The sequence below is a fragment of the Mesoplodon bidens genome (assembly GCF_964165515.1).
Source record: "Mesoplodon bidens genome assembly, chromosome: X".
Taxonomy (NCBI): domain Eukaryota; kingdom Metazoa; phylum Chordata; class Mammalia; order Artiodactyla; family Ziphiidae; genus Mesoplodon; species Mesoplodon bidens.
The window spans coordinates 53,499,400-53,571,488 of record NC_138163.1 but is presented as its reverse complement, the minus strand read 5'-3'; the positions used below and the strand labels follow the sequence as shown (position 1 = coordinate 53,571,488).

The 72,089-nt window shown below is 41.5% G+C and overlaps 2 protein-coding genes across 2 annotated transcripts; one reads left to right on the top strand and one right to left on the bottom strand.

The window, feature by feature from the left end:
• Positions 1–23,747: 23,747 nt before the first annotated feature.
• On the bottom strand, positions 23,748–26,439 carry LOC308609331 (melanoma antigen preferentially expressed in tumors-like; the record flags this gene model as incomplete). Its single annotated transcript, XM_081223022.1, has 3 exons — positions 23,748–24,258; positions 25,093–25,695; positions 26,150–26,439. 3 exons carry the CDS (start codon positions 26,437–26,439, stop codon positions 23,748–23,750), a joined length of 1,404 nt encoding a protein of 467 aa, XP_081079148.1.
• Positions 26,440–26,692: 253 nt separating this feature from the next.
• LOC308609330 (nuclear RNA export factor 3-like) lies at positions 26,693–50,763 on the top strand (the record flags this gene model as incomplete). Its single annotated transcript, XM_081223021.1, has 20 exons — positions 26,693–26,794; positions 38,752–38,804; positions 40,112–40,223; positions 41,818–41,896; positions 44,549–44,705; positions 44,926–45,079; positions 45,701–45,784; positions 45,892–45,996; positions 46,121–46,201; positions 46,743–46,850; positions 47,015–47,124; positions 47,999–48,035; positions 48,401–48,469; positions 48,555–48,607; positions 48,754–48,861; positions 48,968–49,026; positions 49,135–49,250; positions 49,346–49,388; positions 49,985–50,057; positions 50,640–50,763. The coding sequence occupies 20 exons, from the start codon at positions 26,693–26,695 to the stop codon at positions 50,761–50,763; spliced, it is 1,827 nt and encodes a 608-aa protein (XP_081079147.1).
• Between the last annotated feature and the right edge of the window lie 21,326 nt (positions 50,764–72,089).

Below are 72,089 nucleotides of genomic sequence, written 5' to 3'. Positions count from 1 at the left end.
TTATTTGAAATTCACATGTCCCTGTCCGTATATAAAGTTTTATTGGAAGACAGCCATGCTGTGTCAGTGGCAGCTTTTGCTCTACAATGCAGATCTGAATAGCTCCATCAGAAACTGAAAGGCCTGCAAAGCCTCAAATATTTGTCATCTGGCCCTTTCCAGGAAAAGTTTGTTGAGCTCTGGCTTAGAGCAAGTGTCCTTAAAGCAAATGCACAGTAATAGCGGTAAATGGCTGACGGTCCCTTTGGCTAAGCCTGGGAAGAAGATTTACTGCAGTAACTTGCAACTTAACCTTAGGGTCCTTCCTCAGTAGTCCACTCATTCATCGTGTTCTGGGTCAAGTGTGGGAATTGAGTAAGGGCCTAGCATTCACCATCACGAGAGCTCAAGTCACCAGATCTAGAGCTTGATTTATTTATTTTTATGTTCTTATATTTTATTATAAATCAACACTTATTTATATTTTATTTATTTTTACACTGATCAAATGCAACTTTGGAATATGTTCAGATATTTCAAGATCCAAGGGATCTGTTGATCAATTAGCCACATTCAAAGATTGCTGTAGGTCAAACCAATGTGACTACCCTTCCAGCCTTGCTGCTTATTAAGGTAAACAGCACTCACCTTGAGGCAGGAGGTTAAGTGTTCCTACTGGGCCTGCAACTCCAGGACCACAACATCCCCAGTGAAATGAGGGGATCTCCCATCTCATCTGTGGCCTACACAAAGTCACGTTATAATTTTTCCCTCTCTCAATGGTATGTTCAGAATGAAAATGGTACTTTGTATTTGTTACAATTATTTTGTGCATATTAGTCTTATACTCAACAAACTTATTAATCTCTATCATTAATCTTAATTTCCTTAGCCTCTCTTGAATTTACATGAAGGTAACTATGTTATCTTGACAGCTTTATTTTCCCTTGTACACATTTATTAATTCACATGTGTATAGATGCATATATACATTCTGGCTCACTGTACTGCCTAGGAGATGTAGTGTGATGCTAAAACAAAGTGGTCATATAAGTCATCTTTCTCTCTCTTCTGTTTTTAAAGGGAATGCTTCCAACGTTTTGCTCTTAAGTATGATGTTTGATGTAGTTTACACTTTTTTTAATATATGTTGTCATTCTAAAGAAACATCTTTCTATTTATGAATTGCTGAGAATTCCTGTTATTGTCAGTTTTACTGCTGATTGGTTGTTCCAATTTTTGTAGGCCTTTGTTTACTGAATACTTTGTGATAATCCTCCTTTCCTCCTTCCTTTATTTCACTAATGGGCTAAATTAAGGTCACAGATCTCCTAATGTTAAACCAACGTGGCATGCTTGGGGTTAAACACGACTTTGTCATACTGTTTCCTGTCTGAGCTGAGGCAGGATTTAGCTTGCTATTCATTTATGTATACTTTTTGCATTTGTGTAACTATCGGAGATTGGCTAATAATTTTGCCTTCTCGTGTTTGCTTTGTCAAGAATGCTTTTAATAACATTAAAATTTTCTGTTTCTTTAGCATGGAAAATCATGTTTTTCTCTGGGATTAGTCTGTTTTCTCTAAATTTTAAATTTATCAGCATATCTTTTCCATTACACCATTGTATCTTTTGAATCTTTGCTGAAACTGAAAGTGTGACAGCTTTTCTCATTTCAGAGTGGCTTCTCCGTGCCTTATCTCTAATTTTCTTGACCCTTGTTTCCAGATGTATCCTTATTTTCTTCTCTCTCTAAAATGTTTGCAGCTAGCATTTTGTTGTTTTTGTTGAACTCTGTCATATCTGTTATCCGTTCCATTAATTTCTGTTCTTATTTTTATTATTTTTCCTTGACAAGAGTGGAAAGACATGAGATTAATTTTTATAAAGTAAATGATCCATGAACACGCTTTCCATCTAACTCCAGGTTTTATTTTCTAATTTTTATGTTTGAATATAATGAACACTCATATACCCAATCCATTCATCTGTTTGGAGGAGCCCCAAAGCTTTGCAGTGCTGCCACTGCCACCACGTGTATTCAGTTCCACTCTTGGCACATCAGATGATTAAGGAAGAGGGAACTGGAGCACTGAAGTAATAGGATCTCTACTATAAGTACAGCTGACCCTGGAACAACAGGGTTTGAACTGCGTGGGTCTGCTTCTACGTACATTTTCTTTCAACAAATGTATAAAAAATACATGTGTAGATCATCATGTACAAGACAGGTATTGAAGTGGATAGCCTATCCTTACACAGGCATAAGGTGAGTGATATTTAATAAAAATTAATGACGTGTTAGTTTTCTTACTATTTTATAACTTTGCTTTCAAGGACTTACATACCCGTACCAGTACAGTACGTCTTTCTCTCTCTCTGTCTCTCTCTGTCTCTGTCTCTCTCATAATCGGAGAAACTGCACATCAGACTATCATCACCACCGGTATGTGTTTTTTTTAGTATAACAATGTTTCCATGCTGTATTATGAATATGACTCTGATACTGTATGCCATAAAAGTTTTATAATGATTCATTCATTAGTATATGGTCTAGGCTACCATGAAGCAATGGTATCCATCACACTAGACAACCATAAAGCAATCATATGGCTGCTTCTTCGTTATCAATGCACAAATCCCTATACCTGTTAAAAATATGAATTTCTTTTTCACACAATCTTTCTACTTTCGGTGTCTAGTGTTAGTAGTACATATAACATCTACCATGTTTTGTATCATATAAGACAGTATTGATGTAGGTACTGACGGACAGATGATTCATTTTGTAAGCAGATGATGCAAACGTTCGGTATCAATAAATACAGTACAGTACTGGAAATGTATTTTCTCTTCCTTATGATTTTCTTAATAACATTTTCTTTCCTCTGGCTTACTTTATTGCAAGAATACACTATATAACACATATAACACACAGAATATGTGTTAATCCACTGTTTATGTTATCAGGAAGGCTTCCAGTCAAGAGTAGGCTATATGTTTTTGGGGGACTCAAAAGTTATCTGAACAGTTTTGACTGTGCAGGTGGTCGGCGTCCCCAAACCCTGCGTTGTTCAGGGGTCAAGAATATATATGTATTTCATTTAAGAGAATAGCATACAATATAGAAAAGAGTATGTAAACAACCTCGACTTTGAAAACATACCTGTCTGGATTCAAATCCTGCTCTGTCCCTTACTGCCCATGTGACTTTACGCAAGTACTCAATCTCTCTGCATTTCAGTTGCATCATGCAGCAGTCAGTGGTCCTGTTTGCCAAGTGTTTCCATTTCTCCCCTGTTCCAGGCCCCTGGCAGAACTGCACTTCTTGCTTTATCCCCTTTGTTTGGGCGGGGCCATAAATGTGACTAGCTCTGGCTAATGGGTTTGAGTGATATGTGAAATAATTCTGGGCCACAACATATGGTTGTTGGTGTGAGACCTCCCTCCAGGCACAGGGCCCTCTTTCCCTCAGGCACAGCGATCAACAACGTTCTACATGGTGGCTGCTCTGTCGGGTTCAGTCTCCACATCATTCCAGTAAGAAGAGATCAGATCTCTGACATCCACCATCCTGTGATGGACGTGCACCTGCCATGGACATGTAGTGAGAGTGAGGAATAAGCCAGTGAGATTTGGGGATTGTCTATGACCACAGCATAGCTCAGCGTCTGCTGACTCACGTATCTCATCTGCCAACTGAAATAACACCCTCTCAGGATTTTTCTGAGGGTGAAATGACTTAACTTACATGATGAGGTTATCACAGTGCTTGACACATAATAGGGACTCAAAACATGACAGCTTTAATTATTACATCATAATAAAACTGTTTTGGAGAAGTGTGTGATATTTGTATAAAATGAGAGGTATTGTGTCTGCTCATCCTGACAGGTAAGTTGTACTTTGCTTTCCAGAGTACGGCACTATGTTTGTTGCTATAGATAAGACTGCTTAATGAATTGCACTTATGCCCTTGTCTTTGCCACCACGCTATCCGACATATGTATAGAAATTGAAGTTACCTCTGAAGATTAAAAAGTGAATAGATTTAAGCAGGAGAGAGCCTGGCTGATGAGATAAGATAAAATGCATTTCAGCGCAATAAGTAATTTCTTAAAGAGAAGAATAATAGATTATAATAATTATAAGCATACATTCTCTTGCTCTTAGTACGCAAAGGCACAAGCTTTTAAAGTGGTAGGAGATTTAGTGTGGACAGGTCCAAACAGAATATTTTCTGGGAATACTCGTTTCTCAGATGCTCTGTGGAAAAATGTATCATCCCCACATAAGTTGGGAAAACGATCCCTCTCTTTGACATTCATATTGTATATTAGCATATTATCTAAAAAACATCCTACGGTATGGAAATTCATTTACCTCTAGTCCTGTATGTTCCACACGTCTCTGAAGTAGAGTCCAATTTCGCTGTTGCTGTTTTTTTGTGGCCTTAGTGTTTTGCAGAACAAGCTTGAAAATGCTGAAGTGAGAGAAAAATAAAGTGGATTATTTAAGCATCATGTAATATAAATTATCACAAGTGACAATATTCTTGAGCCATGTATCAAGAAGTATTTCTCCCCCTTAAATGTATACACAATGTCGCTATCTGCTCAACTTGACTCATTCAATACCATTTTCATGACGGACCAGGACCCAGCTGATGAGAGATGACATCCAAGTCCATGAATCCCAGCCACCCCGTCCACGGCCACCCCACCCACCCAGGCCAGGCTATCCTCCTTCTCCACTTCACTCTCTACCAGCAGCTTCTCCCGTAAGTCCAGGTTCAGGTCGCATACACCCACAGGCTTTCTCTGCCAGCTCTACAACAGTTAGGCCGTAGCCAGAAGCCCCCTCACGCCCCCCACCTCCGTCCAACCTCTCTCTCAGGCCCTCGGCTCTTTGCCGGACTCGGTCTGACGTTGCTTGGGTGCCTCTAAAAGCCCAGTTCCCTGAGTAAACTTCTACCACTGGCGGGGGCACCTCCTTCCTGAGTACCACCCACCGCAGCAGGATATAAAAGTTGGTGGAAAGGTTGGGATGTGAGCCAGAGTCCCCTCAAAGTCCCCCCTCAGCCAGAGCACCCACCAGAGGTCTAAAGGTCTTCTGCACCTATGGGAGTGACACTTCTGGAGGTTAAGCCGAACTGCAGTTCAATAGACCCTCCCCACTCTTAAAGGCCAGACCCTCTTGCACGACTGTAGGTGATCACATGACTTCCGGGACCACCTGAACCACCGAACTGAGGAGCCCTCAATCTTCACGTGACTGAGGGGGCTGAGTCTCACATGATCACATGCTGGCACATGACCATAAGGTCCACTTGACCAACAGTGGTCCAGAAGCTTCAGAGCCCACATGAGTGGAAGAACCTTAGGTGCCACGTGTGGTAGGAGCCACACTGTTGCCCATACATGGATCTACAGCGTGTAGTAGCCCACAACCTTCACATGATGGAGATTGCTGAATGTGACATGTACCATACTGGGAAGGGTACCAGACCATAGCATCCACATAACCCTAAGCAGTAGGTCACATCAAGGGCTGAGGCTACCACATGCTGGTAGCTAGTCAGGGTCACATGAGAGAAGGAGCCACGTGACACACAGGGTTTAGGAGTCCACCATTCTCTAGTGACTTGTAGGGCTGGATCTACCACAGGGTCATGGTGACAACAGAGCCAAAGAGACCATATACCCTTTGGGTTTAAGAGCCCAGGATTCTGACCGGACAAGAAGGGCTGGGCCTCTCAGGTAAATATTGTCCACAGGATGGCAGCATCTACATGACCCTCACCCTTAGCAACCCACAGAGCTCATGTGCCTGGGAGGGTTGAGTCAGATTTCTGACAGTAGAGTCCAATGACATTAAGGTTCTACTTGATCTGCATGTTTCAGAGGAACATTACCTTCGGGAGAACGGGAGATCTGAGATTGCCCACATTCCTCATCTCCTCCATGATGTTGGTGCCTCCAAGTGACACTCTAAGTGCACAAGCTTGAGCTTTACCTACACCCACCCCTCTCTAATGTATTAATTTTATGTGCTTCCCCCCCCGATAGCACATGAAATTTAACACATAACTAATTAACACATAAGGATGAAATAAGTCTTCCCCCAAAACCACAGTCCTGGGCATGCTATAGAAACTACTGTTAAGAGCCTAAGCAGTGGGTACAGGAGAGCGCTGTTGACTTAAGTTTCATGCAGGTCTAAAGGGAATTAAAGCAAATCTAATGAGTTGTAGTTTTTAATTTCGGAGGAAAAGTGTATAGTGATGAATTCGGGCCACACACTTGAGAAGGATAACTCATTTAAGAGAGGTAACTCTATGGATTACGTACTGTTACAGAACTTTACAGATGTGAACACTGAAGGCCAGAGGTATTAAATCAATCACTTAAGAGGTCACGGATATTGCAGGTGGCACACCAAGAGTGGCCCACAGGCCGTCTGGCTCCAGACTCTGTGCTCTGCTCACCCACCAGGTTCCTCACTGGAAGGTAACATTGGGTTCAGCCTTACTAATTCAAAAAATCTGGGAAATCAGCCCCAGTTACTGAAAAGTTGAGATCATGAGAGATCTCTTTGGAATGCCACACTAATTAGACCCAGTCAAATTTGAGTCTATTTCATGGTCTCTATTTAAGGTTTGTGTATAAATATAAATGTATCTCTAATATGTGAAATATGTGTATATGAGTGGTTTATGAATTGCTTGATGATAGCTGAAAACATTTCCTTCTTTTAAATAAACACTGAGAAGAAGGTATCTTAGTCACCATACTCCCTGTGCCTGAATTACAACTATTACAAATGAGTGGAATCTGAATTCATTAGATTTTACAGTGTATATTCTGTCTGTGTCTCCCCAGAAAGAACAGAGAAAGGAGTAGTTGAATATATATTGTAGGGGTTTTTTTATTGCAAATCCAGAAACACCTATTTTGCTGATTTGTGTGGGAAACTGCAGGATCATCAGTATGTCCAAAATAAGTGTGATCTGATCTTTCTGGTTTGTTGGCTTCGGTAAACCATGTTATACATTGTTCGGATTATTTTACTAGGTTCCTGCAATGAGGCATGGCTGCATACATGAGCTGAAGAAAATGCAACAGATCAAATTTTCCCCTGTGATTAAACTTGAGGTATTTAGAAAAGGCAAGAGACTCTGTGGTTCTAGGCCTACTGAAAAATGTCCTAGTTTGGGGTAAAGAATTGTAAGAGAAGACAGTTATTCGTGCAGGTCACTGTGTCTCATGTAACTGTGGAGAATTATTTGTGGGACACATAAATTCAGGAGACAAAAAAGGAGGCATATCTTTATTTAAAATAGAGCCTATTATGAACCTTTAGGCTGGATTTAGGAAACATCTCCATGTAGTCATAGGATGGAATCTGACACCAAGACCTGATATAGTTGTTATAATTAGATACAGATGAGCAGATCAACAGTGCAAGCTGCAGAACAATTTTATCGAGCCTAACTATGGTCACCTGATGGTGATTGGGGTCAACTTTTTTCACCAAAAGACCAATTCTGGCCACCTCATTAACCCTCTTAAGTCAGATTTTGCTCCTGTCAGACCTGATAACTCAAATCAATCATTCTTTCTCTGAGATGACGATCAGGAGTTCCTCAGGACCTTCTAAAAACATTTAGTTACATCAGTGGGGCCCTGTCACCACCCTCTACTATATATTGCGGGGGCAGGGAAGAAACTCTATGGTTAAAGATCTGTGTATCTGGGGCCCAGTTTAGGCATTACATTTATCAGGCACTGTGTTTAGGCAGCATGATAAACCATTTCTCATGCATGTGATTTGGCAGGATTTCACGGGAACAAATTTTCCTTCTTTTATCATTTTGTTTTGAGGTGGCCACTTTGGAAGTTGGTGCCAGTGGTTTTAGGAGGAGGATTGGCTTTATCTAACACAGAGAAGTGGGAAAGGGGAGAAAGAGAACAGTTGTGATGTTGTTTCCCTAAAGGTAAATACTCAAATTCTTCTGGTTCTAACACACATATGTACAACTGAACTAGATGTCCCATGTGACTTTACTTTCAGAAAGCAAAGTTGACTTACCTAGCAACAGTACACCGGAGATAGCATCAGATGGGGCTGTATCATTATGCAAGTTGCATTCAGTACCTGTTTCACTTTGTTCCTCTGTGAAATTCGTTAAGATATATGGAAGTAAGTTTATTGTCACTGTTTTTTTTTCTTTTTTTTTTTTTTTTCTTTTTGCGGTATGCGGGCCTCTCACTGTTGTGGCCTCTCCCGTTGCGGAGCACAGGCTCCAGACGCGCAGGCCCAGAGGCCATGGCTCACGGGCCCAGCCGCTCCGCGGCATATGGGATCCTCCCAGACCGGGGCACGAACCCGTATCCCCTGCATCGGCAGGCGGACTCTCAACCACTGCGCCACCAGGGAGGCCCTTTTTTCTTTTTTTTAACATCTTCTTTGGAGCACAGTTGCTTTACAATGCTGTGCCAGCCTCTTCCCTACAACAAAGTGAACCAGACACACATACACACACGTTCCCATATCTCCTCCCTCTTTTGTCTCCCTCCCTCCCACTCTCCCTATCCCACCCCTCCAGCTGGTCACAAACACCGAGCTGATCTCCCTGTGCTATGTGCCTGCTTCCCACTAGCTATCTATTTTATGTTTGGTAGTGTATATATGTCCATGCCACTCTCTCACTTTTTCACAGCATACCCTTCCCCCTCCCCATATCTTCAAGTCCATTCTCTGGTAGGTTTGTGTCTTTATTCCTGTCTTACCCTTAGGTTCTTCATGACCTTTTCATTTTTTCCTTAGATTCCATATATATTTTTTAGCATGTGGTATTTGCTTTCCTCTTTCTGACTTACTTCACTCTGTATGACAGACTCTGGGTCCATCCACCTCGAAAGAAGAGAAACAGTTGCAGTTACTGTCCTGGGGCATAGAGTTGAGTATCCCTACCCACCAACCATCACAATGTAAAACTCAACAGCCCTAGGTTGAATATAATAGGGCGAATAAGAGGCTCATCCTGTGAGGATTACCATAGCATGGAAATAGGAGATTACATCCACAATTAAAATTTCTTCCAGGCAGAAGATGGAGAGAAGTGAGAAGATAGGGATTCTGTACAGGGTGTTTATTCATGATCTGTGTCGTTTGTCATGATATGCCTCTCCAGTACCATTTGGAAACCCCTTCCATGTGAAAACCATTGAAAATAAAATTGTGGTTCATAGACTTTCATAGTACTAGTCGAGAAGGAACTTTTTCCTGGGCTGCTTCGTTTTATCCACTCAAACATTTTTCCATTCAAAACATAGTTCTAGAGTGTGATGTCAGGAAGTTGGCATAACAGGAGTCTCCAAATAAATATTTTGCCTAATCAGCCATGGGCGAGAGTGTTTTTGTGGGAGCCCCAGTATCCAGTGATGAAGCCCCACCACCCTGATCCATTAGAAAAAAAAAAATCCAAGAACAGACACGTTGAAGAGAGTAGGAAGAATAGCTTCACGCTACCAATATCAAACTTCCCCCAAGGCTACACATATCAATGCCTAGATAGATGCACTAGGCCTGCAATTCCTCCCATGGGGGAAAGTGAGAGTGTGGTGAGCACCTGAATACCCAGTGGTGCTAGACGCTGCTCAGTAATACCACTTCTTTCTTGCCCAAACCCAGAACTCGGAGGTAATGAGCATGGCTGAATAGTCTTGGGATAGCAAGGAGAAGGGGAAAGGACAAGGGCTCACAGCAAACAGGGCACCAAGCTCAACAAATGGCTGCAGTTCTACTAACTGCCTCACAGACTGTACTTTACAAACCTCATAAGGACATCACCTACAGAAGCCTCAATTTGCCCATAAGCACATCCAGCACTCCATGTTCCTGTCCCCCTCAGAACCGACATTCCATGGACACCCCTGCAGAAGGTGCACTCATGCCTCCACAGATCATGCACATGTGCATAAAGAGGACACGCACCACTCTGCTGGATGGTGAGAACAGACATACCTTAAACACTTCAGGGTACCGAAATGGGGAAAATAAACAGGAGGCTGTCAGCATGTGTCCTGCTTTGTGCAATTGAGAAAAGGCGTGTATCATCCAAACACTTCCTTCACAAGATGAAACAAGAGGGGCAGAGCAGGTGAATCCACAGAAGAGGACTCAGAGACCCCCCAGTATCCCTAGCTTGGCTGAGTGGTGCAGGAGTTTCTCTCCTGAAAAAGTTCAGTAAAGACTGATGGAGGAGATTGCTTCCTTAAATGTGAAGACACCAACACGAGATTTTCAGGGGCAGGAAAAATCTAGGAAGCCCAACACCCCACCAATGAAACAAGATAAGTTTCCAGTAACTGACCCCATAGAAATGGAGGTCCATGAATTGCCTGACAAGGAATTCAACATGATTGTTTCAAAGATGCCCAGCCAGCTGCAAGGCAACTCAATGAAATCAGAAAAGCAATACCTGTACAGAATGAAAAAGTCAACAAGGAGATAGAAATCATATAAAGGAGCCAAAGAGAAATGATGGAGCTGAAGAATACAATGGATGAATTTAGAAATATAATAGAGAGGACTTCCGGGTAAGATGGCGGAAGAGTAAGACGCGGAGATCACCTTCCTCCCCACGGATACACCAGAAATACAGCTACACGTGGAACAACTCCTACAGAACACCTACTGAATGCTGGCAGAAGACCCCAGACCTCCCAAAAGGCAAGAAACTGCCCACATACCTGGGTAGGGCCAAGCGGAGAGATTCCCGCACAGAGGATCGGTGCCGAGCGGCACTCACCCGCCCGAGAGGCTTGTCAGCTCGCCCGCCAGGGCGGGCGGCGCTGGAAGCTGAGGCTCGGGCTTCGGTCAGAGCGCAGGGAAAGGACTGGGGCTGGCGGCGAGAACTCAGCCTGAAGGGGGCTAAGGTGCCACAGCTAGCCGGCAGGGAGTCCGGGAAAACTCTGGAGCTGCCGAAGAGGCAAGAGACTTTTTCTTCCCTCTTGGTTTCCTGGTGCGCGAGGAGAGGGGATTAAGAGCGCTGCTTAAAGGGGCTCCACAGACGGGCGCGAGTCACGACTGAAAGCGCGGAGCCCAGTGACGGGCGTGGGACGCTGGGGCTGCTGCTGCCGCCGCCAAGAAGCCTGTGTGCGAGCGCAGGTCACTGTCCACACCGCCCTTCCGGGAGCCTGTGCAGCCCGCCACTGCCGGGGTCCAGGGGAGGCTTCCCTGGGAGAACGCACGGCGTGCCTCGGGCTGGTGCAACGTCACGCCGAACTCTGCCGCTGCAGGCTCGCCCCGCACTCCGTGCCCCTCCCTCGCGCCCGGCCTGAGTGAGCCAGAGTCCCCGAAGAGGCTGCTCCTTTAACCCTGTCCTGTCTGAGCGAAGAACACACGCCCTCCGGCGACCTACACGCAGAGGCGGGGCCAAATCCAAAGCTGAGACCCAGGAGCTGTGAGAACAAAGAAGAGAAAGGGAAACCTCTCCCAGCAGCCTCAGAAGCAGCGGATTAAAGCTCCACAATCAACTTGATGTACCCTGAATCTGTGGAATACATGAATAGACAACAAATCATCCCAAATTGAGGAGCCAGGAGTCAGTGCTGTGCCTCTGAGGTGGAAGAGCCAACTTCAGGACACTGGTCCACAAGAGACCTCCCAGCTCCACATAATATCAAACGGCGAAAATCTTCCAGAGATCTCCATCTCAACACCAGCACCCAGCTTCACTCAACGACCAGCAACCTACAGTGCTGGACACCCTATGCCAAACAACTAGCAAGACAGAAACACAACGCCACCCATTAGCAGAGAGGTGGCCTAAAATCATAAAAAGTCCGCAGACACCCCAAAACACACCACCAGACGTGGACCTGCCCACCAGAAAGACAAGATCCAGCCTCATTCACCAGAACACAGGCACTAGTACCTTCCACCAGGAAGCCTACACAACCCACTAAACCAACCTTAGCCACTGGGGACAGACACCAAAAACAACGGGAACTACGAACCTGCAGCCTGCAAAAAGGAGACCCCAAACACAGTAACATAAGCAAAATGAGAAGACAGAAAAACACACAGCAGGAGAAGGAACAAGATAAAAACCCACCAGACCTAACAAATGAAGACGTAATAGGCAGTCTACCTGAAAAAGAATTCAGAATAATGATGGTAAAGATGATCCAAGATTCTATTTCCCAGATCCAAAATCTTGGAAATAGAATAGACAAAATGCAAGAAACAGTTAACAAGGACCTAGAAGAACTAAAGATGAATCAAGCATCGATTAAAAACACAATACATGAAATAAAACATACTCTAGATGGGATCAATAGCAGAATAACTGAGGCAGAAGAACGGATAAGTGAGGTGGAAGATAAAATAGTGGAAATAACTGCTGCAGAGCAAAATAAAGAAAAAAGAATGAAAAGAACAGAGGACAGTCTCAGAGACCTCTGGGACAACATTAAACGCACCAACATTCGAATTATAGGGGTTCCAGAAGAAGAAGAGAAAAAGAAAGGGACTGAGAAAATATTTGAAGAGATTATAGTTGAAAACTTCCCTAATATGGGAAAGGAAATAGTTAATCAAGTCCAGGAAGCACAGAGAGTCCCATACAGAATAAATCCAAGGAGAAATACGCCAAGACACATATTAATCAAACTGTCAAAAATTAAACACAAAGAAATCATATTAAAAGCAGCAAGGCAAAAACAACAAATAACACACAAGGGAATCCCCATCAGGATAACAGCTGATCTATCAGCAGAAACTCTACAAGCCAGAAGGGAGTGGCAGGACATAATTAAAGTGATGAAGGAGAAAAACCTGCAACCAAGATTACTCTACCCAGCAAGGATCTCGTTCAGATTTGATGGAGAAATTAAAACGTTTACAGACAAGCAAAAGCTGAGAGAGTTCAGCACCACCAAACCAGCTTTACAACAAATGCTAAAGGAACTTCTCTAGGCAAGAAACACAACAGAAGGAAAAGACCTACAATAACGAACCCAAAACAATTAAGAAAATGGGAATAGGAACATACATATCAATAATTACCTTAAATGTAAATGGACTAAATGCTCCCACCAAAAGACACAGATTGGCTGAATGGATACAAAAACAAGACCCATATATATGCTGTCTACAAGAGACCCACTTCAGACCTAGAGACACATACAGACTGAAAGTAAGGGGATGGAAAAAGATATTCCATGCAAATGGAAACCAAAAGAAAGCTGGAGTAGCAATTCTCATATCAGACAAAATAGACTTTAAAATAAAGACTACTAGAAGAGACAAAGAAGGACACTACCTAATGATCAAGGGATCGATCCAAGAAGAAGATATAACAATTGTAAATATTTATGCACCAAACATAGGAGCACCTCAATACATAAGGCAAATACTAACAGCCATAAAAGGAGAAATCGACAGTAACACAATCATAGTAGGGGACTTTAACACCCCACTTTCACCAATGGACAGATCTTCCAAAATGAAAATAAATAAGGAAACACAAGCTTTAAATGATACATTAAACAAGATGGACTTAATTGATATTTATAGGACATTCCATCCAAAAACAACAGAATACACATTTTTCTCAAGTGCTCATGGAACATTCTCCAGGATAGATCATATCTTGGGTCACAAATCAAGCCTTGGTAAATTTAAGAAAATTGAAATTGTATCAAGTGTCTTTTCTGACCACAATGCTATGAGACTAGATATCAATTACAGGAAAAGAGCTGTAAAAAATACAAACACATGGAGGCTAAACAATACACTACTTAATAACGAAGTGATCACTGAAGAAATCAAAGAGGAAATTAAAAAATACCTAGAAACAAATGACAACGGAGACACGACGACCCAAAACCTATGGGATGCAGCAAAAGCAGTTCTAAGAGGGAAGTTTATAGCAATACAATCCCACCTTAAGAAACAGGAAACATCTCGAATAAACAACCTAACCTTGCACCTAAAGCAATTAGAGAAAGAAGAACAAAAACACCCCAAAGTTAGCAGAAGGAAAGAAATCATAAAAATCAGATCAGAAATAAATGAAAAAGAAATGAAGGAAACGATAGCAAAGATCAATAAAACTAAAAGCTGGTTCTTTGAGAAGATAAACAAAATTGATAAACCATTAGCCAGACTCATCAAGAAAAGAAGGGAGAAGACTCAAATCAATAGAATTAGAAATGAAAAGGGAGAAGTAACAACTGACACTGCAGAAATACAAAAGATCATGAGAGATTACTACAAGCAACTCTATGCCCATAAAATGGACAGCCTGGAAGAGATGGACAAATTCTTAGAAATGCACAACCTGCCAAGACTGACTCAGGAAGAAATAGAAAATATGAATAGACCAATCACAAGCACTGAAATTGAAACTGTGATTAAAAATCTTCCATCAAACAAAAGCCCAGGACCAGATGGCTTCACAGGCAAATTCTATCAAACATTTAGAGAAGAGCTAACACCCATCCTTCTCAAACTCTTCCAAACAATATCAGAGGAAGGAACACTCCCAAACTCATTCTACGAGGCCACCATCACCTTGATACCAAAACCAGACAAGGATGTCACAAAGAAAGAAAACTACAGGCCAATATCACTGATGAACTTAGATGCAAAAATCCTCAACAAAATACTAGCAAACACAATCCAACAGCACATTAAAAGGATCATACACCATGATCAAGTGGGGTTTATTCCAGGAATGCAAGGATTCTTCAATATACGCAAATCAATCAATGTGATACACCATATTAACAAGTTGAAGGAGAAAAACCATATGATCATCTCAATAGATGCAGAGAAAGCTTTCGACAAAATTCAACACCCATTTATGATAAAAACCCTGCAGAAAGTAGGCATAGAGGGAACTTTCCTCAACATCATAAAGGCCATATATGACAAACCCACAGCCAACATTGTCCTCAATGGTGAAAAACTGAAACCATTTCCACTAAGATCAGGAACAAGACAAGGCTGCCCACTCTCACCACTCTTATTCAACATAGTTTTGGAAGTTTTAGCCACAGCAATCAGAGAAGAAAAGGAAATAAAAGGAATCCATATTGGAAAAGAAGAAGTAAAGCTGTCACTGTTTGCAGATGACATGATACTATACATAGAGAATCCTAAAGTTGCTACCGAAAAACTACTAGAACTAGTCAATGAATTTGGTAAAGTAGCAGGATACAAAATTAATGTACAGAAATCTCTGGCATTCCTGTACACTAATGATGAAAAATCTGAAAATGAAATCAAGAAAACACTCCCATTTACCATTGCAACAAAAAGAATAAAATATCTAGGAATAAACCTACCTAAGGAGACAAAAGACCTGTATGCAGAAAATTATAAGACACTGATGAAAGAAATTAAAGATGATACAAATAGATGGAGAGATATACCATGCTCCTGGATTGGAAGAATCAATATTGTGAAAATGACTCTACTACCCAAAGCAATCTACAGATTCAATGCAATCCCTATCAAACTACCACTGGCATTTTTCACAGAACTAGAACAAAAAATTTCAAAATTTGTTTGGAAAAACAAAAGACCCCGAATAGCCAAAGCAATCTTGAGAACGAAAAACGGAGCTGGAGGAATCAGGCTCCCTGACTTCAGACTATACTACAAAGCTACAGTAATCAAGACAGTGTGGTACTGGCATAAAAACAGAAAGATAGATCAGTGGATCAGGATAGAAAGCCCAGAGATAAACCCACGCACATATGGCCAACTTATCTTTGATAAAGGAGGCAGGAATGTACAGTGGAGAAAGGACAGCCTCTTCAATAAGTGGTGCTGGGAAAACTGGACAGGGACATGTAAAAGTTTGAGATTAGATCATTCCCTAGCACCATACACAAAAATAAGCTCAAAATGGATTAAAGACTTAAATGTAAGGCCAGAAACTATCAAACTCTTAGAGGAAAACATAGGTAGAACACTCTATGACATAAACCACAGCAAGATCCTTTTGGACCCACCTCCTAGAGAAATGGAAATAAAAACAAAGATAAACAAATGGGACCTAATGAAACTTCAAAGCTTTTGCACAGCAAAGGAAACCATAAACAAGACCAAAAGACAACCCTCAGAATGGGAGAAAATATTTGCAAATGAAGCAACTGACAAAGGATTAATCTCCAAAATTTATAAACAGCTCATGCAGCTCAATAGCAAAAAAACAAACAACCCAATCCAAAAATGGGCAGAAGACTTAAATAGGCATTTCTCCAAAGAAGATATACAGACTGCCAACAAACACATGAAAGAATGCTCAACATCATTAATCATTAGAGAAATGCAAATCAAAACTACAATGAGATATCATCTCACACCAGTCAGAATGGCCATCATCAAGAAATCTAGAAACAATAAATGCTGGAGAGGGTGTGGAAAAAAGGGAACACTCTTGCACTGCTGGTGGGAATGTGAATTGGTACAGCCACTATGGAGAACAGTATGGAAGTTCCTTAAAAAACTAAAAATAGAACTACCATATGACCCAGCAATCCCACTACTAAGCATATACCCTGAGAAAACCATAATTCCAAAAGAGACATGTACCAAAATGTTCATTGCAGCTCTATTCACAATAGCCCGGAGCTGGAAACAACCTAAGTGTCCATCATCGGATGAATGGATAAAGAAGATGTGGCACATATATACAATGGAATATTACTCAGCCATAAAAAGAAACGAAACTGAGCTATTTGTAATGAGGTGGATAGACCTAGAGTCTGTCATACAGAGTGAAGTAAGTCAGAAAGAGAAAGACAAATACCGTATGCTAACACATATATACGGAATTTAAAAAAAAAAAAAAAGTCATGAAGGACCTAGGGGCAAAACGGGAATAAAGACACAGACCTACTTGAGAATGGACTTGAGGATATGGGGAGGGGGAAGGGTAAGCTGTGACAAAGCGAAAGAGAGGCATGGACATATACACACTACCAAACGTAAGGTAGATAGTGGGAAGCACTATCTACCTTAGATAGATAGTGGGAAGCAGCCGCAGAGCACAGGGAGATCAGCTCGAAGCTTTGTGACCGCCTGGAGGGGTGGGATGGGGAGGGTGGGAGGGAGGGAGATGCATGAGGGAAGGGATATGGGAACAGATGTATATGTATGACTGATTCACTTTGTTATAAAGCAGAAACTAATAAAAAAAAAGAAAAAGAAATATAATAGAGAGCTATAACAACAGACTTCATCAAGCAGAAGAAAGAATTTATGAACTCAAAAAGAAGTAATTTGAATTTACCTAATCAGAGGAGAAGAAAAAAGAATGAAAACGAGTGGGGGAAATCTATGGGATTTTTAAAACACCGTTAAATGGACTCATATACGGATGATGGGAGACCCTGGAGGAGGAGGAGTGGAGAGAGATAGAGAGAAAGAGAGAGAGAGAGAGAGAAAGAGAGAGAGTGAGAGAGAGAGAGAGAGAGAGAGAGAGAGTGAGAGAGAGAGAGGCGGGGGGCGGGGATTATATTTATAGAAATAATGGCTGAAAACCACCCAAATTGTGGGAGCAACATGGACCCCTAAGTTCACGAAACTCAAAAGTCCTCGAACAGTATCAACTCATAGGAGGTTATATGAGGACACATTATAATAAAAATATCAAAAGTCAAAGACAAGGAAATAATTGTTTTTCTTCTCTTAACTCTCTTTATATTTTACTTATTTATTTTGAATACTTACAACAATCTAGAATTTTTGTCAACTCTATTAAAAATTAATTTTATTGGAGTATACTTGCTTTACAATGTGGTGTTAGTTTCTGCTCTACAGCAAAGTGAATCAGCTATATACATACATACATATATATATATATATATATATATATATATATATATATATATATATATATATATATATATATATATATCCTCTCTTGTGGATGTCCTTCCCGTTTGGTTCACCACAGAGCATTGATTAGAGTTCCCTGCGCTATACAGTAGGTTCACATTCGTTATCTATTTTATATATAGTAGTGTATATATGTCAACCCCAATCTCCCAATTCAACCCACCCCCCCTTCCCGCCCTGGTATCCATATGTCTGTCATCTACATCCGTGTCTCTAATTCTGCTTTGCAAATAAGTTCATCTGTATCATTTTTCTGGATTCCACATATAAGGTATATGATATGATATTTTTCTCTTTCTGAATTACTTCACTCTGTATGACAGTCTCTAGGTCCATCCACGTCTGTGCAAATGGCACAGTTTCCTTCCTTTTTATGTCTGAGTAATGTTCCATTGTATATGTGTACCACACCTTCTTTATCCATTCCTCTGTTGATGGATATTTAGGTTGCTTCCATGTCCTGGCTATGCAATGAACATTGGGGTGCATGTATTTTTTTGAATTATGGTTTTCTCAGTGTATATGCCCAGGTGTGGGGTTGCTGGGTCATATGGTAGTTCTATTTTTAGTTTTTTAAGGAACCTCCATACTTTTCTCCATAGTGGCTGTATCAAATTAAATTCCCACCAACAGTGTAAGAGGGTTCCCTTTGCAAGGAAAGAATTGTTAAGTCTGTGAGAGAAATGCCACTTGTCATATACAAGGGAACAGCATAAGGCTATCAGGAGATTTCTGAAAAGAAACCTTGCAGTCCAGGAGAGAGTGGGATGATATATTCAAAGTGCTGAAAGAAAACAACCAACAACCAAGAATACTCTATTCAGAAAAGCCGTCCTCCAGAAATGAAAGATAGATGATGACATTCCCAGACAAACAAAAGCTGAGGGAGTTATTCACCACTCGACCTGCCTTACAAAAAATGCTAAAGGGAGTTCTTTGAGTGGAAACAAAAAATTAACAACATGAAAACCTATGAAAGCATATAACTCATATGTAAAAGTAAGCATATAGTCAAATTCAAACACTCCAACATTGTAATGGTGGTGGGTAAAACACTTTTAACTTTAGTATAAAAATGGAAAGACCAAAGTATTAATAATAAATACAGTTGCAGTAATTCATTAGTGCTCACAATATAAAAGATATAAACTGGGACATCAATAACATGTAATGAGGTGGGAAGAGGTAAAAGTATACAGATTTTGCATATGATCAAAGTTAAGCTGTTATCATCTTAAAGCAGACTGGCATAACTAAAGATGTTTTATGTAAGCATGGTGCTAACCACCATGGTTAATTAATTTTAGTTTTCTTTTTTTTTGGTAAGTCTTTGAAATGCAGTGCATTTTCTCGATATGTAAGCAATATGAACAGATTATTAAATAATTTTGCATCCTTTCTCTTCTTTTAATTGAAATATAGTTGATTTACAATATTATATTAGTTTAGGTGTACAGCAGAGTGATCCAGCATTTTTACAGATCATACTCCACTACAAGTTATTATCAGATAATGCCTATAATTCCCTGTACTATACAGTACATCATTGCTGCTTTCCCATTTTATACATAGTAGTTGTATCTCTTAATCCCATGCCCCTGATTTGTCCCTCCTACCTTCCCTCTCCCTTTTGGTAACCAAAAATTTGTTTTCTGTATCTGTGAGTCTGTTTCCATCGTGCATATGCGCTCATTTGTATTATTTTTTAGATTCCACATATAAGTGGTATCATACAGTATTTGTCTTTCTATATCTGATATTTCACTAAGCATATTATTGTCTAGGTCCATCCATGTTGCAGCAAATAGCAGAATTTCATTCTTTTTATGGCTGAGTAATATTCCATTGTGTGTGTATATATGCCACATTTTTCTATCAGTTCGTCTGTTGATGGCCACTTGGGTTGCTTCCATATCTTTGTTATTGTAAATAGTGCTGCTATGAACCTTGGGGTGCGTGTATCTTTTCAAATCAATGCTTTTGTTATTTTTCTGTATATGTATCCAGGAGTGGAATTGCTGGATCATATGGTAGTTTTATTTTTAGTTTTTGAGGGAGCTCCATATTGTTTTCCATAGTGGCTGCACCAATTTACATTCCCACCAACAGCATACAAGGATTCCCTTTTCTCCACATCCTCTCCAATATTTGTTATTTGTAGACTTTTTGATGATACCCATTCTGACAGGTGCGAGATGATATGTGATTGTTGTTGTGATTTGCATTTCTCTAAATATTAGCGATGCTGAGCATCTTTTCATGTGCCTGTTGGCCGTGTGTACAACTTCTTTGGAAAAATGTCTATTCAGGTCTTCTGCCCATTTATCATTGGGGTGTTTGTTGTTTTGATATTGAGTTCTATGAGCTGTTTATATATTTTGCATATTAACCCCTTGTCAGTCACATCATTTGCAAATATTTTATCCCAATACTTAGGTTTTATTTTCATTTTTCTTGATGGTTTCCTTTCCTGTGCAAAAGCTTTTAAGTTTAATGAGGTCTCGTTAGATTATTTTTGTTTTTATTCCTTTCGCTTTAGGAGATTTATCCAAAGGAATATTGGTGTGACTTTTGTCAAAGAGTGTTCTGCTTATGTTCTCTTCTAGGACTTTTATGTTTTGAGGTCTTGCATTTAGGTCTTTAAACCATTTTATTTTTGTATATGGTGTGAGGGAATTTTCTAATCTTTGTTTTACATGTAGATGACCAGTTTTCCCAACACCACTGATTGAGGAAACTGCCTTTTCTCCATTGTATATTCTTGCCTCCTTTTCTGTAGATTAATTTACCATGCGTGCATGGGTTTATTTCTTGACTGTCTATTCTATTCCATTGACTGATGTGTCTGTTTTTGTGCCAGGCCCATGCTGTTTTGATTAGCTTTGTTGCATAGTCCGAAGTCTGGGAGGGATATACCTCCAACTTCATTCCTTTTTTTCCTCAAGATTGCTTTGGCAATTTGGGGTCTTTTGTGGTTCCATATGAATTTTTGGATTCTTGGTTCTAGTTCTGTGAAAAATAGCATAGGTATATGATAGAGATTGCATTGAATCTGTAGATTACTCTGGGAAGTATGGACATTTTAACAATATTAATTCTTCCAATCCAACAGCATGGGATATCTTTCCATTTCTTTGTTCATCTTCAGTTTCCTGCATCAGTGTTTCATAGTTTTCAGATAGGGCTTTCACCTCCCTGGTTAGGTTTACTCCTAGGTGTATTATTCTTTTCAATGTGATTTTAAATGGAGTTTTAAAAAAACACTTTCTTTTTGTGATACTTCATTATTAGTTTATAGAAATTCAACGGATTTCTGTATGTTAATCTTGGAATCTAAAAGTTTGCTGAATTCATTCATTAATTCTAATAGTTTTTGGGTGGAGGCTTTAGAACTTTCTATACAAAGTATCATGTCTTCCGCAAAGAGTAATGGTTTTACCTTTTCCCTTCCAGTGGGGGTAACTTTTATTTCTTTTTCTGTCTGATTGCTGTGGTTAGAACTTCCAATACTATGTTAAATGTAAGTGGTGACAGTGGGCATCCTTACCTTGTTCCTGAATTTAGTGGAAAGTCTTTCAGCTTTTCGCCATTCACTATGGTGTTGGCTGTGGGTTTGTCGCAAATGCCCTTATCATGTTGAGACATGTTCCCTCTATACACACTTTGTTGAGAGTTGTTGTCATGAATGGATGTTCAATTGTGTCAAAAGATTTTTCTGCGTCTATTGAGATAATCATGTGATTTTTATCTTTCATTTTGTTGATGTGGTGCCTCACACTGATTGATTTGCAAATGTTGAATCATCCTTGTGACCCTGGAATAAATCCTAAGTGATTTATGGTGTATGGTCCTTTTGATATATTGTTGGATTTGTTTTGCTAATATTTTCTCCAGGACCTTTTCATTTGCATTCATCAAAGATATTGCCCTCTCATTTCCTTTTTCTGTAGTGTCTTTGTCTGGCTTTGGTGTCAGGGTATTGGTGGCCTTGTTGCATTCTTATTTTATCATGTCTTTGAAATGCCAAGTGTTATCATTTCAACAAAGCAACAACATATACAATTCATTTAACATGTTCGTGTCTCTAAGTCAGAAATGCACTAGCAAAATGGAGGTAAGAACAAGTTATTAACTATTTTTATTATTAATTAAGTTTTACATTATTTTGTTTCTGAAATGCAGTTTATCACTTCAACATGTAAGCAATAAGAAAAAATTGTAAAAAATTTTTTACTGAGTCTTTAAAATGTGTGTTATCATTTCAACAAGGAAACAATGTAAACATCATTCATTACTTTTACATTCTTGTTTCTTACTAAGTCTTTAAACTGCAATCTGTTTTCATTTCAACCAGGAAACACTATACACAAAATACTAATTATTTTTCCATTCTTTTCCGTTATCAGATCGTTGACATTTTCTGTTACAATTTCAACATATAAACAGTAGGAACAACCTATTAATTAACTTTATTTTCTCTCAATTAGTCTTTGGAATGCAATGTTTTATCACGTTGACGTGTAAACCTATACACAGGTAATTATTATAACATTTTTCTTACTAAGTCTTTAAAATAAAATGCTATCATTTTAACACGTAAGGATATAAAGAATTTAATTTACATTATTTTATCTTTACTGTCTTTGATATGCAGTATGTTATCATTTCAACATGTAAACAATACACGTAAATTAGCAGTTAGTTATTCTGCATCCTTAGTTTCTTGCTAACTCTTGGATACACAGTGTGCATTCAACACCTAGGGTACATCACATTTGAGAGTAGCCAGATTTCTAGAATTCAGAAGCCACTTATGGTTAGTGTGCACCATACTGAGCAGTGCAACTTTAGTGGAAGAGCTGAGGGAGCAAATACACATGCAACAATGTGTACCATGAAGGAAATATACATGATACCTTAAGAAAAAGCAGCTGAAGAATAAATCTACTTAAATGGGGAAGCAAGAGAAAACCTATCTGAGGAGGTAACATATAAGCCATGATCTGAGGCCTGAGCATCTACCCAACAGCATAAAAAGGCCAATATCACTTGAGCAGACTATGTAAGGGTAAAAAGTGAAAAAAAATACTGTGATATGGGGGAATAAATAATTTCCCAAGTCCTCTAAGAAAGAGTAGAGAAACTGATAAATCATAGGAATGTCTACACTCTGAGGGAGATCAGGGACTTTATCTTTCTTAGCACATGGAAAAGTACCTAAATCATAACAGATACTTGGTGAATGTGTGTGGAATAAGGAATAACTGAGCCAGGGGTCTGAGACCTGGGAAATCAGGCAGCAATATGCTGATGTAGATACCAGTAGGTAGTGGGCATAGTTTGTTTGTTTCCTTTTAGTTGCATGTGGTTTCTCATAAGCCACCTGAGGTGATCAGAAACACAAGAAGTTTGCAGGTCCCTAGAGGGTAAAATTATTCAACAACTACCACCTCTCGGAAGAGTTTCAATTGATCTGACTTGTGTCAAGTGCCCATAAATGGATAAGTGAACCAATCAGTGTGGATAAGGAATTGATGTACCATGACTGGGTCAGCTTACGTCACATACTCAACACTGTGGTTAGTAACCAGAAGATGTAGAGGGCAGTGGGCAAGAGATCCAGAGGACCTTTCAAATTCCTCTATTTCCTTTTAAAATTTCCTCTTTTATAGAGATCAGTTTACCTATCCAGTGTTCGTAACCCCAGTTTCCTAGAACATTAGAACATTACGTATGTGTCTCTACAAACTTGGGTTTCAGGCAAAAAAAAAAAAAAAGAAAAAAGTGAACGCTTTCATGGCCACACATCAGTGTTGAAACACCTCCTTGTACTGTGGAAATCACTATGAACAAGTGGCCCAATTCATGTCATCCCGCTGTGCCCCGTGCAGCATCGCCTGCAACTGAGCCTGAACTTCAGCAAGTTTTTGTTGGTCCAAACTGTCATGAAAATTCCCTTGCTCGTAGCAATGGAGAGGGACAGGATAAATCACATACTTCAGCTTCATCAAGGATGTCAAGTGTTGCAGAAGACTCTTGAGCACAGGCATTGTATTGGGATTGAAGCCAAAGCTAAGGACACGGAGGTGGGTACAGTGGCTCAGGGCTGGGAGGATGGCAGAGAGAGTAGAATCAGTTATCATACAATTGTTTATCTCCAGATGTTGCAGGGTGCTTGAGACCTTCTCCAGCAGAGCCTGGAAGGGCTCATATCCTTCTGAGAAGATCTCGTTGTTACTGAGACTCAGTTCCTTTAGGTGGGTGGCCTGAGAGCTCTCGGACAGGACAGTGATGTCTCTGTTAGAAAGGCTACAGAAAGGTAGATACAGTGTATTCAACTGACGTGGCACAACTCTATAGAGAGAAAAGAGTAAGGTTATTTCAGAAGAATGAGGGCAATGAGCCCCAAATTATAGGTACCTAAGGCTCTAGAATAAAGTACTGTGTTCACGGTTTGCAACAGGTGGTTAACATTGTGGACTTTGGGATCAGACTTTATACATTTGTGACCTTGAGAAAGTGACTTTACAACTCTGAGGTACAGGGATTTAATCTTGAAAACGTGCACAGTAGTAATTATTATAAAGAACTGCGGGAAAGATTAAGTGAAGAAAGTGCATGCACTTAGTATATACGACATAATCAGTGTTGCATCTGATTCACTTATTTGGCGAGGATGGGTCTGGGAAAGCAGCCAACTGAGGGTTTCCTTTGACTAGTTCCCAGATGACAAGTTCTCCATTCAGGGTCTAAGGCTTGGGGGAAATACAGGAGCAAAATTATCTGGCAGTGTTAACTATTGGGGCCCATTCATGGGCATGTGCATTAGTCCTATAGCTTAATGTTTCTCCATCTGAATGCCTCCCCTTCCTCTCCAGAGAGCTGTAAACTCCAATAGGAGAAGGACTGAGTCTTTTTCACCAGTATATTTACACACTTATTATAGTGTCTGCCCAGGGCCACTGAATGAATGAATGAATATATGAGCACAGCTTCCTTTTCTAACCTCATCTGCTGCTCACCATAAGGTACCCCTCTCTCCCCTGGCTAGGTTCAAACTCCCAGCAGTGTCTACACTGAGGTAAAAAGAGAAATGGGATACAAGGAGCTTAGGAAGATCCAAGCATGGTCTCTTCTGTCTTAACAATGAGGTGTTCAAGGAACACAGGTTCCTCCCCACCCCCTCACCTGAGCAGTTTGTGCAGTTCATTGGTGAGGCAGACGAGAGGCAAGCTGAGCTCCTGGAGGTTGTCCAGCCGCCCAAGGGAGAGGAGAAAAGATCTGAATTTCCTTCTCGTAGAAGATTTAAAGGGGATGTTACACAGAGTAAGGCTGTTCAGGTGGATCACCCGAGGCAAAAGGGTGAGGACTTCACTCAGATCAGCCTGATCCATTTCCAGGTGATCAATGCACCCCAGATCAAGAAACTGCAGGATACTTTTGTGGGCAGACATTCTATCGATTTGCAAATCTCTGCAGCAGATGTGCAAGGACCCAAAGTCCTGCTGAATTTTACTACAAAGGAAAGAGAGGAATTGCTCTGTTCTCAAGGTACCATTGAGGGAAATATCCACTAGTAATTCCATGGGTTCCTGAGCTGACTGAGGCGCAGACCCAGAATTACCAATCCCGAGGCGCCTGACACTATGCTGAGCTTCTTCTATCTTAAGGATAGAGCGCTGAGAGTATTTGCATGACTTAAAACAGAAAGGGAATGTGGTCCGAATCTCAGAGCATATTGTCTTACAGTCCGGGTCATGCCTTAAATCTAGGATCCTCAGTCTGGGCCCCCTGTAAGGAAAGGAAGAGACAGAACACATGAGAGATAGCTGATTTTAATATAACCCAGCAAGATCAATGATGAGAAGCAGGGACAGTGCACTTTAACCCTGGTTTGCGCTTCACTGCCATTCACCAAGAAGTTCTTTCCACACAAATGCAGCATCTTTCATCCTTTCCCCACCACCTCCTTCACCTCCAGGCTTTCCCTGTCTCAATGCCCATATTCCGCTTGTGTGTAATCACACTCAAATCCATTCATAGTATCCTCAAGCACTTCTATTCTATAATCAACTCTATAAGGCAATAGAGTCCCGAAGGTGACCCCAAGTGCTGACCGACAGCTCTGCAAAGACTGCAGTATTCACCATTGGCTACTGTTGGGAGACGGTTTAGTATTCCCCTGCCCCAGGCTACAGCATACACTCCTGCTGACTCCCTGTGTCTCTACTGCTCATAGCCTTACCAAGAGGAAGAGTTCTGGGCAGGGAGCATCTGCAGACCATCAATCATGGCTTCCATGATGTCATAGTATGACTCCTGTGTGTTCAATGACCCAATGTGGAGACAGCAAAAAGGCCAAACCCTCACCATTGCCGTTAGCATCGTCTTATGCCCACCCAAGAAGGCAGCGTTGAACAATGGAACAAAGAGGTCTCTTGGGATTTCGTCCAGGGCATGGATAGCTACAGGCTCATTATTCAGCAGACTCTTTGCAGCAAGCATTAGGAGTGTAACTGTGGTCTCTTGGTCCATCTTCAAAAACCTGCTTCAGAGTGGAGAATATTTAGAAATCCTGAGAAGATATCTATAGTCACTTGTTTGCTTCCAGGGTTAGCTATGGAAAAAATACTTATTGAATAAGTATGTGGTCAATCATAGGGCCAACTCAAGTGACCTCTACTATAGGAATAGAATGAAAATGGACTTGTGTGTAATTTAATTATATATGTGTACAAACACGTGCACACAAGCACACACACACACACACACACTTACATGAGATAAAATGCCATTAGAAATCAGAGGTACGTTAGCAGAAGACAATGCTTACCACCTAGCTGACTTCATCGAATTACTTCCTCTTGAGGAGCTTCAAGACGGAGGAAGAGTAAGACATGGAGATCACCTTCCTCCCCACAAATACATCAGAAATACGTGTACATGTGGAACAACTCCTACAGAACACTTACTGAACACTGGCAGAAGTCCTCAGACCTCCCCAAAGGCAAGAAACTCCCCAAGGGCCTGGGTAGGGTAAAAGAAAAAAGAAAAAACAGTGAATAAAGAATAGAGACAGAACCTGCACCAGTGGGAGGGAGCTGTGAAGGAGGAAAGGTTTCCACACACTAGGAAGTCCCTTCGTGGGCAGAGACTGCTGGTGGTGAGGGTGGGAGTTTCGGATCCATGGAGGAGAGCACAGCAACAGGGGTGCAGAGGAAAAAGTGGAGAGATTCCCGCTCAGGGGGTTGGTGCCGACCAGCACTCACCAGCTTGAGAGGCTTGTCTGCTCACCCGCCAGGGCGGGCGGGGGCTGGGAGCTGAGGCTCAGGCTTCGGAGTTCAGATCCCAGGGAGAGGACTGGGGGTGGCTGCATGAACACAGCCTGAAGGGGTCTTGTGCGCCATGGCTAGCTGAGAGGGACTCAGGGAAAAAGTCTGGAGCTGCTGAAGAGACAATACACTTTTCCTTGCCTCTCTGTTTCCTGGTGCACAAGGAGAGGGGATTAGGAGCTCTGCTTAAAGGAGCTCCAGAGAAGGGAGTGAGGAAATAGTTAATCCAGTCCAGAAAGCACAGAGAGTCCCATACAGCATAAAACCAAGGAGAAACACGCCAAGACACATATGAATCAAACTATAAAAAATTAAATACAAAGAACAAATATTAAAAGCAGCAAGGAAAAAACGACAAGTAACACATAAGGGAATCCCCATAAGGTAAACAGCTGATCTTCCAGCAGGAACTCTGCAAGCCAGAAGGGAGTGGCAGGACATATTTAAAGTGATGAAAGAGAAAAACCTACAACCAAGATTACTCTACCCAGCAAGGATCTCATTCAGATTTGAAGGAGAAATTAAAAGCTTTACAGACAACAAAAGCTAAGAGAATTCAGCACCACCAAACCGTCTTTACAACAAATGCTAAAGGAAGTTCTCTAGGCAAGAAACACGAGAGAAGTAAAAGACCTAAAATAAAAAAAAAACCAAAACAATTAACAAAATGGTAACAGGAACATACATATCGATAATTACCTTAAATGTAAATGGATTAAATGTGCCAACCAAGACATAGGTTGACTGAATGGATACAAAAACAAGACCCGTATATATGCTGTCTACAAGAGACCCACTTCAGACCTGGGGACACATACAGACTGAAAGTGAGGGGATGGAAAAAGATATTCCATGCAAATGGAAATCAAAAGAAAACTGGAGTAGCAATTCTTATATCAGACAAAATAGACTTTAAAACAAAGACTATTACAGGAGACAAAGAAGGACAGTACATAATGATCAAGGGATCAATCCAAGAAGAAGATATAACAATTGTAAATATTAACGCACCCAACATAGGAGCACCTCACTACATAAGGCAAATACTAACAGCCATAAAAGGGGAAATTAACAGTAACCCAATCATAGTAGAGGACTTCAACACCCCACTTTCACCAATGGAGAGATCACTCAAAATGAAAATAAATAAGGAAACACAAGCTTTAAATGATACATTAAACAAGATGGACTTAATTGATATTTACAGGACATCCCATCCAAAAACAACAGAATACACATTCTTCTCAAGTGCTCATGGAACATTCTCCAGGAGAGATCATATCTTGGGTCACAAATCAAACCTTGGTAAATTTAAGAAAATTAAAATCGTATCAAGTATCTTTTCCGAACACAACACTATGAGACTAGATATCAATTACAGGAAAACATCTGTACGAAATACAAACACATGGAGGCTAAACAATACATTACTAAATAACCAAGAGGTCACTGAACAAATCAAAGAGGAAATCAAAAAATAGCTAGAAACAAATGACAATGAAAAGACGATGACCAAAAACCTATGGGATGCAGCAAAAGAAGTTCTAGGAGGGAAGCTTAGAGCAATACAATCCTACCTCAAGAAACAAGGAAGATCTCAAATAAACAACCTAACCTTACACATAAAGCAATTAGAGAAAGAAGAACAAAAAACCCCACACACTTAGCAGAAGGAAATGAATCATAAAGATCAGATGAGAAATAAATGAAAAAGAAATGAAGGAAACGATAGCAAAGATCAATAAAACTAAAACCTGGTTCTTTGAGAAGATAAACAAAATTGATAAAACGTTAGCCAGACTCATCAAGAAAAAAAGGGAGAAGACTCAAATCAATAGAATTAGAAATGAAAAAGGAGAAGTAACAACTGACACTGCAGAAATACAAAGGATCATCAGATATTACTACAAGCGACTCTATGCCAATTAAATGGACAACCTGGAGGAAATGAACAAATTCATAGAAATGCACAACCTTCCCAGACTGAACCAGGAAGAAATAGAAAATATGAACAGACCAATCACAAGCACTGACATTGAAATGGTGATTAAAAATCTTCCAACAAACAGAAACCCAGGACCAGATGGCTTCACAGGTGAATTCTATCAAACATTTAGAGAAGAGCTAACACCTATCCTTCTCAAACTCTGCGAAAATATAGCAGCGGGAGGAACACTCCCACACTCATTCTACGAGGCCACCATCACTCTGATACCAAAACCAGACTAAGATGTCACAAAGAAAGAAAACTACAGGCCAATATCACTGAGGAACATAGATGCAAAAATCCTCAACAAAATCCTAGCAAACAGAATCCAACAGCACATTAAAATGATCATACATTATGACCAAGTGGGGTTTATCCCAGGAATGAAAGGATTCTTCAATATATGCAAATCAATCAACGTGATACACCATATTAAAAAACTGAAGGAGAAAACCCATATGATCCTCTCAGTACATGCAGAGAAAGCTTTTGACAAAATTCAACACCCATTTATGATAAAAACCCTCCAGAAAGCAGGCACATAGGGAAACTTCCTCAACATAATAAAGGCCATATCTGACAAATCCACAGCCAGCATCGTCCTCAATGGTGAAAAAATGAAACCATTTCCACTAAGATCAGCAAATTGACAAGGTTGCCCACTCACGCGACTATTATTCAACATAGTTTTGGAATTTTTAGCCACAGCAATCAGAGAAGAAAAAGAAATAACAGGAATCCAAATTGGAAAAGAAGTAAATCTGTCACTGTTGGCAGATGACATGATACTATACATAGAGGATCCTAAAGATGCTACCAGAAAAGTACTAGAGTTAATCAAGGAATTTGGTTAAGTAGCAGGATACAAAATGAGTGCACAGAAACCTCTTGCATTCTTATACATTAATGATGAAAAATCTGAAAGAGAAATTAAGGAAACACTCCCATTTACCATTACCACAAAAAGAATAAAATATCTAGGAATAAACCTACCTAAGGAGACAAAAGACCTGTGTGCAGAAAATTACAAGACACTGATGAAAGAAATTAAAGATGATAGAAATAGATGGAGAGATATACCATGTTCTTGGATTGGAGGAATCAACACTGTGAAAATGGCTCTACTACCCAAAGCAATCTACAGATTCAATGTAATCCCTATCAAACTACCACTGGCATTTTTCACAGAACTACAACAAAAAATTTCACAATTTGTATCAAAACACAAAAGACCCCGAATAGCCAAAGCAGTCTTGAGAAAGAAACACAGAGCTGGAGGAATCAGGCTCCCTGACTTCAGACTATACTACAAAGCTACAGTAATCAAGACAGTATTTTACTGGGACAAAAAAAGAACTATAGATCAATGGAAGAGGATAGAAAGCCCAGAGATAGACCCACACACATACAGACACCTTATCTTCAATAAAGGAGGCAAGAATATACAGTGGAGGAAAGACAGCCTCTGCAATAAGTGGTGCTGTGAAAACTGGACAGCTACATGTAAGAGAATGAAATTAGAACACTCCCTAACACCATACACAAAAATAAACTCAAAATGGATTAAAGACCTAAATGTAAGGCCAGACACCATCAAACTCTTCGAGGAAAACAGAGGCAGAACACTCTATGACATACATCACAGTAAGATCCTTTTTGACCCACCTCCTAGAGAAATGGAAAATAAAACAAAGATAAACAAATGGGACCGAATGAAACTTAAAAGCTTTTGCACAGCAAAGGAAACCATAAACAAGACGAAAACACAACCCTCAGAATGCAAGAAAATATTTTCAAATGAAGCAACTGACAAAGGATTAATCTCCAAAGCTTACAAGCAGCGCACGCAGCTCAATATCAAAAAAACAAACAACCCAATCCAATAATGGGCAGAAGACCTAAATAGACATTTTTCCAAAGAAGATATACCAATTGCCAACAAACACATGAAAGGATGCTCAACATCATTAATCCTTAGAGAAATTCAAATGAAAACTACAATGAGATATCATCTCACACCAGTCAGAATGGCCATCATCAAAAAATCTACAAACAATAAATGCTGGAGAGGGTGTGGAGCAAAGGGAACACTCTTGCACTGCTGGTGGGAATGTGAATTGGTACAGTCACTATGGAGAACAGTACGGAGGTTCCTTAAAAAACTAAAAATAGAATACCATACGACCCAGCAATCCCACTACTGGGCATATACCCTGAGAAAACCATAATTCAAAAAGAGTCATGTACCACAGTGTTCATTGCAGCTCTATTTACAATAGCCAGGACGTGGAAGCAACCTAAGTGTCCATCAACAGATGAATGGATAATGAAGATGTGGCTCATATACACAATGGAATATTACTCAGCCATAAAAGGAATGAAACTGAGATATCTGTAGTGAGGTGGATGGACCTAGAGACTGTCATACAGAGTGAAGTAAGTCAAAAAGAGATAAACAAATACCGTATGCTAACACATATATATGGAATCTAAAAAAAAATAAAAGAAAATGGTCAGAAGAACCTAGGGGCAAGATGGGAACAAAGATGCAGACCTACTAGAGACTGGACTTGAGGATACAGGGAGGGGGAAGGGTAAGCTGGGACAAAGTGAGAGAGTGTGAAGGACTTATATGCACTACCAAATGTAAAATAGATCGCTAGTGGGAAGCAGCCGCAGAGCACAGGGAGATCAGCTCGTTGCTTTGTGACCAAATAGAGGGGTGGGATAGGGAGGGTGGGAGCGAGGGAGATGCAAGAGGGAAGAGATATGGGGACATATGTGTACGTATAACTGATTCACTTTGTTATAAGGCAGAAGCTGACACACCATTGTAAAGCAATTATACTCTAATAAAGATGTTAAAAAATCATTTTCTCCCCAAAGGATACAAACCAATAAGAAGGGAAATCTATATTTACACAAAAGCCACACCCTCATCATTACTTGAAAATGGAAAAGGCCAAAAATTCAAAAGAATTGTGAGTAAATAAGAAAAATCTTGAATCCTGGCATAAGATTTGTCACACTCCCATTACTAGGCTTTGTGGAAAACAAAAGACAGACCAAGAAAAGCTGCCAAGAGAGAGGAAAGAAGATGGAAAAGGGATGAAAGCTCATCTAGAATGCCTAAGCCCAGAATAAATCTAAAAATACCAAAAAGGTGTCCTAGAATATGAAAGCCCGGACTACAGGGAACGTACTCCACAATCAGAGCTTACGAAGGTACAGGGATGATTTAAAGTGCAGTCTTTGAAAGATATAACTCTTAGGGAAGAATAAAGGCAAACAGGGAGAAGCACCCATCGGCACTTGGGTAATGACGGAGAAAAGAAACAAAAGGGGAAAATTAAGGATCTTGCAAGACATAAGAGAACCGCAAAATCAGAGCACTCAGGACTTCTCCCTTCATCACCAAAACAAACAAACAAAATAAAAAGGATCTGGACTTTGCCATACTAACAAAATCACATTATTAAACTAGGAATCTTGTTGAAAAAAAACAATATCATACAGATGAACAGAATGAAGGGAATTCCATACCAAACTTTGAAAAAAAAAAAAAAAGAGGGATGAGGAAACAAAAGTGCATATATATTAAACAACCATGAAGGAGAAAAAGACTGGAAGTCAACACTCCAAACAAAATTAATTACACTCAAGCAAGCATTGGAGGATAGGAAACCCACCTTAAACAGAATATTTTAAAAAATGAAAAGACAGTGACTGACTAAAAAGAAAGGCTGAAGCAAAGATTTTATAACCAACTGGGGTGTCCCTTAAATATCACAGCCTATAGAAAAAGCTTTTCAACTTGCAGAAACTTAGGAAATTCTGCACCCCTCAGCCCTTCCTAAGGAATCTACTAGAGCAGGGGTCTGCAAACTGGCCCAATGATCCAAATCCAGCCCACTGCTTGATTTTGTAAATAAAGCTCTATTGGAACAAAGCCATGATCAATCATTTATGTATTGTTTATGAATGCTTTTGCACTACAGTAGCAAATTTGAGTAGAGAGACAGTGACACTGTGACCCAGGAACTTACAATACTTCCTATACTTCTCTTTACAGAATGTTTGTCAAGTAATTTAAAACAGGAACTGGGATTGTGGTCCCACTGCGATGAGAAGGAAAACTTCACCAAAATACCTAATGGAGAGTATTTTACACACAATAGTAAAATCAAGTTGGAGGAAAGAGGAGAAGACTAATGTACAAAAGGTTTATGCTGTGAAAAAAGAACACAGAAACTGTGCAACTAAAAATGAGAGAAGGGAGAGAAGTAGAAGGAAATAGAACAAACATTTTATCATAATGCAGTAGGTGAGTGTTAAATGATACGGGACGAAAAAATGCATAGGCCAGAGAGTAAAGTGTTAAGAAAACAGGTGGTTCAGAATGATTTTAAGAAAGCATTAAACGTGACCAAAAACATGTCTCAATGACAAAAGCCAAAACTCACAAAGAAGATATAACCCTTAGGAATATTTATGCACCAATAACAAACAAACACCTTTATAAACCAAAAATGAAAGGAGACGTAGATAAAATAATAACAGGAAACAGTAACAGTAGGAGATTTAATACACCAAACTCAGTCTAAGGCTGATCAAGTCATATAAAAAAGAGAAAGCTAATCAATAATGTTATATAGGGAATATATATTTGTCAAAATGGATCATAATTATCTCACAGAGATTAGATAATTGATTTCTATAAAGTAGAAAAAGTACAAACAATCCTCTAACCCCAAAGCAATAAAAGTTAGTAACAAAAATTGAAAACAGAAAGCCCTTTCCACCTGAACAAAATTTTTAAGGCTTCTCTTAGAAACTGTTGAACATAAGAGGAAATGCAAACTGAAGTTGTAAAGAAATTTTTTAAAGGAATGACTATGAAAAACTACATATCGGCATCTATGGGATACATTTAGCGCGGTGATCTGAGGCAAATTCACACAGTATGCACTTTTATGAGTAAAAATGGAAGAAGGAAGATAAATTAATTAAAGTATGGCCTCAAAAAATGAAAAAAAAAAACAACTAGGTAAAAAAGAACAACTAAAGAAAGCAAAATATAAAAGCAGAAATGAATGAGATACAAAATAGAAAAACGAAATCTTGTTTTTCAAAATGAACAAACCCCTAGCTGGCTTGATGAAGGAAGAAAGGGAGAGATCACACATAGACAAAATAATAAATGACAAAGGAGAAATAATCATCGAAACAAAAAAAAAGAGATTACTTTGCCAACATCTATGCAAATAAACGTGAAAATCTATATGAAATAGGTAACTTCCTAGATAAATACAGATTACCAAAGTTCTGATTCTTGTGTTAGAAAGCTTAAATTAGGCAATTTTCAAAGAAGAAATAAAGTTATTACAGCAATACCCCCAAGAAGCACCTTGCTCAGATGGTTTTACAGGTGAATTCTAGTAAACCATCAAAGATCAAAAAGTACCAAAGCTCTATGAGTTATGTAAGAACATTAGAAAGGAAGGAAACTTCCCTAACTTCTTTTATGAAGCCAGTAGGATGCTAACAGGTAAAACGTAGATACCAAAATACTAAATAGAATATTAGCAAACATCCAACAGTACATTTAGAAACTAATATACTGTGATGAAGTGCAATTTATTCCATTAATACAGGGCTGGTTCTATATTAGGAATTCCATTGATATCATACACCATAGTAATATAATTAAGGACAAATATCATATGGTTAAAACCACAGATGCCAAACAAATCTTTGGGAAACTTCAACACCCATTCAGTGTTAAGAAAAGAAAAACCTCAAGAAATGGGAAAGAGGGATGCATTCTTAACATGATAAAAGATATATAATTAATTCCTCATGCAAGTATTTTATTTAGTGGGGGACTACCAGAGGTTTTCCAATAAGGTCAGGAACAAGAAAAGTATGCCCATTATATCATTCCTGTTCAGTCTTCAACTACAAGCATTAGTCAGTTGACTAGAGAAATCAATTAGATTTATGAGAATGAATAACAAGCAGTAAAGCCACCTCTGTGTGCAGATGATATTACTGTACACCTGAAAAGCCCTATAGAAACAACGACAGATTAAGCAAAACAATAAGAGAGATCAGCAAGGTAGTAGGATATAAAGTTACATACAAAAGTCAATGGTCTTTGTGTACACTCACACACACACAGCTAGAGGACACTTTAGTAGAGAAAATTCCATATACAATAGCAAAAACAAACCTTAAATGCATAGAAATAAATTTAATGAGAGCATCTATGCAAGGAAAAATTTTAGACACTCCTGAATGACATAGAAGGAAACTTAAATAAGCACAAAGACATTGGTCAATGTTCTTGGATAGAATAACTCAACATTAAAAAGATGTCGGTTCTCCCTAAACTAATGTATAAATTTAATATAATCTCAAAAATATCAGCGAACGTTTTTATGTTGTAGATCAATGGATAGTAAAATTGATATTTTTTTAAATCATGCAAGAATAGCCAGGATATAAGTGAAAAAGAAAACCTATAAGTGGGGAGTAATGATACCAGGCATTAAAGCACGCTATAAAACCTCGGTAATTATAACACTGTGGTACTGGTACATGAATAGACAAATAGTCCAGTGAAACAGAATAGGAAACCCAGAAAAACAACCATAATATATGGAAATTTCAGTATATGATGAAAGGGCATTTAAAATCACTGAGGCAAAGATGGACGTTCAATAAATGATGCTGGAACAACTGAGACATTTGGGAAAAGAATCAGTGTAGATCCATATCACACACTATACACAAAAATAAACTGTAAACGGGTTAGGAATCTAAACAAATGAAACCATAACAAAATATTTAAGAAAATATGGCAGGACCTTGCTTTAACCTCAGCATAGGGAAAGACTTTCTAACTGTGACTCAAATTTCCAGAGGCAATGAAAGAAAACAATGATCTGTGTGACTACAAAGGATTTTTTTAATGTACAGCAAACACATCATAACTAAATCAAAAGGCAATTGACAAATTGAGATAAAGTATTTGCAGCATGCCTCCCGGACAAATGAATAATAGTCCAAGTATACACAGAACTCTGAAGTACGGAAGGACAAAAGGCTAATATTTCTACAGAAAAATGGGAAAAGATATGAGCAGATAATGCACAAAAAGTATATAAAACAGTCCTCAAAATATAGTCAAACTTTCTCATAATTAGACAAATGCATACTAAGACAATGCCGAGATATCATTTCTCACCTACCACATCAACAAAGGTCACAAAAGTAGGGCAACATGTTCTGTTAGTGAGTCTGTGGGGAAACAGTCACAGTAGCTAGTGGGAGTGAAAACCAGTACAAGCCTTCTGGAGAGAAATTTGGAAATACCTAACAGAAATACACATGCACTTCACTTTTGGCCCAACAATACTACTGCTGGGAATAAAACTTGAAGATCCATTTCCACCAACACAAAAGTACTTATGCCTAAGGTTATTCACTGCAGCATTGTTTGTCGTTGCAGAGTGTTGAAAACAAGTTAAATGCCCCTACATATGTCAGCGGAGTCCAATGCAGCTGTAAAAAACACAGACACAAAAACAAAAACAAAAAAGCAATGAAGCCCTCTATGGCATAAAGAGTTTTTTTATGGAATGCTGCTAACTGAAAAAGGAAAAGTGCAAAGGAGCATTTTAAGGTGCCGTCCTTCATTTAATAAACAAGGGAATATAAGAAAACATATATGGATCAGTTCATTTGTGCAGAGTAAACACAGGAAAGATTAAACCAGAAACTAAAGAGATTGGTTATCTACAGGGGGAGTGTGGGAAATAAGTGGGGAACGGGAAGGGGTTAGAAGGCATGACGAAAGAATGACACTTGTCTAATAGATGTTTCTGTGCAGCCCTGACTCTTTGAATCACAGTAATATTTCACATACCCCAGAATTAATTAAAAAATCAAAATCAACTAAGATGTGGGGAGGAGGCAAGCTCAAATACAAACACCACAAAATTAACCTAACTATATGACAAGTGAATGTCTTAACCACAGCTGAAGAGGTGAGAAAGAAAATAGCTAAGCTAAGCAATGTGGGGAAATAGTACTTCTTTGATTGCATCCTCTGAGGCCTAAGGCATAAAGAACTGTACACAAACACAAGTTATCAAATCTGTTTCTAACAGGTGTATTGGGTAGCATTTCTGCAAGTACTTCATGTATATATCAGGAATGAACAAGTAAGTAAATATTGAAGATAAGGAGAGCCAGGTCACACAAAGAAGTTACAAACAAGGCTACAATGGATTAACATAAGAAGTATCAGTATGAGCTCCTGGCTTTCAATATCTATACATATAGGTAGAGAAACTGAGAAGTATCTGTAAACATGAGTATATACATACAGTATATTTCCTTCATTTCTGGATGGAGAGGGAGGACTTAGCAGCAATGAAACCGCAATAGCAATGAACACACACTGAGATATTGGTTTCTAAATGTCATTTTCCAAGGAAAGGAAGCTTGGCTCTTTGCAGAAGTGTTTTTTGTTTTTATTTCAGGGCCGTGGTGGGGACAAAAACACAAGATGAACAGGAATACCTTACAGTGTCAGCAAGGAAGTACACAAAAAAGGATCAGGTCTTGCTGAAAGAACACAGACCCCACCAAAAGAAGCTTGCAGTCACCAAAGCTGGAACAATTCAAGAAACTAAATAATGATATAATTTGATTATAAGTCACAATGTAACATAGTTATTCATGATTCAATACTGACATAAATAATTTGATTAGTTATTTGATTCAATAATTTGAAATAAAACAATTTTTATAAACAACTTGAAAGTTTATAAATAAATAAATGGGGGAGAAAAGACAGCTCTTCAGAATTCCAATGAACCAATGTAGTAGGAATAAGGAAATAGAAAGTCACCATTAAGTCATAATTGTTGTAGGCAAGATCAACAGATGGATTTTAAAAGTCGTGAATAACAGTCTGAGAAGAAATAGGATATTTTCATAGTCTGAAAGTATTTCCTACACGATATTTATTACTTACAAATAGGAAAACAGTACCATTACAATGGAGCCACACAGTTGTCCCCACCTTAATCAAGTGTTGCAAATGAATAGCATCATTAATACAACATATGGACATCATGTACCCCCACACATGATGCTTGGAGAAGGGAACAGAATCGCTTTTGCAGCGCCGTGGTATAAGACCTAAAATTAAGGCACAGTGACATGTATGCCTTGACATTTGGGGGAAAACCCAGAGGGTCTCAAATGGACTCACCACAAGTTCCCATTCCCCTTTTGTGCTCCCAGGAAGAAGGTCCCCTAGCCAAAGAACCAGCCTTATCAGGGGAACTAGCCACAGTGCCTGCTCGCCCCTGACTATCAGGTTTCAGTTCCCTACCAGCTCACAGAAGTATTCAAACAAGCCAATCACATCCTCCCATGTGAACCAAGGGTCACCTCGTCCTCTTGCTACTACAGACTGTCCCCCACAGCCCCTGCTTGTTCACTCTCTTCCAGAGAATGACTCCTGTGGGGCTCTACCTGGCCAGTAGTGTCCTCCTCCCCAGGCTGTGAGTAAATGTTACTAATAAGCTGCTGTGGGTAGTATCTGTCCAGTGTCAGGTGTCGTGTGTTCAGCCACCCCCATAACACTAGGGTGGAAATTCCTCCATCATCAATGGGATGAAGGGGAGGAGAATAAAACCGGTATTGTTGCCAAAAATTTGTAATTTCAATCAAATCACAAGAATACATCAGAGAAACCCAAGCTGACAGACATTCTATAAAATACCTGACCAGTATCTTCAAAAGCGTCAAGACTGGGAAACACCCAGAAAGCTTAAGGAACTGTCAGCCTGGAGGAGACTAAGAAGTGATGGCCAAATGCAATGTGGTATCCAGAATGGGATGCTGGAATAAAAAATGAGATTACTGGGACAAATGGTGAAATTCAAATAAAGTATGTAAATTAGTTAATAGTACTGCATCAATGTTAATTTCCTAATTTTGATAATTTTTCTATGGCTATATAAGATGTTAACATTAGGGAAAGCTGGGTGAAGGCTTTCTATACTGTTCGCAAAGTTTCTGTGAGCCTAAAATTATTTCAAAATAAAGAATTTTTTAAGAAGTTCAGTGGTTAAAGGAATGGTTATGGTATAAACGACACTGTTTAATAATAGTTTAACTTATTGAAATACGGTTGGGAGGATGGATAAATGCTCGTGCCACATCATCCAGCACAAAACTATTTCAAACTGCTTTAGAGAGCCCATTAAAATAAATGAAAGTGCAGTCATCTCCAAGATGTAGATGAGTATTTATCTGCTCTTCAGAAGATAACCATTTGAAGTATAAAAGCAATGAAATACCATATATATATAGATAAGGAGAGACCAGAGAGAGATAGAGGTGGGGGAGGGGGGAGAAGGAGACAAACATTTCAATACTTACAATTTAAAGTCTGAGGTATCAAAACAAACCGCAAACAAAACTGAGGTGCAAAGGAGAAACACAATTTTTTTTTTTTAACAAGCGGGAGGCTGATTGAGGGATTTCAAAGAGAGAGTGCGAAATGATTAGCCACACAACTGAAGCGAATCACAGCTGAGGAAAGAGGAACGCACGGCGCGTGGACAGGACAGTGGACCCAGCAATCCGTTCGACTGCCTTTCTTATTAACCCCCAAAACTTGATCCTGGGTAATTAAATTTAGGTCAATAGAGGCGTAATTTATAGAAACAATGCTGTTGTAATTTACCTGATTGGAACAAGAGTTGGAAAAAACTTGAGCTGTCCAAGACCCCAGCAGTAGGAGCAGTTTCCTCCCTCTCCGGAGACCACAGCGGACACGCCTCCGTGTTGCCATCCGCCTCAGTGTTGGCGGCACGTGGTGTCTTAATGGCTCCCTCTCAAAGTTAAGCTCACCGGAAAAGGACTTGGATTGGTGCAGCTCGGGTCACGTGACCCCCTATAGCTCAATGTATAAGGTACTGGGAGGCGGGGCCAGATTCCCGACCCCACCCAGAGGGACCGAGGGGAGAGAGCCTTATGGGTGAGAGGGTTCTTCTCAGGTGCCAGCCCCACCCTCCTGCATCTCCTTGGCCCAGTGTCCCTCCTTGTGGCCTGGGCACCGCCTGGCCAGGGTTTCTGCCAGGCGGCTCTCAGACCTAGAGAACCGACATCCAAATTCATAGGCTACACAACAGAGGGTGTGAACTTAAAAACGAGTGGCGGGCTTCCCTGGTGGCATTTTTAATGTTTTTTAATGTTTTTAATTTTAATGTTTAATATTTTGTGATTAGGCTAATTTGTTGAGATGGAACACTCGAAAATATCTAGTAAGCAACTAACAAAAAAGTTCACATATATTTACCATGTTATCAAAGAGTTCTCATGACACTGTTTCATAAAAAATAAAAAAATTTCAATTTTAGACTTGACAGTTTATCTGTGTGGTGTGCGCATTTCTGTCTTACACTTCTTTTACCCCCAAATGTTCACACACTTATATGCAGATTTTTCTTCACCTCTCTCAGTGGCTGGACTTTTCTCAGGGCATTGAGATCCAGGAAGGGATTGTAGACATGGTGTGGAAAATTCCAGAAATGTCCAACTAATGCACTGGAGCCCAATCTCCTCTCTCCTTCCCTCTGCCTTGAAACCTCTCTGGTCTGGAACTTTCAGAGCTACAATTCCGGCTCTGACCATAGGGGCATCTATCTACATTGAGGACTTTTTTTTTTTAAAGGAAAATACATGATTTGTTTTCTTTTACTGTCATTACAGGGACCCACAAAACTCTGACTGCTATTTCGTTTATAGTTTTCAGGTCTGTTCTTTGTTGTTTGGTTTTTGGAAGTGTTTGTTTTTTGGTATTATCTCTCTGAGGTGGGCTGAGGTTAATTCCAGCCATTTGACTATTTTCAGAAAATTCTGTTACTTTGTACTAACTTAAGACAATCTCCCACACTACAGCAATAACTTAGTAAATCTCTGCTTGGAGAAGTCATCTTCCATTCCGTGGAGCTCAATTTCAGTCTCTGTTTCCCCAGGTAGCATCTGAATGACCCTAGACAAGCTCCAGCACCTCAGTAAGCCTCAGCAACCTTGGAAAGTTGGTGATTCTGATATCAGAGTCCCCTTGTGAGGAATTCATGAAAGAATAGAGGCAATGTAGCAAGTACAGAGCCTGGCCTACAGCTGGCACACAGAGTTCTCTGGGTTTGCCGAACGAAGGAACACAATGTAGTGTAGCTGATCCAGAGTCTGGCATACAGAGCTCCCTGTGTTTGTAACCAGAAGTACCAAGGTTCCCTAAGCCTCCTGATTCCAGATGCCCTCCTCTGCAAGGGGTGGTACAGTTGGAAAGAGTTCCCTGGGTGTTAGGCTGGTAGCAAACTCAGGGGGCAGTAATTACAGGAAGTGAAGTCTCCTCTGGCCCCCAGGACTATCCTCCTCTATGCTCTTGGGGAAGGGACTTCCTGTTAGGACTCCATCTTGTTTGTGTGGCTCTGACAAAGTGGTTTGGGGCTTGCACTCTCCTTCTTCGGCAGCCCTTCCTGATATTCTCCAAACCTCCAGCTCCAGACCCACAGATTCTCTTCACGAGCAGCCTGTGAGGAGGGTGGTGACAGATCACTGCCTTCAGGCCACCCCATGGGTGAGTTGGTCAGCATGAGACCTTGTCCTCAGATCCCCACAGGGCAGGAGGGGTTCTGGGTTCCCTCCCTAACCCCAACCCACAGGACCCCCAGCAAGCTGACCCCCCTTTAGAGAAGGCATGCAGAGGGCTCAGGCTCACTATTTCCCACTCTCTTGAGGAAATGGGCCAAGTGGGCTCTGACACACCCATCCTGATTCCATGTGGAAAACCTCCCCTCGGGCTTCCCTGGTGGCACAGTGATTGAGAGTCCGCCTGCCGATGCAGGGGACACGTGTTCGTGCCCTGGTCCGGGAAGATCCCACATGCCGCGGAGCAGCTGGGCCCGTGAGCCATGGCCGCTGAGCCTGCGCGTCCGGAGCCTGTGCTCCGCAACGGGAGAGGCCGCAACAGCGAGAGGCCCGCGTACCGCTAAAAAAAAAAAGAAAAGCTCCCCTCTTATGGAAATGGCCCTGGCTGAGGTGAATTATTTCCCCAGGCTAAGGAAAAGGCAAAAGTCATGTGATCTTCTCAGGTCTAGGGTTTGGAGAGTAGGGAGTGTCATCTAGGTGGGGCGTGGGATTGTGTAAACTAATATTCCTTGGATTTATACGAGGTGGAGGAGGGGCAGAAAACCCACCATTACCACTGAATATGACATTAACTAGTCAGGGTAAATTGTATTAGTCCATAGAAGCTTACTGAGGCTTGCTTTCTTACCCAGCATATGATCTATTCTGGAATGTTCGATGAGTAGTTCTTATGAGCATTGTTCTATGTCAATTAAATACATTTGTTAAGTAACATTTTGTTGTTTTTTTTTAATTTAAAAAATCTCCTTGTTATTTTAATTGGAATACTATTATTTCACAGATCAACTTAAACAGAACTAACGTTTTTTATGATGTTGAATCTTCCTAACCTAGTATTGTATTTTTTTTATTAGTTTCTGCTTTATAACAAAGCTTCTCCCTCTAGCTGAGTTTTTGTCTGCCATTTTGTGCATCACTCAGTGAGCTATGTTAAAATTTCCCACTGTGACTGTGAATTTGTCCATGCTCTATTTCTGTTAGATTTTGCTTTGCATATTTTGGCTCTATTTTAGGACATGCATACAAATTTAGAATTTTATATTAATATCTCCTTATTGCATTGAACCTGTTATCACAAAGAAATCTCCTTCTTTCTCTAGTGATGCTTTTTTCTTTAAAGTGTACCTTTTCTTTTACTGATAGGGTTATACCAGCTTTCTGTAGGTTACTGTGGAAAAGGTATACATTTTGCCATTTTTTTGATTTTCAAATTTTCTAGATGATTAAAATTTGCATGTGTCTCTTTTCAGGAGCATTTGATGGAAGGTTTCTTGTCCAGTCTGATAATAGCTGTCTTTCTATTTGGAATATCAATCTGAAATTTTTAATGTAAAAGTAGATGTAATTTGGTTTATATATACTATCTTACTGTATATTTATTTTTGTCTCTTCTAAATTCTTTTTCCTTTCCTTTCCTTTGAAATGATTAACATTTTATAACTATTAAATTGTTACCTCAAGTGGCTAGATAAACATTCTTTTGCCATTCTTGTAGTGTTTACCCTTCAGATTACAATGTACATTTTTGCCCTTTCAGTCTAGTGTTAGTTAATTAGTTCTTTAAAACTCCTCAGACAATTAGGGGACCTTGAGACACTTTGATTCCATATACCCTCCAAATTTATTGTCATGCATTTTCATTGTCTATATATTTAAATCCCCAGAAGAAATTACTATCATTGTGTTATATAGTCAACACTCATTTAAATTTGCCTACATATTCACAAATGTCATTAGTCTTTCTTTCCTGTATCTACGTGCCTCCACCTGGGAGGATATTTCTTCTGCCCAAAGAAGAGCCTGTAACATTTCTTTGAGTTTGAGTCTTCTGGTCACATATTTTCCAAGTTTTTGTTACATGATGATGAAATGAATGCATATTTTAGGACTGTTTGTCCTTAAAGCATACTTTTTCTCCTATTACAATAATACTGTTACACTGAGTTGATATCTTGTTACTTTTGGAAACTTCTCAACAAAGATCTCTTCAAATACCACTTCTCCACTGTTCCCTCCCCTTCTTTCCGGGACTCCCATTAACCATGTGTTAGCTATGTTCACTGCATCACCTTTAATTATCTCCCCCTCGCTTTTGGTATTCTCCATGCTATGTCTCTCCAGGCTCCATTCTGGATCTTTTCATCGGCCTTATCGTTCATATCTCTAATTCTTCCGTCAGGCAGGGAGGTCACCTTTGACCCTTGAACCATCACACCAGGGTAGATTTCAGGGTAGGTTTTATTGTGCCCCTAGAGCCAAGCAGAGAAGAGAGAGTTAGAGGTGAAAAGCCACTTGTCCCAGGTCACATAACCTGAACCAAGCAGAGCAGGGACTAACATCACAGACTAAACCCTGGGTCCAGACCCTTTCCTCTGTGCTTGTTTTCTTCTTGGCTGTGAATGCTCCCCACCTCTCATTTCCTGAGAAGTGGAACCACAGTGAAGTTTCTAAGCCTTTTTTTAGCACTGTGACACATTTCTCTTTAGATTATAAAGTCAGTGATATTTCTTCATTAGCCATGAGAACTTTCCCAGGAATTTTTCTGGTACTGGGCCCATTGATGTGTTGTTCTCAATTTCAGAGAACATTGATCAAGTGAACACTTTACAAAGAAAAGCAAGATGCAGGGGTATCTACCGAAGGAGACAGAGCTCTTGGCCTCAACAGGCCACATCCCAGCAGCAGCAAGATAGAGAATCACTGCGAAGTGATGCTCACGTGGACATCCAAGCAAGATAGTAAGTGACGAGGCAGCATGGCTGACAAGTATCAACCAGTGAAAAACAAAACCTTGTAGTTAAATATGTCATTCTTCTCTCTAACCTGGAAGAGTGAGGAATGATGGGATCAGGATAACGGTTGAGCAATCTTTATTGTAGCTCTGCTATCATTGGGGAAAATGTAGAGAGGACTTCCCAAGACTATACGGACCACTTTCTTCTCTCCACTTCCCCACAGTGCTCCCTATGCCCTTCCATCCTGTCATCGGAGAGGCAATCTTCAGGAACAAGACGAAACCCCTGTTAACAAGGAGACAGAGCAAAAGCCTCCAGAGAGAAGAATGGAGAGAAACAGGCAGGATGAGACCTTGGGGAGCTGGTTCAAGATCAGAGTGAGTGTGCTGGCTAAATGGACCTAACATGTAGAAGAAGATGACAGAGAGGGTCATGTTGGGCGCATGTAGAGATGCTGGGACTTTTCTCTCGTGGCAGTGGAGCTGGTAATCTGTCTTGTTATTACTAGGAGTTAACGTCCTAGATCATGTGAGGGCAGGTTCAGAGAAGCAATATAAAGGGAGCAGACTGACTGCAGGGAGCATGGGAGACGCTGTCTAAAACAAAGGAGGAAACTACTGCCAAGGAGATGGAGCAACTCCACACCAGAAGACGCAGTTTGGCTCAAGCTGAGTGTGGGAGGAGGTTGAGTCTCTGGGATCCTCGTCAGAGGGGCAGGCCAGGTCTGCCTTAGGTAGGATCTCTTAGAACTTTATAAAAGTAAGTACGTGTGAAAGATATGAAGTCGATTATTTCAGGAAAAGTATTTAAATGGAAAGAAAGGGTATATAGGAAGTCCGTGTCTGGTGTAAAAGTTAGCGATAACAGATATTGTCCTATCTTAAGAAATTACCTAAAGCCTGAAAAAAGGTCCTAAAGCAAGACACAGCTGGGTCTTATCTTAACCTTGGATTCCATTGTATCACTTTTCTTTCCCCAATTATTTCTTTGCCTCCTAGGTTCCCTTCGGTATTAAATATGATGAGAAGTGGCTGCTGAATTTGATTCACAAGCAATGCAGTGTCCCCTTCACCCCTGTCGAAGTAAGAGAGGACATTGAGGCCGATGAGAGGAAACGGGGTAGATGGCAGGCCCAGATGAGAAATGGCTCTGGTCTCATATTATGCTTCTCTTGTCACTCTCCCTACAGTTTCACTATGAGAAAATGGAGGCCCAGTTCTTCGTTCAGAATGCCAACATTGCCTCCGCACTGAAGAATGTCAATGGCAAGATTTACAATGAGGCTAATGAAAGGGTGTGTGTCAAGGGCATGAGCAGGGCTAGCTGGGAGTAAGCGGGCAGGGCAGGGGCATGGTCTTGCTTGATCCCAGGGCTCAGATTTCCTGGAGCTTACCCAGCCCCTCTCGTGTTCTCAACAGATATCTATCTTTGTTGATCCCTGTGATGCACCCCACTCTGTGCTGAAGGAGCTGAGGTCAGAAAAGGTGGAGCAGATAAAGGTAATGCAGACTCAACACAACCTGTGCACTCACAGCCAGACCCACCTATTGCCCCCGATCACCACCTCAGACTCAGAGCCCCTGAACCCCATCCCTAACTCAGCAGCTGCCCGTGAAGGAACGATATGATGCCTCCCAGCAATCTCGTGACATCCAGAGAGTCCGCTCTGACCCTGGTATGGCGACAACAGCAATTGTAGAGCAGGGGAGAGCAGAGGGGTCTAGCTGGGAAGGATATTCAGGAATGGTAAATCGGGGAGGGGTTGGTGCTGGAGCTGTACCAGCCAGGAGCCTCTCAGCCCCCGATTCCCTCCTCCTGGCTTCCTGGAGACTTGATGACCCGTGATACTGGAATGGCGCAAAACCCTAGAAATGGCATGGCTGCCTCCCTGCAGATCCATCCAGGGAATATGCCCAAGATGAGGACCTTAGACCCAATGTTGGGGCTGGTGGTGATGGTGGGAGAGATTAGGTAGAAGAGGCAGATTGGTCTCAGGTATCCCCTGCTGGGGTCCTCACTCTAACTCTTTCCTCATCATAGCTTTTGGCCTTGGACCTGAGCGATAAGAAACCCTACCAGCTGCACGGCCTGTCCAACACTATGCTGAATGTTTCCAACACCAAGAACTTGAACCTGTCCAACACTGAGGTGAGGTGTGGTACCCAGATCCATCTTTGAAGGGAAGGTGGGAAGGCTCATGTGATGGAGACAGAGGAAGGGAAATGGATTTGTAGGAAAAGGAAGGGACTAGGGGTGCACGGCCATCCTAGCTCAGTTTCTCTGGCCCATGTGGTTCCTCCTCATAATCACAGGTGAAGTCTGCAGGGGAGATGGACAAGGGTGAGCGGCTGGAACCAGAAGGGATGTGTGCAGAGAGAAAACCCCTGTGCACCACCTTCCCTGATAAGTCAACCAACATAAGGTCAGATGTATCCTCTGTTACCTGCTGGCAGCCTGAGCTACTCCCGAAAGTGCCCATTTGCAAGGGGCAGCTGATGACCTCAGGGAGGACTACAGACCCTATGCTCTCCTCTCTGCATCACAAAGTGGACAGAGTTTCAACCACAATCCATATGGGCCCCCAGCCCAACATGTGCATATTTTACATTCTTACCTGCTGTGTCTGAGCCATTCTGGGGCAGGTGAAGAGCTGCAAAAGGGGTGCCATTTCACATTTCCTCTCTCTTCTTCCCTGACCCCCACCACGGGAGAGCTTCTTTCCCTTCCCTTTGTTTTCTCTCTTTCCCTTGTCTCTAGGTCCGTATGTCTCTGTCATCTCACCCCTCGTACCTTCACTCCCTTTCTGTCTTCATCCCCCTCCATCTCCCTCCCTGAGCCCCACCTCACTCACCTCCCTGCCCCAGCATCCTGGGCCACCCATGGGGGGAGTCCAGGTCTTGGTCCAGGTCTTGGCAGAGTGCAGGGCCCTAAGTGAGGTGGCAGAGCCTCGGGTACACACCCCAATCCCACTTCTCCCCACAGCCTTCAGCCGGGCCCTGGAGGAAGGAAGGGAGGGGAAGGAAGCCCTGCAGCATGAGTTTGAAATGCTGGTCATGGTGGCACTGGAGAAGGGAGTCCGCGCATTCTGCGGGGAGCTACCCAGGGGAAGGAGAGGATGGGAGGGAGGGAGGCGGGGAGGGAGGCAGGGCATGCTCTCCCTCTGTGTCAGTCGATGGGGGACGTGTTCAGGGCCCTGGAAGGCTGGGACACTGGGGTGTGGGTGTACTTGCTCCCATGAGGAAGAGGGTCACCTCCACAGTTTCACTGACTTATCTGTTTTGTCTTGATTTTGGCAGCTCCATCCTGGAATTGTTCCCCAAGTTACTAACCTTGGTAAGTGCATTCCTTGTTCACGGACTCCTCTAACTGGCACTGACAGCACCCACAAACTACTCTGAACCCCATTAGGTCTTGCCACAGTTACAGTTTTGAAACTGACCCTTAAACGTCCTGGGCGGAGGGGGATGGTACAGCCCCTGTGGGAACGTGACAAGGGCTCTGGATCTTCTTCAACCACGTTCTTCACAGGCTTTGGGGAACCCACGGTGATGATCCAAACTGTAGTCCTGCCCATGGAATTTCCAGGGCCCTTTCACCCCTGACATCTGACCCTCACCCTCTCCTGGGCCCATCCTTTTTCCTGATCATCCAACACCACCTCCTGGTCTGCACTGCTGACATCCTCTTCTCTTCCCCAGGATGGCCAGGAGACATCCCCACAGGCTAAGTGTGGTATTGAAGCCTGCAAGCGCTTACCAACCTGCAAGGTGAGGACGGAGGATCAAGCCGGGTTTTAAGTGGTGCCTGAGAAGGGGGTGTCAGCCCTGGTCCTGAGGACTGTTTTGATTCCAGGGAAGCTACTTTGGATCTGATGAGCTCAAGAGCCAAGTCCTGCAATGCCTGAGGCACTAAGTACCTCTTGGAAGCTGAGCAAGGGGAGGAGGGCTAGGACAGGTGAGGCCCTCTAAGCACAGGTCTGCTCAGGGGAGTTTTCAAGTCTCATTTGAGGTGCAGACCACGGAGGGAGACTGTCCTCATTGCCCCCCCTTAGGTACTACATGATCCATGACTACGGAGACCGACAGCGTCTCGCAGGGGCTTATCACGAGGAGGCCTGCTTCTCCCTGACCATTCCCTTCCACCCCGAGCATCCAGCCCCGTGAGTATCACAGCACAGGCTCTGCTCCTGGGCCATGTGGCTCCCCAGGAGACACAGGCCAGCTCCTGCAAACACCCACCACCCACTGTTGCCCTTTGTCTCCTAGAAGCAGCGTGTGTGAGTATTTCAAGGACAGCAGGAATATGAATAAGCTCAAGGACCCCCGTGAGTGTGCGATGGGAAGACTGGGTGGGAAAGGGCGGTGAAGGGGTCAATCATAGGGCCCAGGGCGTGGCAGCCCCTGACCTTCGCTCGCTTGCCCTCCCCTCACAGACCTGCGGGTTCAGCTGCTGAAGCACACAAAACGTGTCATTGTGCACACCCTCTGTGGGTTGCCCAAGACTCAGCGTGACTTCAGCTCCTTCGTGGTGGACACGTGGTTTCAGACGGTGAGCGCCTGCTTCCTCCCTTGGGCGGGCCCAGGAAGCCGCAGGTGGGTAGGAGGTGGGGGTGGTGACTGGGCACCTGGGCTCTTCCCTTTCAGGAAACGATGCTCTGCTTCTCCGTCAGCGGGGAATTCCATGAAGGTGAGTATGTGTAGACCCCCTCCCCAGATGCCCCACTGCTGCCTCCCCCTGGCCAGGCTCACTCCCAGAACCACCCAGCTTCCCTGACCCCTTCGCTCCCCTTCTGTTCCCTTCCGTTCCTCCCCTCCCCTGGCCTCTCCTCCCCTCCCCTCCCCCACTGTGTTCTCCAGCCCTCAGTCTTCCCACAGACAACCCAGGTCTTAGCTGTGTCCACGCCTGTGTGCCCAGCACACCCTGGGCGTTGGGGACATAGGCTGTGGAGTTTGGTGCCTCTCATCCCAGATCCTTACTGTGAGAACTTGGGCCGCTATTGAACCTCTCAGTTTCCTCATTTGCACAATGCGGTAGTTGTATCCACCTCTTGGGCGGCTGTGAAGAATGCATCCCGTGAACTTGTGTAGTGGTTGTCAGGGGCCCTGTTGTCACTGGGCGCAGACTGCTCCTATAGTTGCCCTCCCCATTCCTGACACCCTGGCCCCCGTGAACAACTGCCCTCTCAGCATGAGTGTCCAGTCACACCCTGACTGGGGACCGCCAAGTGAGCATGTACAGCACGTGCGGCTCTCAGGGGTACTGTTGTTTGTTTGCTGTTGAAGTGGAAGGAAGTTCTCAGGGCTGTGTGCGTGCCTTCACGCGGACCTTCATTGCTACCCCTGCCAGCTACTGCAGGTGAGAGCCCTGTCGTGGGTGGGAATGCCCATCCCTGCCTGGGCTCAGGGGCGTGGGAATGTGATGGCACAGACCTTAGGTTTACTCGGTATTGTGGAAAGCCAGCAGGGAGATCCCAGGAGCAGTCTAGCTTAGTGGTTAAGAAGAGTATGGGCTCTGGAATTGGCCTATGCATTCACTCCTTCCCCAACACTCACTCGCTGTGTCCTTGGTCAAGTCATATGACCTCTGTGTGACTCAGTGTCTTCTTCTGAGAATGGGGATCAGACTGTCCACCCCTTGCACTGTGGCAAAAGGTAAATGTGAAATTGCCCATGGGTTGGGGATAAACCTATAAATCGAGTGAAGGTGGTAGACAGTCTCTCCAAAGGTGGGGTCTGTGGGGAGGGGCAGAGTTAGCAGTCAAGGAACCTGGGAGACAGACACAGGAGGGACGTGGAAGGAATCTGGTTGCTGAGTGCCAGTGGGAGCAGAGTCAGTATTGGGGGTTAGGGTGTCCATCCATCAGTTGTCTGAGGGCCCATTTTTCCTTCAGTCTGTGCATCCTGAATGACGAGCTGTTTGTGAGGGATGCCAACCCAGTGAGACCCAGAGTGTGTTCTGCATCCCAGTGCCTACACCCACCTCCAGCTCCATGTATACCCTCACCCAGCTGCAGCAGGACATCATGGAGGCATCCTCCACCCCATCTGAGATGAACCTCTAGTGGTCTCAGAAGTGAGTGCTGGGTTTGCATGGGGATAGGAGGGAGCTGGGACGAGTAGAGGAGTGATTAAAGGGAATTTTCAGGTCATTATTTTAAATCTATTTTTTTTTACAAACGTTTACTTGTGAAAAAGTCCCTAATTTCATACCAATACATTTCCATGTACTATAAAATACAGGTTTCCTATCTTATATACTGTTTTGAAACTTCTTTTATTAGTAGTACCAGCATAGTTTCTTCTCAGTATATGTGAAGCTACATTACTCTTTCTAAGATCAATATATCAAACAATTGAATTCCTGGAAGCCATAAGCTACTATTGATAGCCATTTACCTTTTCACCTCTTTTTCAGCATTACATGCAATGGCATCTGCTCATTCTGGTACATACATGTTGGTAAACTTGAAGGCTTGCTCTTGTAGCATAGATTTAGCAATGAAGTTGTGTGGTCAAGTGTCTCCAGTTTGGTCCTAAGGGAGGTCATCTATCCTCCCCCACTACAGGTGCTTTCAGTACAATGACTAGACTATACCAGAACTAAACATTTCTTTACTCATCAAAAAGTGAATTCTGAGAATTCAGAGATAAGACGAAATAGACCTCTAGGGTTTCAGGAAGGTGAAGGCGGCCAGAAGTCAGGTGCCCTGGGGTTGACACTCACGGCTGCTGGCTCTGCTGACATCCCAATTCTTTCTCTTTACTTTCTTCAGTCCAAGGGCAAAATTCCAGATGAGACCCTCATCCACTGACCTGGGATCTTGAGAACAAAACTCTGCAAATGAGCCTTTAGATGTCATTTTCATCCTCATCATATTTGTTACCTCTCTTCTCTTAACTGAAGCCATATCCATGACTAAGCTTGCAGTCCAGCTAATCAGGAAGCCAAAGTTTACCATGTAGGCCTGCCCATTGTTGTATATTTTTCCCACGCATGATCCTTGTTTATATTAAAGAGTAACATTGCACATTATATGTTGTGTGTCTTGGATTGCTTTTCCCCTGACACAACCATGAGTTAGTGGGGCCAGGACCAAAAGGTCCCATCTCCTACATCATTCCTGGCAGTCTCTAGCATTTATATCTGACCTACACAGTGCTTGAAAATTATACAGTAACAACTCCATTCCTGGACTACCCTAAAATCCAAGCTTTGCCTCCTGATAACCTTCTCTCCACCACTTCAGTACTCACAAGTTGTGACCGTTCTGATGTTCACTTCTATAAACAAATATAATGGATTTAGCAAGTAAAGTACCATATTTACTCCAATAATTATGGGTTTCTTAATCATTTAACAGGTCTAAAACTTTGTTAACATTTTTATTAGGTTCTTAGGCTCTGTACCTAAGACTGTTTTCCCCACAAATCCTGTGTTGTTTTTCTAACTTTTTAAATTTGAAATAATTATTGATTTACCAAAAGTTGCCAAAAAATGTGTAGAGAGATCATGTATACCCATCACTCACCTTCTCCTAATGATAACACCTTGTATTACTTTAGTACAGTATTGAAACTAAGAAACGGACATTCGTACAATCCACTGAGCTTACCACAATTTCGCCATTTTACATGCACTCATTTGTGTGTCAGAACACTTGTGTATAGTACTTATATATATAATTCCATGCACTTTTACCAGCTGTGTAGGTGTTCTAAACATCACCACAAACAAGATAAAAAACTGTTTCATCACCACACGTTTCCCTCATGTTAGCCTTTATAGTCACACCCACGTTCTTCCTGATCCCACATCCCTAAACTCTGTCAAACACTATTATAATTTCCTAAATGTCACAGAAATGGAATCCTATAGTACATTACCTTTAGAAATGGATTTCTTTCACTCAGCATAACTCTCCTGAGATCCATCCAAGTTGTAAAGTGTGTCTATCATCTGTTCCTTTTTATTGCTGAATAGGATTCCATGGTGTGAATATACCACAGTTTGTTTAGCCATTCCCCCATTGAAAGCCATCGGGGCTATTTCCCCTTTTTAACTATTGTGAGTAAAACCGTGATGAACTTCATGTAAAGGTTTTTGTGTAAACATAAATTTTCATTGCTCTGGGAAAACTGCCCAGAGTTCAACTGCTGTATCGTATGGTAATTGCATGTTTCGTTTGGAAAAACCTGCCAAATTGTTTTCCAGACGGCCTGTACCATTTTGCATTCCCTTTGGCAATGTATGAGTGACTCAGTTTATCCAGTGTCACCTACATTTGATTTTGTCACTGTTTTTTTCAGCCATTCTGATAGGTGGGTTTAACATTTCATTGTGCTTTTAATTTGCATTTGCATGGTGGCTAAATATGTTGAATAGCTTTTCCTAAGCCTATTTGCTCTCTGTTCATGTCTTTCATCCATTTTATAATTGGATTAAGAGGCAAGAAGTTACCTCTAGAGAGCTGCCCTGGCTCTGGCTAACAGGCAGAGTAAGAGAATGTGAGGCCCCTCGAGACTCACTTTTCTTGACAGGGAGGGCAGAAGTGGGGCTGAAGCTATTAAATGTTCCTCAAATTAGGACTGAACTTGGATATGGAACAGGATTAAGAGGTGGGGGCATCTCTGGGTCCATCTGTGGAGATCTGGATAGGGCGGAAAAAGAAGGGGGATATGGGGGAGAGGAAGAACAGTGGAAGGAGGGAGATACGGGGGGATGCCTTCTAAATGATGCTGGATTCATCACTCTCAAACTGCTCAATGGAGTGCACAAAACTATTCTCCTAGACATGTGGTTTTCAACTCTGGATATCCATTAGGATCCCCTCTAATGCTCAGATTCAACCAACTGAATCAGAGCCTCTAGGGATAAGCCCAGTCATCAGTATCTTCAAGATTCACCTCAGTTGATTCTAATGAGCTGTCAAAATTGAAAACCTTATCTGATGGTGTATTAGTTTGCTATGGCTGCCATAACAAGATACCACAGGCTGAGTAGCTTAAACAACACAAATTTATTTCTCACATTTTAAAGGATGGAAGTCCAAGATCCAGGTGTCCACAGGTTTGGTTTCTTCTGAGACTCTCTCCTTGGCTTGCAAATGGCCTCCTTCTTAGTCCTTCTTCACATGGTTGTCCCTCTGTGCATACACACCCTGGTATCTCTTTATGTGTCCTAAAGTCCTCTTATAAGGAAACCAATCATATTGGATTAGTGTCTACCCTAAGGGCCTCATTTTAATTTAATCACCTCTTTAAAGGCCCTATCTTCAAACACAGTCACATTCTGAGGTACTGGTGGTTAAAGCTTCAACATATGAATTTGAGTAGGACACAGTTCAGTCCACAACAGATGGTATGAGAAATACCTTGGTCTGAGAAATTCGTCTCCCTTTTCGCTACCTTCCTGGAACTACTATACAACACTTCTGCCATCACCTCATTAGGTAGGAGTTGGTCATATGACCATGCTTGCCTGCAAAGCAGGCTATAAATATGTTCTTTTACTGGAAACATTACTGTACCAAATAAATGTGGGATTCTTTTATTAAGAAAGAAGGAGAATTGGTATAGAACACATGCTACACTTTCATACCCAAGGCAGCTAGAAGCACTACCTCAATTATCATGTCCTTTCTACCCAGCTTTCCAACCACAGTTTTCATGGGTTCAAACCAAACTTCTGCTTCAGAGACACCTGAGGTCCCTCTCCCATCCACCCAAATCCCATGTCCAAGACTATGCCTGAGTCCTCACAACTTAGCGTGCTTAATCTACGTCATTCACTCACTCATTCATTCATTCAACAAATATTTATTGGTTACCAATGATATGTGAAGCACTGTAATAGGCACTGAAGATAAATCAGAGAACCTGACAGACAGGGTCATGGTTCTCATGGAGCTCACATTCTACAGGGGTTGATTCACTCAAGATTTAAAAGCCATTAAGAAAATAATATGGGAAAATGTGACAGAGAATGACTAGGGTGGGGAAGGTAAGGAAGGATTTTCTGAAGGCGTAACTTAGATTTAATATTCAAATAACAAGAAGTACACAGTCAGCAGTGGGAAGATATTGGAGCTGAGCCCTCGAGGCAGAGGGAAGAGCAAGACGAAAGGCCCTAAGATATGGGCAAGCTTGCCAGTTTTAGGGAACAGCTTGTATGCCATTGTGTATTGGGAGGACAGCGTTAGAAAATGAGGTGAGAATGGTAGGAGGGGCCCAATAACAGAAGGTCCTGTGGGCCATGGTAAGGACTCTGGCTTTTGATCTTATTATGATGGAGCCATTGGGTGCTTTCTGAAAGGAAGGGAAATTATTTTTATAATCTAATTTATTAAAGCTCATTCTAAATGTTCCTTGGAGGACAGACTGAAGTAGAGCAACTGTAAGATCAAGACACAAGATTAGGAGGCTACGACACACATGAGAGTGAGAGGTTACAGTCTCGTAGACCACAGTCGTAGCAATGGAAGGGGTGAGATGGGGTTTGAAATGACATGTATCTTGGAAGTACTGAACTTGTTGATGAAGTCCACGTTTGTGGTAAGGGATAGAGAGGAAGTAAGTGTGTCTCTTGCAATGTGGATTTTGGCAGCTGGGTTAGGGTGGTTTTCTTCGATGGGGAAATGAACGGAGGACCAGCTTCGGTGCAATGCCAGGAAACTGACAGTTCTGTTTTGACCATGTCGTTTGCGGAGCCTATGAAAAATCTGGGTGGGGAGCATGTGGTTGGATGTATAAGTCAGGAGATCCTGAGAATATTTTTGGTTGTGGCAAAGACAAAAAAAAGAAAAACCCAAAACAGAACAAAAAAACAAGCATGCAAGCAAACAAATGAAAAACACAACTGTACAGTTCAATCTGAAAATACAGGTTGATTTCACATATGAGCATGACGGAGGTCTAGATTCTGGAAGGGATACAACGACATATTAAAAACCAACTTCACTGAGCTATAATTTATGTTCAACATAATGCATCCATCTTTTTTTTTTTTTTCTGTGCTGCGCGGCTTGAGGGATCTTAGTTCCCAAACCGGGGATTGAACCTGGGCCCAATGCAGTGAGAGTGCCGAGTCGTAACCACTGGACTTAGCTATAAGGCTAAGGCTCTGGCCTGCCAGGGGCTACTAAGTGTCAGAGAAGAAAGATGTATGTCTGGAATATAACTATCATTCACCCACCTATTCATTCATTCATGCACCTAGCGCATGTCAAGCTCTGTGCTAAGAAGGGAAGATAGGACCATGAAAAAATTCAGACAATGTCTCTGTCTTCCTGAAGTTTAGGAGTCGAAATAGAGAACTGCAAGTGGCTCTGGTTGCTAAATAGTAAGGGAGGTATTTGGTGAGATAATCGGGCCCCCAAAAGGTCTAACCCCAGTGTACAGATGCAACTCTTCCCCTTCTGCATGTCTCATGGACAATGCTGTGGCATGACCTAGAATATAGAGCTGTTAGAATAGAATGAGCCTGAACATGCTGTGCATAAATGGCTGAGGAAACAGCTTTCCAAACCTTCCACCCAGCAAACAGCCCTAATGATGTGCAGAAGTAGATCTCAATTTCATTTAATTCTCACAGTTGGAGTTGTATGACTAATTATTTTGTCTCTGTGTCTAATTAATAAGCTGAGGTTAAGAAGGGTCAAGTATCTTGGAAGAAAACAGCAGATCTACTGATAATAGGAAAGTGTTAGATTTTAAGCTGTGAGCTCTTAACTAATATGGATGACTAGTTCCCATCCTTTAGGTCCAGGCTGAGGTAGTAGCAATGCAAGTTTCCCAGTCAAAGGCCTGGGATTCATTGGCCATTAGAGAATTGTAGGAACTGGAGAAGCTACAGGAAAATGAAAGCCTAACATGCCATCCTCCTGCCTGCTCCGCATCATTGCTCCTGCCTCTGCTGTCTTGTTTTCTATGGTAACGTCATCTTAACATTAGGTTTTGTTATTGACTGAAGTGTGTTCTTCCAAAATTCATATCCTGAAGCCCTAATTACCAGTGCCTCAGAACGTGACTGGATTTGGAGATAGGGCCTTTAAAAGGGGATTAAGTTAATTTAAGGCTGTTAGGGGATACCTTAATCCCATCTGACTGGTGTGCTTATAAGAAGAGGAGTTTAGGACACACAGAGAGACAGCAGAAGTGTGTATACACAGAGGGACAACCACGTGAAAAAGAAGCAAGAAGATGGCCATCTTCAAGCCAAGGAGAGAGGCCTTAGAAGAAATCACCCAGCTCACACCTTGATCTTGTACTTCCAGCCTCCAGAACTGTGAGAAACAAATTTCTGTTGTTAAGCCACTTTGTCTGTGGTATTTTTGTGTCACAGTGTGCACAGTCTAATACAGACATTATGAACGTGTTTCAGTAGGGTATGAAGCAGGTAGAGTAGACTGTCAGAAAGGATGAAAATAAAGTGATGGTAAAAAATACCAATGATCAGTAAAACTGAAAGGAACGTGGTTAATTTGTATTACTATCAGGCAAAATAGACATCAAGCAATTGCAACAAAGAAGGTTGCTATCAAACCATAAAAGAAAATGTATTAAGTTTACAAATTCTGAACTTACATTCACCTAATATCATATCTTCAAAAACGGATATAGCAGTAAGTAACAAAGTTACAAGTAACAGAAAGTAAAATCCACTTTTGTGTATACCATAAGGAAATACACTTGCTTATATAACTGAGAGCCCAGAGGTAAAGGAGACTTTAGATTAGTTGATCCAGTGGCTCAAAGATATAAAGACTCAGGCCCAACCTTGAACCAATGACTCTGGCTAGGGACATAGGATTATTGCGTGAGATCTAGAGTAACTCTGGTCTCACCCTTGGAACTAGCAGTCAAATTCCCCCCAAACATGTGACTGTATGAGGGAGGAAATGCACTAATGAAAATTTGAGACCAGTTAGGAAGATGAGGAGTGTATATTGCGTAGGTAAACAAAAATGTCACCTTCAGGCACCATTTGAAAGCACAATTATCAATATGAGCATAATACACACAGTACTCAAGCTCAAATGGCTTTCAACTACTATGTCTTTCCAGGTAACAAATACTTCTATTCAGGAAATACCTACATTGAATTAGTGAATGGGTAGTTAGAAAGCACTAGAGCTCTCACCCCTGCAGTAAGTTTAGGAAGAACCACAAAGTCATCCATGGTAGCGTACTTAAATCTCATTTTCTTTGTCAAATTTTTGTCAAAGCTTTTTCTTTACTATCGTACCTTGATATTATTGTGTCAGGATAGTTTGACTAGAAGGGAATGGATTCTTTATAGTTACAATTTTATCAAGTATTACCATTCTGTAGTATACAACACAGAGTTCATAAAGATATGAAAGATGAGAAGCAAGAAAATTGTCAACATTTATGATCAGCAACAATTTTCTTTAAAGAGCACCATTAAATTTCAATATGGAATATCTTTAAATGCTTCAAGCTGGGCTTCCCTGGTGGTGCAGTGGTTGAGAGTCCACCTGCTGGTGCAGGGGCATGGGATCATGCCCGGGTCAAGGAAGATGCCACATGCCGCGGAGAGACTGGGCGCGTGAGTCATCGCCACTGAGCCTGCGCGTCCGAAGCCTGTGCTCCGCAACAGGAGAGGTCACAACAGTGAGAGGCCCACGTACCTCAAAAAAAAGAAAAAAAGAGGGCTTCCCTGGTGGCGCAGTGGTTGAGAGTCCGCCTGCCAATGCAGGGGACACGGGTTCGTGCCCTGGTCCGGGAAGATCCCACATGCCGCAGAGCAGCTGGGCCCATGAGCCATGGCCGCTGAGCCTGCGCGTCCGGAGCCTGTGCTCCGCAATGGGAGAGGCCACAGCAGTGAGAGGTCCGCGTACCGCAAAAAAAAAAAAAAAAAAAAAAAAAAAAAAGCAACAAGAAAAAAAAGAAAAAAAGAAAAAAAATCTTCAAGCTTTTAGAAGAAATTCAGTCTTATAAAAATGTAATAAAATTAAAGAACATCTTCTGTTAGTGTACATATTTGTAAATATGTAAAAAGGAATATTCCTCTCGGAATACTAGCCCAAGAACCACCACAGCCCTGCCACCTGGCATACCAGGACCCAGCCCATACACCAACAGGCTGGCACAATCTCTGGGACACATTGGGCCCCTCAACCAGCTGCTCCTTGATCTGGCCCCACTCACCAGTGGGATGAAGCCAGCCTTGGGACACCCCAGACCCCATACCCAGCTATGTCAGGAACTGGCCCCACACACCAACAAATTGACACTAGCTTCAGGACTCCGAGGCCCAGTAGTCCGTAGACCAGGGACCTGGCTGTGCCCACCAGCGAGCGAGCACTAGCTCCAGGACTCTCTGGGCCACAGCCCCACCCACCAGCAGGCCAACACTAGTTCCAAGACACCTTGGTCCCCACATCTAGCTGCCCTGGGATCCAGCCCCACTCAACAGTGGGCCATCACCAGCTTTTGGACACCCCAAAACCCGGCAGCCAGCCATGTGGAACTGGCCCTGCCCACCAGCAGGCTGACACTACATACAGGACCTCTAGCCCCACCACCACACACTGCATAGACTAGAACCACCCACCAGTGGGCCAGCGCTAATCCTGGCACTTCTTGATGCACTGCAGCCAGTAGCCTCATGAACCAGCCTCACTCACCAGTGGCCACCAGCCACTGCACAAGGCAGGGCCTAGCAACCCAGTGGAACAGGGGCCAGCCACACATACCACACCATGCACAGTAGTGTGCTGTTCACAACAGAAGGACACACGCAGCCCTAACAGGGGACTCCCTTAGAGCATGTAGCTCTGGTGACCAGAGGGGAGAGCTAGGCTGGGACACAAAGGACGTCTCCAACAAAAAGCCACTTCTCTACGGTTGGGAAATATACCCAACCTACCAGATACAGAGAAATAAATTAGAAAATTGGACAAAATGAGGCAACAGAGGAATCTATTCCAAACAAAGGAACACGATAAAACCCCAGAAGAAGAACAAAGTGAAATGGAGATAGGAGATCTACCTGATAAAGAGTTCAGGGTAATGAACATAAAGATGTTCAAAGAACTCAGGAGAAGATTGGATGAACAGAGTGAGAAGTTTTTAACAAAGATTTCGAAAATATGAGGAAGAACCACACAGAGAAGAACACTATAGGAAATGAAAAATACACTACATGGAATCAACAGTAAATGAAATGATGCAGAGGAATGGACGAGCAAGCTGGAAGACGGAGTAGAAGAAATAACTGAAGCAGAATAGAAGAAAGAAAAAAGAGAAAAAGAAATAGGTCAGTTTAAGAGACCTCTGGGACAACAGCAAGTGTACTAACATTTGCATTTATAGGGGTCTGAGAAGGAGAAGAGAAAGAGAAAGGGGCAGAGAACATATTTGAAGACACGATAGCTGAAAACATCCCTAACCTGGGAAAGGAAAGAGATATCCAGGTTTAGTAAGCACAGAGAGTCCCAAACAGGGTCAAGCCAAAGGAGACCACACCAAGACACACTGGAGTTAGAATGGCAAAAATTAAAGATAAAGAGAGAATATTAAAAGCAGCGAGGGAAAAGCAACAAATACCATACAGGGGAACTCCCATAAGGCTATCAGGGCAACTGGAATGAATCCAGCTGGATCACGGTGTATGATCCTGTTTAATGTAGCGTTGGATTCGGTTTGCTAATATGTGGTTGAGGATTTTTGCATCTATATTCTTCACAGACATTGGCCTGTAATTATCTTTCTTGGTAGTGTCTTTGTCTGCTTCTGGTATCAGGGTGATGGTGGCTTCATAGAATGAATTTGGGACTGTTCCCTCCTCTTCAACCTTTTGGGAGAATTTGAGAAGTATAGGTATAAGTTCTATGTATGTTTGGAGAATTCACTGGTAGAGCTGTCTGGTACTGGACTTTTGTTTGCAGGGAGGTTTTTTCGTTTTGTTTTAATTACAGATTCTATTTCACTTCTAGTGATTGGTCTGTTCAAATTATCTGTTTCTTCTTGACTCAAATTTGGCAGGCTGTATATTTCTAGGAACTTGTCCATTTCTTCTTGGTTGTCTAATTTGTTGGCATATAACTGTTCATAGTATTCTCTTATGTGTTTTGGTTTTTGTGAGTTTATTTTTTTGTATTTTTCTGGTATTAGTTGTTGCTTCTGTTTCATTTTTTATTTTGCTTATTTGGGCCCTTTCTCTTTTTTTCTTGGTGAGCCTGGCTAGAAGTTTGTCAATTTTGTGTGTCTTTTCAAAAATCTAGCCCTTGGTTTTATTGATCTTTTCTATTTTTACCTCTATTTTATTTATTTCCATCTGATCTTTCCCAAATAACTGACTTTGGGAATTTTTTCGTTCTTTTTTTTCGAATTCTTTTTCTCTTTTTGTTTATTTGAGATTTTTCTTGTTCCTTGAGGAAGGCCTGAATCGCTTTTTACTTCCCTCTGAGAATTGCTTTTGCTGCATCACATAGATTTTGGAAGGTTGTGTTTTCATTGTCATTTGTCTTGAAGTATTTCCTGATTTCTTCTTTGATTTCATCATTGACCCACTGGTTTTTTGGTAGCATGTTGTTCAGTCTCCATGTATTCGTTCTTTCCCCATTTTTCTTTCTGTGGTTGATTTCTAGTTTCATAACATTGTGGTAATAAATGATGCTTGAAGTCATTTCTATCCTCTTAAATGTGTTGAGGTTTGTTTTCTGTCCTAGTATGTGGCCTCTCCTAGAGAACGTGCCTTGCAAGCTTGAAAAGAATGTGTATTCTGTTTATTTGGGGGATGTAGTGTCCTGTAGGTAAAAATTAAGTCCAAGTGGTCTATTGTGTCATTTAGGGCCTCTGTTGCCGTACTGATTTTCTGTCTGGAAGATGTGTCCATTGATGTCAGTGAGGTGTTAAAGTCTCCTAGTATTATAGCATTCCTGTTAATTTCTCCCTTTACGTCTGTAAGTATCTGTTTTATATATTTAGGTGCTCCTCTACTGGGTGTATATATGCTAACAAGTGTAATATCCTCTTCTTTATTGATCCCTTTATCATTACATAATGTCCTTCTTTGTCTTTATGGACTTTGTTTTAAGTCTATTTTTTCTGATATGTGTATTGCTAACCCTGCTTTCTTGTTGTTTCCATTTGCATGAAATAGCTTTCCATCTCCTCACTTTCAATCTGTCTGTGTCTTGTGCCCTGAAGTAGTCTCTTATAGGCAGCATATTGTAGGTTCTTGGTGTTTTTTTTTTATCCATTCAGCTACTCTGTCTTTTGATGGGAGCATTTAGTCCACTGATATTTAAAGTAATTATTGATAAGTATGTACTTGCTGCAATTTTAAACCCTGTTTTCAAGTTGACTTTGTAGTTCTCTATATCTTTCACTTTTGCCATTTTAATTATGCTACGTCTTGTTGTCACTCTATTTGGGTTCTTCTTGTGTGGGACCCTCTGTGCTTCCTGTACCTGGATATTGGTTTCCTTCTTTAGGTTTGGGAAGTTTTCAGCCATAATTTCTTCAAATACATTTTCTATCCCCTTTTCCCTCTCCTCTTCTTCTGGTACCCCTATTATGCATATGACTGTGCCCATTATGCATATGATTATGCATATTACGCATGCTTTATATTATCCTATAGATCTCCTATGTATTCTTCATTTTAAAAAATTTGTCTTTCTGTCTGCTGTTCTGATTTGGTGGTTTCCATTATTCTGTCTTCCAGATCACTTATTTATTCTTCTGCTTTGGTTAGTCTGCTATTTATTGCTTTTATTTTGTTTATTATCTCAGCAATTGAATTGTCTAGTTTTGATTGATTTCTCTTTATAGTTTCTATTTCCTTGTTGCAGTGATCTGCATTTCTATCAATAATCTTCCTTAATTTCTTTAGCCTTTTCCCTACCTCCTTTCTGAATCTGGGGTCTAGTAGACTGGTGAGGTCTCCTTCATTATTTGTTCCTTCAGGGGATTTCTCTTGTTCTGTTTTTTGGGAATACTTCCACTGTTTTTCATTCTACTTAACTTTCTTCATCTCTGAATTTAGGACAGGCATGAATCTACTGTGTTCTTGAAGGGGTGATTTTATGTTGGAGGATCCCTCTGTAGACGGTATGAGTCCAATAGTTTTGGTGCAAGGGCTGGTTTTGGTGTGGGTGCTTGCCACGTATTTCCTTAAAGTGTGCTGGCCCTTGTTCCCTTGATAGGGTGTGTGCTTGAAGTTGTGTTGACCAGAGCCTGCACTGGTTCTTGGCTGGGGCCTCCTCTTTGCATTATGGCTGTCACAGCCCTGTTGGGGCTGAAGTCTGATTCCCAGCTGTTGGAGTAGAAGCCCTGAGGGTCAGGTTCAGTCAGGTTCCACTGCCTCTGAGCCCATGCCCTGATGCAAAGGAGGTGACCACTGAAGCTAATGAGGTCCGTGTGGTCACTGCAAACCTATGTGCCTCCAGTGCAGGCATCCATGACTCTGCCCAGAAGCAGCCCATGGTTGCATCTCTTTCTCTGTTGTGTTCACCCCAGACCTAGTGCTGGGATGTGGTGTGGAGTAGGCTGGTGCTGGGGGCTAGAGCCCTGTGGCTGCAGGAATTGAGGTGGTTGTGCCACTGCCTGGAACCTGGGCTGCCTCTGTGTCAGACCTCTCCCAGTACCTGTCAGCTCCAGATCTGGCTCTTAGCTATGGTGTAGAGTGAGCGGGGCCAGTGTGCTCCCACCGTGAAATGAACAACTGCATACCCTTGCCCTGTGCCCATCCAACCGAGATGCAGTGCCCAGCTGCTGTGCCCTCCATGGTGCCATCTGGCGCACGTGTTGGCAAAGTCCACCATGGCCAGACCTGCCCCCACTGTGTGCACACTGACAATGGGCACTGTGGCAGGACCTGCCCCCACTATGTGCAGGCTGACAATGGGCTCCTTGGTTTGGCCCAGACCATACTCCAGGCCCTGTGGTCTCTATCCACACATCTAGATCAGGTCTTCTCCCTGGACCGGTCTACCTAAGATTCAATGCTCAGCTGCTGTGGGCATCTGTGGCCCCACCACCTTGTGTGTGCTTTGGATTGGGAAGTGCAGCAAGGCAGCAGCCACCAGTGCCAGTCTCTCTCTGCCCTGATTGTTAGCAAGCCAGCATGCATGCACTCCTTGTGAGCAGAATTTAGGCTTTTCCAGCCCGTCCATCTATCCCAGCAGCTTTTCCAGCAGGCAAGGGGGCTTCCTGGGTCAAGGGTCTGCCTATGTGTACCTTTTCTCCTTTACAGATCTCCCCCAGCGGTGCCAGGACCGTCCTCATGCCTTTAAAATGTTTTCTGTCCTTCCTGTATATGTGGCGATATTCCTTGCAGCTTTGGTTGTGTAGGAGATCTTCTCCCAGTTTCCAGTTGGTTTTCTGAGAGAATTGCCTCACATGTAGGGGTATTTTTAATGTGTTTGTGGGGAGAGGTGAGCTCCACATACCTCTACTCCACCATCTTGATCCCCCTCCCTATTTGGGAGACTTTGAATTGCATCAACGTGTCCCATATAAAAACAGAAACACTAGACTAAATTAGAATTACAGAATCCAGTGATAGTTAACCATTGCAAGTGACTGTCAGTTTTTAGAGAGCACAGGATATGCCAGGTTTTTCCAGATTTTGTGGGGAAAAAAAGGTAGAACATCATGTACATTTTAAATGATCTTTGGACCCAAATGCGCTACATGAATTAGATAATTAAAACATCATCTGATGATGTGACGAAAGTGCAGAGTTCATTGATATGACTTAGTCCTCAAAGCCTGCTTCTATCCTAAAGAAAGCTGGCAAATGTCACTCATTTACATCATATGGGAACATATCCACCAGCAGTAGATGGCAGTGTGATATCGTAACAAGAAAACAGTGTGGCTGTTTACATAAAAACACATATCACAATACTTTCAAAGAATATAGCTAGAATTATTTGGGGGTTGTGGCAAAAAAAATAGTTACAATGAGTGGATAACAAGAGCCAAGCTAGGACCACTTCAATTCTCCCTGTCTAATAATTTTTAAAGCCTTGAAACACACTTATTTCATTTTTAAATGGTCTTCACCTGGAAGGGATTTTCAAACTGTACCAGAGAATCATACCATCACAAATGACATAGTTTATAAGCAAAAACCGTGAAAGGAATCCCTGCCTTCTCGACCCTTTCCATCCTTTGGCCTCAAAAGAAGTTTTCACTGTGGATGTAATTTTCTGTTTCAACGCTGTGGTAGTCCCCAAGAATGAGCTCATCACTTAGAGCTGTGAAAATTTACACTGTGCTGGGGGAAGAGAGCACACTGAGTACTCTGACAGGGTGCACTATCTACAATTGTTTCTCTTCTTTCCCATTGCTTGACACTGACAGTAAAGTCACTTCTAGTTAATTAACGAGCTTCTTAAAGGAACAAAGAAAAACATGCTTCGATTACCATTTCTATAAAGGTACAGCAATATCTGATAAGTTCTCTTGGATAATTTTACCATCTTAGGTCAATTTTACTTTGTGAAAGTAAATTCACTTAGGACCTCTACTTGAGTTGTACATATTTGTGTTTGAACCAAAAGCATTTGAGTATTTGTGTTTAATTTAGCAGCATCACAAATGTCTGCTCTTCTCCTTTCCCATTTCTCTGTGTTAAACAAAGCCACTAGCACTGACCTCCAAAACGTCCACCCCAAAACAGAAATATAAAAGAAGTAAAAGTTGTTCCCAGTAAAGCTTGCCAAACAACATTCAAGAAGAATAGCTTATCAGCCTGCCTCACCTAAACAGACACAGCACCTGATACATGGAGTTCCTAAACTGCCTAGCTCACATAAGCTGTGTTCATATAGGGGTTTATCCAAAGCCTTAGCGTCCCTTCCCCAATGTATGTTAGAAAGAGCTGACAGGCACCCACTGGTGTAACTAAATATACTTTAATCCTTAAATAACTCCTGGTAATCATCGCAGGGCAAGAATAAATGATACGACCATTAGTTCTGACAGGAGAATATCTGACCCTTCCCAAGAAAGTTATAATTAGAACTCCAGGGTTTGCCTTTTGGTGAAAGAAGTTGACCTCAATCACCATTAGTGGATTTGTCCATTACAGAAGCTACAGTTGGGACAGACATCAGGTCATGATGGCAGATTCCATCCAGTGATTGTATACAGATGCTTCCTAAATCCATCTTGAGTTTTCATAACAGGCTCTATTGTAAACACGTGTCTCCATTTTCATACCCTGCATTTACATATGTCCCATAAATAATTTTCCAAAATTATCTAAGGAACACCAATGTGCCCAGAGTCACTCCAAAAAACCACTACTTCCTTCAATAAGCTAAAACTACAAACACAGTCTGTTATCCTTACTAGTGTATTCAAATTTAACCATGGTGCAAAATTTGGTCTGTTGTATTTTCTTCAGGTTATTTATGTAGCCATGCCACGTTGCAGGGTGCCAGCAAAATAATACCACTGCTTGTATAGCATTAAGTTTGCCTAAGCCAGCAAACGGGAAAGATCACATCAAACCTCTTTTGGATATACACACAGATCTTCAGTTTTCCACACAAATCAGCAAAAGAGGTGTTTGTAAAACTGCAATTAAAAAAACCCCGAAAACTCTATTGTGTATTCTCCTTTCCCTTTCTCTGTCCTTTCTAGGAAGATGCAAACAAAATATAAGTGCAGTGATATCTAATTCAGATTCTGCTCACATTTAACTTTTGGAATTCCGTAAAGAGGCATAAAGTCTGCAATATTTCTCTTTGGAGAAAAAGAGCCATAAAATCTGCAATATTTATCTTTAGAGTGTTTAAAAATAAAAGAAGGAAATGTTTTCAACTAACGTCTAGCATTTTATACCACCTTTTATATACACATGTACTTCACTTATTAAGGATAAGTTTATATTTATACCTTAAAATGAATCCGAGGGCCTTAACTGGCTTCAGCTTTGATTAGTTCTAATTACTGGTAGTACTGGAAATTATTTAAATGGCACTTTAAAGAGGTCCTCTATGATCTCAACTTTTCAGTAACTGCGGATGGATTTCCAGTTCGTCAGAATAAGGAAGACTGATTTATTCTTAATTTTCTTTGGAGACTCTTGTGGGTGATCCAAACACAAAGTCTGGAGCCAGGGTGCCTGGGAGTAAATCCTGGTTTGGCACCTATAGGTTCAGTTACCTCTTAGGTAAGTGACTTAACACATCTGTGCTTCCACTTTCTCATCTGTGAAAACTCGAATAATAATCATAGTACCTAGTTTATAGAATTGCCACTATTAAAGGAGTTGACGTTTTAAAGTGCCTGACACATAGTAATCATTATATACATATTTTTTTCAAATTAACAGCTAAAATTCACTTACTGAGTTTGCTTTAATTTCTCTTAGACTTGCATGAAATTATGGCAACAGAGCTTACCTGTACTCACCACTTAGGTTTTTGAAGTAGTCCCTAAAATATGGCAATTGTTATGGATTTAGGGAGGACCTAGTCCATTGCTATGTGTTAATTTATGTGTTAAATTTCACGTGTTATTAGGAAAAAAAATTAGCACACGAACGAAGCACATTAGCACATTAAAAGGGGTTGGGGCAGGTGAAGCCAGCTTGTGTTGTGAGGAAGATCATCCGGAGGCACCACCATCAATGGGGAAGCCCAGGAATGTGGGCAATCTCAGATCTCCAGCTCTCGTGAAGAGAACGGGCTCCTGAAACACGCAGCCGGGAGAACCCTACTGTCACTATGCTACACTCAGGAGGCTGACGCAGCTTTTGAGCACCGTGGGCTCCTATGGCTATGTTCACGTGGATGCGGCCATCAAGTGCCAGGCCCAGACAGTTATGTGGCAGGCCCAGACCTACTGGCCATGTCAGCACCATGAGCCCTTAAACCCTGAGCTCGTGTAGTCTCTCTGGACCTATTGCCACTATGATCATGTGGTGGATCCAGCTTTTCAAGGCGCTAGAGCATGGCAGACTCCTAAACCCTGCCCATCATGTGGATTCATCCTGTCATGTGGCCCTCAGGAGCTAGTGGCATGTGGAAGCCTCAGCCCTCCAAGTCACAAAGGTGACCTGCTTCTGAGAGTTGTATGGATGCTGTGGTCGATCACATATCCCCCTTGGTCACACATCAGGCTCAGTGATCTCTAATCTCCTGAAGATTGCTGGCTACCAGGATCTTCAGATCCCTGAGTCAACATGGATGTGGCCGCTACCATCACATGGCAGGCAAAGCGCCTGCCGTCATGTGAACACCGCACCTTCCCTTCGGCTGTTGTTCGTGCATATTCTTCGGTCATGGGACATGCTGTGATCTTCTGAGGCTCAGTTCTCTCGGTCACAGTTCACAACTGAGGGCTCCTGAATCCTGATGTCACACGCATCCTTCTACTCTGTGGCCTCCGCCAGCCAAGCCCCTGGAAGTCAGGTAGGGCCCCACAGCGGCGCGTTACGTTATGTAGCTCCCGCAGTCACGTGACGCCGTAAGGTCGTGACCTAGGGAGGCGCCGTTATAGCGTGAGGAGAGCCTGCCGAACGGTGGGTAGCTCGGCTTAGCCTTTTGAGGAGTCAGACCGAGAGGTGAAGAAGACCTTTAGAATTAAGGTACTTGTCCTGGCTGAGGGGGAACTTGATGAGGCTCTGGCTCTGATGCCAACCTTTCCATCGACATTCATATACTGCCACGGTAGGCGGTAGTCGGGTAGGAGGGGCGCCCTCCAGTACTAGAGGTTCACTCAGAATCAGCGGGACAGTGGGCGGCAGGCGTTCGTGGGCTGCTCTCGGCAGCTACGCTCGGGAAACTGGGTGGACCCCTCCCTTCCCCCTTCCTTCCCAACCCCCACATTAAAGCCCTCCTTTTTTATTATATAATAGCCATTTCTTTCCTCTCATTTCAGCACTTTCAGGTTTGTTCTACAACACACTATGTCTGAGAGACAGCAACAACAACAATGCTTTTATTCATTGAAGAAATATGGGACATACAAAAATGAAGGTAAAAAAGATTTCTATAGGTCATATTTTTAAGATAATATGCCACTTGAATCTCAAATAGAAGGGTAGTGTCTTAGCTTGTTCAGGCTGCTGTAGTAGAACACCATAGACCGGGTGGCTTGTAACTTACAAGAATTTATTTTTCCCGGTTCTGGAGTCTGTGAAGTCCAAAATCAAGGCACGAGCAGGTTGAGTGTGTGGTGAGAGTCTGCTTCCTGGTTCATAAAGGGCTGTCTTCACGCTGTATCCTCACGTGGCAGAAAGGGCAAGGGAGCTCTCTGGGTCCTCTTTTATAAAGGCACTAATCCCAGTTATGACGGCACCTCCCTCATGACCTAATCACCTACCAGTGACTCAAACTGCAAATACTGTCACCTTGGAGCCTAGGTTGGTACGTAAACAGTCAGTCTGTAGTAGGTAGTTTCCTCAAGCTATATGGGGATGGAACATTTTCCCACAGTCCACTGGAAGTACTAGTGTTCCTCAGAAAACATTTTGGGAAAGCCTGTTCAAACTAAATCTCTTCTGCCGCATTAATACCTTGTACCTTTGTTTACTAAGTAGAATGTATGCTTACTAATAATTATAATCTGTTCTTCTCATTGAGAAACTACTTATTGCTAACTCATTTTATCTTATGCCATTAGTCATTCTCTCTTTTGCTTAATCTTTCCACTTTTTCATTCTTTACATATAACCTCAATTTATGTTTCTGATATCATGATGGCAAGAAATAAGTGCATAAGTGCTAGTCATTAGGAAGTCTTAAAAATCAAATAAAATGCCCCACTCTTGAAAAGATGATACAACTTACCGTAAGGATGAGTGGATGAAATAGCTCTCATTTTATAGCAATTTTCCACACTTTTTCAAAACTAGTTTTCTATTATTATTTAATCATTATAGCTGCCATTTTTGAGTTCCTGTTATATGTCAAGCACTGTGGCAACCTTGTCATACCAGTTTTCTCATTTAAACCTCAGAAAAATCCTGAGAGGATGTTATTTTAATTTACAGATAAGATACAAGAATCAAGATAGGCTAGATTATGCTGTGGTAATAGACAGTCCCCATATCTCAGGGGCTTATTCCTCACTTCAACTACATGTCCATGGCAGGCGCATGCCCCTCACAGGATGGTGGACTTTGGGGGTCTGAGCCATTCTTACTGGAATGACTTGGAGACCCAAACTGACAAAGCAGCCATCATCTAGATAGTTGTCAGTCCCTGTGCCTGAGGTGAAGAGGACCCTGCAAGGTCTCAAGCCAACAACCATATGTTCTGGCCCAGAAATAGCACATGTCACTCACAACCCATTAGGCAGAACCCGTCACATACACAGCCCTGTCCAAACAAAGGAGGTGAAGAAGTACAGCTCTTCCAGGTCCCCGGAACAGGGACAAATGGAAACACATGGCAAACAGCACTACCGCATGATAGAACTGAGGCTCAGAGAGGTAAAATATTCGCCTAAAATCACATACGCAGTAAGTGACTGGGCACATTCTGGTTATATGATTTCAAAATCCGCGCTCTTTCTGTTCCTACTCCTTTTTATATTGTATGCTGTCCTCTTCAGTGCAGTTCGTATGTACTTATCATAGAAGTTCTTTTGCTTCAATGCTGCAGTTCCATCTCCCTTAATCATCTGATATTTCAACAGTGGATTTAGTTAAACCCCCCACATTGGTAAGCCACAGGTCTTTTCCAAGTAATTAAATGTACTGGATATTTGGATATCCATGCTATTCGAGGACAGCAATTATAAAAGAAAACGTGATGGTAGATGAAAAGACTGTGGATTTGTCACATACTTGATAAAAATCATCTCATGCATTTCCATATTGGCAAGAAAAAAAATAAGAGCACAAGTTAATGAAATTGATAACAGATATGGATGAGTTGAATACAAATGCTAGATGTTAGTGCTTTCAAAATATAAAAAAATAAGGAAACCTTTGGCAGTATGGGTCAAGAAAATTAGAAGGCACAGTTAAGCCACTTTCGAAGAAGGTGTCTTGCTTGTATTTACAGGAAAGCTTTAAAAGATAATATTATGAAAAAGATATGCTGATAATTTGAAAATTAATACTGAATGGGTAATTTCTAGACAAAAGAACATTATATTGGGGAAACAAAATATTCAGCTTATTCTTGACATTGCATGCATGAGAAGGCAAAATTACTGGTCAATCTTAATTGGTTATAAAAATGCGAAAAATAGAAATAAAATAAAGACAAACTTAATCCAGCAATGGCTAAAACAGATAGTACATCAGGGCAAAGTTGTGTTTATACCAAACTTGCAATGTTGGTTTAACATTAGGAGATTCATAACGTAGTTCAACACATTCATAGGATAAAGGAGCAAGAAAAGGATGATTATCACAAAGATTGCAGAAAAAAAATGCATGCAATAAAATTCAACAACCAATCAAGATTAAACAACAACAAAAATAACACTTAGCTAACTGGTAATAGAAAGATATTTCTTTCAAATTCTAATGTGTGCTTTAAAAAATCTATAACAAACACTGTAAGTAATAATGAGACATTAAAAGCATTCCATTCTAAATCAGAAGAGGCAAAGATGATTCCTATAATCACTTCTGTTCAACATCTTACTGAGTCTCCTAGGCATTGCAGTAAGCCAAAATACATACATACATTAATTAATATATGTGTAATAGTGAAAAGGAACAAAACTGTGAGTATAGTTGTCTTCATATAAAGCTCAGGAGGATCTATGGAAAATTATAATAATAGTGATTAACCAGTTTATTGGATCTAAGACTAATATACACAAAATAATTTCACAAAATAGAAAATTATATTTTCAATGTGAAATTACCATTTCCAATAGCCAAAAAAATGGACCTGTGGAATATACCTCAAGTTGGCTCAGCTGGCAAGTATTCCAACACTCATAAACACTCTTACATATTTTCTTGTACCGTAGAGAAATGGAAAGGTAAAAACAAGAATGGAGACCTACATTAGTGTGTGTGTGTGTGTGTGTGTGTGTATGTTTTCTAGACCCCCTTTTGTCTAGGGTCCCAAAGAAGACCTCTGTGTATCAAGCCTATGCACCATAGTGAAACTTGGAGGTAGAACTGAGTAATGTGGGAGCCACAAGCAGGATCAGCTACGTTGATGGGAGAGGTCTCTGGTTTTTATGGGCAGCCACAGCAGAGTGCCTGGAATTCAGTCTCTGTCATACATGTTGGTTAGCTCATAGGCAGCAGGGGTGTTTCAGCTATACCAGTCCCACGGCGTGAGGGGGCTTCCCCTGGCTGTGCGGCATCCATGCCCACTTTTCTGGCCCTCACAGAATTTTTGTAAGCTGTGTGATATATTTTATTAAAGATGTCTTATTTTTGTAAAATAGCTAGAATGAATATCTGGCATAAGGAAGTGGG